Here is a 72,089-nt window from a genome sequence, read left to right on the forward strand (position 1 = left end):
CTGTCTCCTGGGCAGATGCGATAGCTCTGCCCTCTGAGGCAGACACAATCAAGCTCCGGCCCAGGATGGACATAGGCTAGAATCTTCCCGGTAAGCACACCTAGCGGTGCTACACAGATGATTAGAAATGGGCTAAATGAATATGTGAGAATTAGCCTAGAAGAGGCTAGATAGAAATGGGCCAAGTAGTGTTTAAAAGAATACAGTGTCCGTGTAATTATTTCAGGGTATAAGCTAGCCAGGCGGCCAGGGTGCTGGGGACGCAGCCCCGCTGCTCCAATTACTACAATTGCACATATGTCCATACGCATGTAAAGACTGGTCATCTTGGGTGGTTTTCCTCAGGGGTTACAAACCTTAATGAGACAGAGTCTCTCACTGGACTGGAGTTCACCAAATAGATTAGGCTGGCCACTATACCACCCCAGTGCTGGGAGTGCAACACCATACCCAGTTTTCTAAAGGGGTATTAGGGATCAAATTTGGGATTTGGGTGCTCACGTTTGCAAGGCAAACACTTTACTGAGTCTCCCCAGCCCATTAGGCTCTTTAAATAGCCATTTACTACCAACCTCTACGTCTAACTTAACACTCTAGTGACTACTAAGCAAAACTCTTGGAATGTGTCACTAAGCATAGTGACCTCTCAATTCACCAACCCTAAAGTTTAGAATGCTGTGGCATCGGAAACCTATTAAAAAGGTGACTTCCCTGCTCAGCTGTATCCCACCTACTGTATGCCTTCACCAGTGGACTCAGTAAGTGCGTTCAATTATAACATTTCTTTTGTTCAGTGACTGTAAAAGTTCACACAACCTCTTCCACAGTAGAAGAAGTTCCTGGGAATAATGTACTCATATCCCTTGGCCATGGTCATTTCTGTTTTGCACAGAATAAACCATTTTCTTACTTCTTATAAAGAACTTATATAGTTACCTCTAGATGTTTAAGATTTAAAGTATACATTCAATCTAAAAACAAATGTATTATGTAAAAATTCAGTATGCGTTTCTTCAGTAGTCAAAATCTATTAAATGTTTGTACATGCACACACACACACACACGCTAAAGGTACTGCTAAAGGTGTTAAATGTCTGTACATGCACACACACACACATGAAAGGTACTGCTAAAGGTGTTAATGAACAAAAAAGACATGACAGAAAATGAAAAATGACTGAAGTCCTTATCTTATTGGTAATTATTTTAAATAATTACTTTCATTTGCAAAGGTAGAGACTCTGAAACTGGATTTTAAAATATGACGTAACTATCAACTATCTACAGACACAAACGTGAAAAGAAAGTGTAGGTGCAGAGACAACATAGAAACTGTAAACCGACGAGAGCTAGGCTATCTCTAGCAACTTCAGATAAAATATGTGTGAGTGAAAACTCTATACATTATATGACATAAGGAATGACACCATAAGGTGAGGAGTAAATCCATCAAAAGAATGGAATTATTATAAACATAAACACCTATCCCAAAATACATGAAGAATTGGTAGAACTGAAGGGAGAAATGGTATGCACCCACAGCTAAAGATATCCCAAGACTTTAACGCCCTATAGATGGAAGATAACAGGGACAACAGTGAATGTAAATGATTCAAATCTAATCTATCTGCCTTACTATTCATAACATAGAACACTCCACCCAAAACAGCACGCTCGCTACTTCTGTATCTGCAGAACATTCCCATGCTAGCTCATTTGTTAGGCCATACAAGTTTCAAGGTTACAAAGAATGAAATCAAACATAGTACTTCTTCTGTCACAAGGTAGAATTAGAAATTAAGGCAAGCGCGATGACTCAGAAGATGAATGTTTGCTGCCAAGACTGACAACCTGAATTGGATCCTCAGAATCTACTTGGTGGAGAGAACCAACTCCTGCAAGTTGTCCTCAGACCTCCACATATGGGGCATGGCACATGCATGTCCACACATATACAGATAAAATCAATAATAAATTAATAAAAATGTAATGTAAGGTGGTACACACACCTTCAATCCCAGCAATTGGAGGAAGAGGCAGACAGATCTCTGTGAGGTTTTAATGCCAGCCTGAACTAGATAATAAGTTCCAAGTCAACCAAGGCTACATATAGACACACTTCCTCTTGCAAAAAAAAAATTAAGAATTTGAAATTAGAAATAAGTAGAAAATTCACACTATGTGGAAATTAAACACTTTTTTCAACTAATGAGCTAATCTAAAAATTAATTTAGGATAAATGCAAACAAAAACCAATATAGCAAACTGATGGGATGCAGCAAAGGAGTGTTGAGAGACATTTGTTAACTGTAAATACCTACACTACACAAGATTTCAAATCAATAAGTTAGTTTTATATAAAATCTAAAACAATGGGGGTGAGGTAGAGAGATGATTCAGTCAATAAAGTGCTTACTGCTCAAGCATGAAGACCTGAGTTTGAATCCCCAGAACTCATGTAAAAAGCTAGATACGGCAGAGAATGCATATAATTCCAGTGCTGGCTAGGTAGAGCCAGGGGGATCTCTGAAGCTTGCTGGACAGTCAGTGTTGCTGAATTAGTGAGCTCAAGGTGCAGTGAGACCCTGTCCCAGAAACTAAGAGCAATAGAGGAAGATATCCAACATTGACTTCTGTTTTCTACATGTGAACACACACACATGCCACTGGCACACACAAGAACACATACATGACATGCACACCCCAAGAAACAAAAACAGAAGGAACAAATTAAACCCAAAGACAAAGATATAAAATAAATGAAAAAATTAATAATACAGTAGAAAATGCAAAGGCTCTAGCTACCAAAGCTGATGACCCGTGTATGATCCCCAGAGTCTACATGGTGGAGAACCAACATCGACAAGTTGTCCTTCCATCTCCACAAGCGAAATGTTGCATGCACAAACACGTGTGCATATACACACACAATGAATAAATGTTAAAGGATTTTTTTTAATACAGAGTGGCAAGTGGCTGAAGTACAGCTGTCATCTAAGGTCCATCTAAGCAGCCTGGCACACACATAACCCCCACCAAATATTACAAAATACTTTTAGAAAGAATATTTCTTATGAACACTTAGCAAAAATTCCCAACACTAATAAGCAAAACCATACCACCAGAAAAGATTATATATCCTAGGTGGCATTTTACTAAGGCTAGAAGGATTGTCACATATACGAAAATGAATCCAATGTGGTACACATTAACACGTGAAAGAAAATACCACAATTATCTCAACTAATACAGGAAGCTAGTTGATAAAGGTCCATGTGGTGTAAAGGTCCAGGCTGGGCAGTGGTGGTACACACCTTTAATCCCAGTACTTGGGAGGCAAAAACCAAAACCAAACTCCAGGGATTGGAGAGATTGTTTGATGGTTAAAAGCACTGGCTGCTCTTGCAGAGGACCTTGGGTTCAATTCCCAGTACACACATGGCAGCTCACAACTGTAACTCCAGTTCCAGGAGATCCAATATCCTCCTCCAGCCTCTGCAGGTAAAGTGAAAGTACATGGAGCACATGCCAGCAAACACACACATAAATATGAATAAATTGTTTATAAAACCAAAATCCAAACACTAGGACTAAAAAGAAACTTCCTATTCTCACAATGAGTATTTATGAAGGTCCCACAAATTTATCCACTTTACATGATTCTATTGAAAGCTGTTTGAGAAGATACAGTTACACACTAGACTTACATAAACAGGCAAGAGAAAAAAAAGCACCCAAATTAGAAACTCTTTGTAGATGGTTAAGATGCTAGAAATAAAAACCATCAAAATATATTAGCACCAACAAATCAACAAAAAAAAATGGAAGATACAAACTAGTATGTAAAAAATTCAGTTGTAGATGGCTATATAGATCGGCAATGCATGTATAAGTTCAGAAGACATTGCATTCGTAAGGACATTAGAGTAAAATATTTAGGTGTTTAGGGAGTAATACAAAACTTCACATGGGAAATACAAATCTAAAAATTTAAAGCCCTAAAATATACATCTTATAATCATTAGGAGACTCAAAAAATACTAAGATGACAATACTCTTCAAGACATTCCTACCAAGAGCCTTTTTACAGAAATGGAATCACTCCTGCTAAAGTTCACACAGAATCATCTCGAAAAGAACAGTTGGAACTCACACAACCTGACTAAATCTATTACAGAGATACAGTAGTCAAAACAGTGTAGTATTAGTATAATAATTCAACAAACATATAGACTCAGCTGGCTGTAGTGATGCACCTTTAATCCCAGTACTTGGGCGACATAGGCAGGTGAGACAGGGTTCCATAGTGAGACTCAAAAAATGAAAAACTTTAGACAAACACTAATCCAAAAACAAAACATCAAAAATAATAAAATAAGCTGGGTGGTGGTGACGGATGCCTCTATTCCCGGTATTTGGGAGGCAGAGGCAGGTAGATCTCTGAGTCCAAGGCTAGCTTTACCTACAGAGAGAGCACCAGGACAGCCTGTCTCAAAACAAAATCCTGAATGAATGAGAATTTGCCAGCCGTTCTTTCGAGATACCAAAAGCAACAAAAGAATAAAAAAAAAGCTTAAGTACACTTCATTAACTACTTTTGGAATGGTGAGATGGCTCAGTAGGCTTAAGGCACTTGCCGAGCCTGACAACGTCAGTTCCATCCCTGCTATCTCCACGCTGGAAGGAAGAGTACAATCTTTTTTTTTTTTTAAGAATTTATTCTCTTTCAGCCTAAGGATTTCTTTTTTTAAAAAAAAAATTATTTATTTATTTATTTATTATGTATACAATTTTCTGTCTGTGTGTATGCCTGAAGGCCAGAAGAGGGCGCCCGACCTCCCTACAGATGGTTGTGAGCCACCATGTGGTTGCTGGGAATCGAACTCGGGTCCTATGGAAGAGCAGGCAATGCTCTTAACCACTGAGCCATCTCTCCAGCCCCACGAACTCTTTTTATGTTTTTGTTTTGAGGCAGGACTTCTCTCTTTGTAACAGTCTTAGCTGTCCTGGAGCTTGTTCTGTAGCCCAGGCTGGCCTTGAACTCCCAGAGATCCACTTGCCTCTGCCTCCTGAGTGCTGGGATTACAGGTGTGCGGGCATGTACCACCACTGCCTGGTGAGAATCATACATGCCATGCCGCATGTGCACATGCACACATACACACAAACCCAAATGTAAAAAAAAAGTTAAATATTTCTGTGCAAAGGATAGACAAGAAAACTTTTAGCTGGACAAAATATTAGTAAACTATTCTATTTGATAAGAATCTAGTATCTAAATATATGAACAAGTCTTATAATTCAGTAACAAAAGAGAGACACCCTATTTGAAAATGGCCAGTGTGGAGACATTTAAGAGAAAAGCTACAGATAACAAACAGAAGATATGAAAAATTATTAGTTAGTAAGGAAATAAAATCCCAACTGTCATGAACCCACTTCACACCAACTAGGACGGCCATGAGACAGCAGAAATCGGCATACACTGAGGAGGCTGCAGAGAAACAGGAACCCAGATGCTACTAGGCAGCATGGGAAACTGAAGAACAGAATCACCGCCTATCTCAGCAGTGTCATTCTCAAAAGACTGTGAAACAAGGAATTAAACAAGTGTGGACACAATCCCCCCCCCAAAAGTGGAAACAACGCACTCTTAAGAATTACTTTCTATTTAACAGTATGGTATAGATAACATATGTGTGTAGGTACATGTGAATGCCCATACACATATATGTAAAGTTCAGTTATAAAAAGGAATACCTGACATGTACATGGATGAACCTTGAAAAACATCATGTTAAATGAAAGAAATCCAACATGAGTCCTAATTCCAGTGGTGTAAGCTATCTAGAATAGGCAAATCCAGATGAAAGGGGTTAGTGGTTTCTGGGGGCCAGGTAGAAGAGTAATGGAAAATCAGCTCCATAATGGGTACTGAGCTTCTTCTGGGGTGATGAAAATGTCCTGACACTACAAAGTGGTAACTGCACAACAGTGAATACACAAAATGTCCCAGTTGGATATTTCTAAATGGCTAATACGGTAAATTTTAGCACAATAGAAAATTAAAAATAGAAAGTTAAGAGAGATCTTATTACAGGAATTAGAGGGTAAAAAGACGGTTTCGTAGCTTGCAAAAAAAGTATTAAGTTCTAATATGTCTAATAGCATACATCCTTATATTCTATAGAAAAAAATCTTATAAAATAAGTTGGGTTTTATTGTGCTAGACATTACTTCTAAATATTAGCTCTAAGTGGACAATGTGTCCATTCAAAAGAAGTAATATACTTTATTCTAATAGTAGGAATAAAAAAATACTGAACAAAGTATAATATTTGAACCAGATAACTATTCCAATGTAAAACAGGGGGATTGGTTTTTTTTCTGTTTTTTTTTTTTTAAGTGCTTCACTATGCAGCCCTGGCTGGCCTGGAACTGATAAAGAGATCACCTGCCTCTGCCTTCAAGTGCTGGGATTACTGGTGGGCATCACCTACACTTGACCTAAACCAAGGTTTTTGTAAGCAACTGGCAAAAATTCTCTAGTGAAGCATTAGAAAAGGACATTTTATAAAGTATAATTACACAAAATTCCATTACCTTTGGGTCCTTCTTAAATGGTTTTGGCAGTTTTATGCAAATGAGACCTTGAAATATGCAGCATTTTGTCATGTGCAATATTAAACAATGTGGTCATTAAAACAAATACAACTAATGTGTGTGAGACAAAACATAGTAGTCCACAGCTGTACTCTTAGCACTTAAGAGCCCAAGGCATGAAGATCATAAATTAAAGGCCAGCCTGGGAAATGCAGGAAGACTGTCTCAAAAAAGAGAGAAAAAAAAAATTTATGGCTACTAGGATAGAAAATAAACTTGTTAATCCTTTAGATACACATGACTACATGGAATAAACTGTACAAACACACATGTAATAGGAATTTCAAGTCTATGGAAAGATGACATGTTAAGACCATTCAGCAGGCTCAGGAACTGAGTTAGGAAAATACTGAGTAATATCTGTGATATGTTGTTTAGAACAGAAACGATTAAAAAAAATAGCAAGCATGCACTATAACAAAGTAAGTACCATCTCTTCTCCTTCCAAGTCCCATCTAAATTACCTTCATACTGACATTATGAAACTGCTCACTTTGACAGTTTGACTGAAAAAAATGTTTATCCTTGTGCTTGATTGCCACTAAAGTGGCACTAATTGTTTACTTTTAAGAATGCTGGGAATTTTACTATACTTTGACTATAACCTCCTCCATAGTATCCCAAAACTACCAACAAAATAACAAAGAGAAAGTATAAAAATAATTGAATGTGAACTGTCAAATGTGAATTAAGGAAGTCCTTAGGAAGACTTTGTTTTCTAGTTTTACAATTTTCTCAATATTTGGAGTTTAAAAATATTCCCTCAGAAACTTTTTTTTAAATAAAAGTTTTATTGGAGAAAAATAGAACCACCACATACACAGGGAAAAAAAGCACAAAAATTCAAGTGATACAGAACAACTGAAATTCACAATTATCCAACGTAGTTTGCCATCACTTTTCAGTGTCTTAACCAGCTTCCCTTAATAGTCTGGCTAGTTTTTCAGCTGAGACAGCATCAAATTTTCAAAGAATGAAGAACCTCAGAAAAGGGACCCACCTTCAAGATAATGAAGGTGGTTATCAAGAGCCTCCTAGTAGAAACAACTCCACCTAAAAATTCTGTAAAAGTTAACTAGTGAGTGGTGTCATAGTCTCCATACCCTAGAGACCAACAGGGATGAATTACAACACTGATGTTGATGGTCCAGTAAACAGAACAGCCACATTTCCTTGTCAGAAGAGCTCCTGTAAGGAAATCAGAAAGGAGCTGAATAAAAATATACGAAATAGCTGCTCAAAAAGAATTGGGAAGTTTATTCGAAACACTATATATAGTCAAACAGTGTGCAAGTTGATGCAATAAAGAGAAATGGGCAACTTAAAGTACAGACATCTGGCCACAGGTCTCTGAGAATTCAAGAAAACCATCAATAGTAGACATAAGATCTTGGTTCATAAGATCTGAACCAAGTTGAAGGTTCAGATCTAAGCAGCTCCCGTAATGGCTTCAGAAAGACAAGGACAATGCTGGTGAATGAAGCACTGAAGAAGTTCTCATTGAAAAGCAAACACTAAAATTGTCTGCTTCTCTCCAGTAATCAATTCCCTTCATAGAAATGGAAACCAGAAGGAAAAACAAAAACCCTCTGGTAATGAAGAGAAGTTTTTTACTCACATTTTGAATGTGAAGAACAATACTTTTGTTATTTTGTGTGTGTGAACAATTTGAGGACATTTCCCTGAAAAAGCAGGTGTCTAGTGGCTATGAGAACTCTTCAATTCAAGCAATTAAAAAAAAAAGAATCCAGGACTTGACATTTTCAAATAGGGAGTGTATAAGGGAGACAAGGGAGAAGCATATGTAGAGTTTCTGCAAGTCAGGAGGTGGATGAAAGTTAAAGCTTTGTTTACCAACAGAGAAGAGATGCTTCCAAAAAAATTCCACTTCAGTAAAAAAACTGGAATGCAAATCCTAGGAAGCCTCTAATAACTGACAATTAGCCCAAGTTAAAGACAAACGATCCAAACAACATTTAAAGATTGAAGCATGATGAAAAGTAGCTGGTGATTTTTGTTCCTGTAATCTACAAAACAGGTTGATTTTGGTCTTCTGTGATTTTAATAAAGTATTCATTTTTAATAAAAAGAACTGGATTTGCCCCTCTTCCTATGCTCTTCTAGTGCAAGGTGGTCAGCAATTTTTCTATTTATCTATTTAATAAGTACCTGTTAATCAGCTCAGTAAATTTGGGACTAAGTCATGTGTACACATCCCATACTCATAAATGAAAACCTTTAGGATGTGACTATATAAGGTATTATGGAAGTAACTGTCACCCTCCTTGAAAAATTTGTTTCCAAATAAGGTTTCTTTACCAATCCCTTCAGTGTAACAGAACGCCAACAGCAATAACAACTTATTTTTCTTTTCAAGGGAAACCACAAAATGGGTGAACAAACAAGTCCAGGGTGGTTTTTCTATTTGATAAATACATCCAGAACTCTGTACAGGTAATAAAGCTTGCATGCAGTTTAAGTATCTTTAAGTGACTTTTAAGCAAATAAACCTTTTGCTTCATTGATGATGTATAAGAACCCCCTCCCCCCTTTTAATGGCCATAGAGGTCTCTTCCCCAGTTCCAAAAGGAATCATGAAGACCAGGAACTTTCTTAAAGAGTTTTCTGCACATCATACTAAATAACATGCAAAGAGTTCAACAACATTCTTCTTAAAGATTAAGTATTACTCTTTAAATGGGCATGTTAACCACTGAGAAAAGTCCACGCAACTATTTCCATTACACTGCTTCATTTGGTCATCGGAAGTATAAAAAAAGTCAAATAACATGAGATTCAACAAGTGAGTTTATCCAATGGCTACGGCATATGACAACAAATATTCCAAGGCCAACATTCTATGCAATATAGTTGTACTGGTTTGGGTTTTCTTTATCTCTTTCCATGTAGTCCCGATCAATTAGGGATTCTATTCTCTTCTTTAGATCTGCAGGCTGTAAGAGAAAACATATTTTCAATGCAAAGCTCATAATCACCAGTATAAGCCCATCTACCAACATCCCATAGAAAAAGAGAACAAGGGCTAGGAATAATTGAACAGAGGCAGGCAGATTGCTGTGAGTTTGAGGCCAGTCTGGTCTACAGAGCAAGTTCTAGGACAGCCAGAACCACACAGAGAAACATGGCCTTTAAAAAAACGAGGGGGGAGCAAGAACAAAAGCAGGTATGGTGACACCTGCCTATAACCCTGCTCAGGAGGCTGAGGCAGTAGAGTCACAAGCTTGAAGGTGGTCTGGAGTTTGTCAGTCAGATCCTGTCTTAATTCCCCACCAAGATGTTTATTTATACACTATATAAATATTATAATATCATACTTCTATCAATATATAATATTTCCTACTACTTTATTTTCACCATGTTTTTTAGATTTATTTTTATGTTTTGCTTGCATGTTTGTCTATGCACCACATGTGTGCAGTATCCATGGAAGCCAGGAGAAGGTATCAGATCCTCTGAAGATGGAGTTAAAAAAGATATATTAGCCACCATGGATACTAGAAATCAAACCTAGGTGCTCTGAAAGTACAATCAGTGCAATCAGTGCTCTTTCTTACTTCCTTTCTTTTCTTTTCCTCTAAGTAAGAGCCCTAGCTGTCCTGGAACTTGCTCTGTAGACCAGGGGGGCCTCGAACTCATGGAAATCTGCCTGTCTTTGCCTCTCGAGTGCTGGGACTAAAGGCATACACCACCACTGCCTGGCAGTCAGTGTGCTTTACTGCTGAATCACCACTCCTAGTCCTACTTTTATTGAACCATCTCCAGCCCCCTACTTTTATTTTAAAAATATATTCTGAGAACCAGATAATTTCTATAAAAATACAAAAACCTCAACTCATAATTTCACACAGGAACACATTCTAAGTTAGAGAATGGTGTGGGAGAATTGTCTGTATTCTGTCAATCATGTTTTAAATAAACACTAATTGGCCAGGCAGGAAGTATAGGCAGGAAAACCAGACAGAAGTAGAAATGATGCAATGAGAACAGGAGAATTCTGGGAAGGAAGAAGCTGATTCCTCCCACTCCTGCCCAGACCACCGAAATAGCAGGATGAGATCTGCCCCAGCTGAAAAAGGTACCAAGCCATATGGCAAAAATAGATCAGAATAATGGGTTAATATAAGCTACAAGAGTTAGTAAGAGGCCTGACCTAATGGGCCAATTAGCTTTATACTTATTACTTATACTTTATACTTATAGAGATCTCTGTGTGATTTTCTTTGGGGCTTGCCGGCTGTGGGGTATAGGGTGGGACAGAAACCCCAACAAGCCAGCCCCCTTCATGTTACAGAATGGCACCCACGTTAATAACTGCATCCACAGAAAGCCTGAGAAAGCTTGGGAAAGACTAGAGTAAAGCATTTCAATTTTCAGCAGGAGCAGGAAAAAAGCTGCACTGTTTCAAAATGCCGGCTTTCTGGGCTGTCCTGCCAGAGAAACCGCTGACTCTTTCAAGCAGGTGGTCCGGACTATGGAGCTATGGATACATTGTTGCAGCTTGCTTCCTGGCAAGGACCTTGAAACGCCATAGAGTTGTGGCAATTAACATGGCTCTGGCCAGAACCTCAGCCATGATTGCTTAGTGAATTAAAGGCTCATGTGGTCAGAAAGAGAGAAATACAGTAAAGAGAGATTCAAAGAGGAAGAAAACCTCTAAATGGTTTACAGGGTGTCAAAAATATATACAGGTTAAAGGTTAAAGTTCTGAAAGAGAGAGAGAGAGAGAGAGAGAGAAAGAAAGAATGAACGAACGAACAAACTAAAGAGAGTTTCTGGTTGTGGTGGCACAAGCCAGTAGGATTTGCCTGGGAGGCAGAGACAGACAGATCTCTGTAAGTTCAAGGATAGCCTGGTTTATAGAGGGAGTTCCAAGACACAGAGAACCTGTCTCAAAAAGCCAAAAGTTAAAAGTAAAAATAAAAGAGAGGTTAAAATAAAACCACATAAAGATGGAAAATACAAAGAGAATCTTGATACTGTATGCTATTATGCTCTCTTTGAATTGTTTGAATGCTTGATACTGTATGCTATTATGCTCTCTTTGAATTGTTTGAATGCTGAGGAAGGAGCAACAGCTGCTAAAAGATATTTGCTTATAAATGCTGCAGAATTAATCCAAGATAGGTATTTGAAAATACCTTGACTTCAAAATTGAAGTCAAAAGGTATGTGACTTTGAAGAAGAGATTTTGTTTTTGTTTCCACAGAAAATGAGAGGCTATGGATTTATTCAGAGTTAAGAAAAATCAACTTTGATCAAGGAAGACCACTTGAGAAATCTCTGGCAGGAATAGATGGCTCAGACGTCTGAGTTCTACATCTAGAACAGGTTCAAGACTGCTGCCTGAGATGATCAAGACTCACAGGATACTTCAGTCAGGACTTGACCATAACTCGAAATTTTCTTTAGGTCCCCATAAGATTATCAGTACCCCCAACCAGCTGGAAGTAGCCTGGAATACTATGCCCACATTCCCAGAAAATGGACTATGGATATTTTCTTTTTTAAAAAAAGAGGGGGAAGTGGTGCAGGAGAATTATCTGTATTCTGTCAATCATGTTTTAAATAAATGCTGATTGGCCAGGCAGAAAGTATAGGCAGGAAAACCAAACAGGAAGTAGAAATGATGCAGTGAGAACAGGAGAATTCTGGGGAGGAGGAAGCTGATTCCTCCCACTCCTGCCCAGAACACTGAAGCAGCAGGATGTGAGCTGACAGCTGAAAAAGGTACCAAGCCATATGGCAAAAATAGATCAGAATAATGGATTAATTATTAGAGCTAATAAGTAACCTGACCTAATGGGCCAATCAGCTTTATAACTTATAGAGATCTTTGTGTGATTTTCTTTGGGGCTTGCTGGCTGTGGGGTACCAGGCGGAACAGAAACCCCAACAAGCTGGCCCCCTTCATGTTACAAGAGAAACAACATTATTTAGTTCAATAAAGATACCTTGAAATGGCGAGTATATCATTAACTCAAGATAAAAGCTAGTTCTCCAGTTTTTATTTTTATAAATTGAAGTTAAAAACATTACTAAGCTTGGAGTGGTAGTACACTTTAAGTCCAAGAACTCAGGAGGCAAACAAAGTCAGACAGATGTGTGTGAGCCTAAGGCCAGCCTGGTCTACATAGTGAGTTCTAGGCCAGCCAGAGTATCATAGCAAGATCCAAATTAAGACACAAGTCTCAAATCAAGTTAAATTTAATTAAATGCAGCTGGAGCACTGTAGTGTACTTCTATAATCCCAGCAAATGGGAAGCCAGAAGAACAGGATTGAGAGTAAGACCTGCTTGGGGTACACAGTAAGACACTGTCTCAAATAGACAAACAACAAAAACACCTGAAATTAAGTAACTAAACAATACAAACAAATTTAAAAATGTATAAGAGAATTTATTACATAAACTAAATGAACTACTAGACCTAGAAGCATAGGCCTATAATCCCAGCTACTAGGCTGACTGAGAAATAAAGACTGTGAGTTCAAGAAGGTTGGCAAAAACAAAACAAAAGTGGATGAGACTTTTTCTTGATGGTATAGCACTTGTCTAGCATATGCAAGGGTCCTACGTTATATTACCCAGCACCAAACATCCATATAACTACATGAAATTTGATAAAATATCACATTAACTCACACCTATATATTTCTGGCTAACTATAAATTTTAACTACATATACAAGTGATTTGGATTTCTGAATCATGTAGTTAGTTTAAAATTTATGACAATTGGGGCTGGAGAGATGGCTCAGAAGTTAAGATCACTGACTGCTCTTCCAGAGTTCCTGAGTTCAAGTCCCAGCAACCACATGTTGGCTCACAACCATCTATGAGATCTGGTTCCCGTGTGTTGGGGTTAAAGGACTGCACCACCACCACCCAGTCTAGAAATCTTTTAAAATTTTGAAAATCGTACAACACCTAGTTGTCTAAACACCTTTATTACTACTGGACATTTGCATTGGAACATACCAGTGTATAGACCAATTTCAGCTTACTAGAACTATTATTAGACATTTTCTTTTTTTCTTTTTTCTTTCTTTTTTTTTTTTTGCGTGTGCCACCACCACCCAGCTTATTTTTTATTATGTATACAGTATTTCAGTATTCTGTCTGCATGTCTGCCTGCAGGCCAGAAGAGGGCACCAGATCTCACTACAGATGGCCGTGAGTCACCATGCAGTTGCTGGGAATTGAACTCAGGACCTTTGGAAGAGCAGGCAGTGCTCTTAACCACTGAGCCATCTCTCCAGCCCCCATTATTAGACATTTTCAAAAGACACTAAAAGTACTTTACCACTAAGATACACCCAGCAGCCTCTTACAAATTTGAGAAAAGATTTATATAAGGTAAACTAAACAAGATATAACTCAATCTAATAACCAAGTATGTCAAATGCCAAGGTATCTTCAGAAAAGAAGATTTAAAAGATATGTAATAAATTAACTTCAAAACTTTCAAAGCCACATTTACTCACTAAACTTTCAAGTACGGGGGGGGGAGGGTTTGTAAATTGTTTCCCCAATTTATCAGTTGTATACATATATCAACAAAAGTTCTTCTGTGAATCACACGCATGGTTATAGAAAATAAATACCTGTCATTCCAAATGGCTTTAAGCTTTTCATCTATATTTGCAAGATTAGGGTCTAGAATCAAATGTATTCTCTTTCATTTATAACAAGTCCAGTATGGAGACAGAAAAACACCTACTTTTACTGGAAATTTTAGCTGATTGTAGACTTCTGAAACAAGAAGATTGTGGCTAAGTGTTTTCCTCATCTTCATAATTCGGACAATCGCAGCATCAATTTGGTATTGTCTATCTTGAAATACTCTTTCTGTAGTGCTTGCTTGTTCTTCAACCTAAAAAAAAATATCAAATGAAGTCAAACTTAATTATTAACACAAACTTTACATTAGGGACTTAACAGTGTTACTGTTCTAAAGGCACTGACTTATCTAAATGGGACCTTATAAATGCAGATGCAAGAGGAAAAAAACCTTGACAAATATAGCTCCATTCTGTTCTAATCATATTGCCATGTACCAATAAAGCAAAACCTATACAGATTAAGAGAAAAACACCACCTTTGAGGACTGTGGTGATAAAGACTCAGTTGGTTGAGTACCTGCCTACAACCATGAGGACCTGGTTTTTAAATTTAGATTTTCATGAACTCATGTAAAACCAGTTCCTTGAACTAATACCTAGCTGGCCTAGCCTAATTAGTGAGTTACAGGCAAAGAGACCACCACAAGAAACAACAAAGATAGTTCCTAAGGAATGATACTGGAGGTATCCTCTGGCCTACCCTATAATTTAAAATATTCATACTCATTGAGCCAAAAAATTTACTTCCATAAATTTATCTGAAGAAAAAGATCAAAACAAAAACAAACAAACAAAAGCCAGGCAGTGATGGCGCACATCTTTAATTCCAGCATTTGGGAGGCAAAGGCAGGGAGATCTCTGAGTTCGAGGTCAGCCTGGTCTACAAGAGCTAGCTCCAGGACAGGCTCCAAAGCTACGGAGAAACCATCTCAAAAAACCAAAGCAAACCAAACCAAACGAAAAAAAAAAATTATATCGACTTCCAATCCTAATAAGTTCATTCCTCAATAAAAATAAACATAAAAGCAAATACTGAAATATATTACTTTAATTAATAGTAATGGCAGCATTAGAAAATTAAACTGGGACTGAGAGATGGCTCAGAGGTTAAGAGCACTGGCCTTAACCATATGGTGGCTCACAATCACTATAAAAAGATCTGGTGCCCTTCTCTGGTGCACAGACAGAACACTGCACACATAAATAAATAAAGAAATAGATAATCAATCTTAAAAAATTAAACTCAATCTTAAAAACTAAACTGTAAATTCTGGGGCTGGAAACATGATTCAAGTAGTTAAGAGGGCCTGCACCATAAAATTCCCAGCACCATTCACAGCCATTCCAGCTCCAGTGGATCCAATGCCCTCTTCTGACATATGGGCCCCAGGCCTGATGTGATACAGACACATAGACAGGGAAAACACTCAAGCCTATCATTTTTTAATCTGTAAATTTCTTCTATAAACAAACATAAACCTAATATAGTAGGATGAGAGCACAAAAGGTTTACCGTTTCTTTCATTTGAATTTGATTGATCTTAATCCTGAATAGTTTGTGTTTGAAATCATCATTACAAATGAATTTGTCACCATCTTCGATATCTTTGCCCTTTGGATTTTTAGCCAGAACTCTAGCTTTGCCACAGGCTAGTGACTGCAGTGTTCTCCTTAATTCTCCATCCTCTGAAGAAATAAGTCATTTATTTGTTAGTAGCATGTAGAACACAAGATTCAACTTCAATTTAATTTTTACACATTCTTTATTAAACTTTTTCCCTCCCTCAGGGTCATCAAACCCTGCTCTTTGTGCTATTCAATAACATTTTTTCCTAGTTGTCTTCTAAAAGCATTTATTGTCACCCTATGAGGACAACTACCACAACTTGTGATGCACCATTGCCTTTCTCTCAGGTCAATGACTAAAATGACACATCACTTGGCTATCTTATTATCACTCCAGTATGTTGTATTCTCCATTAACTCTCTGTTTAATTGCTAATGATACTACTACTAACCTAACCCAATGAAAACCCTAGAATCATCTTTTAAGTCTTTCTTCTTCTTCATTTCGCTATGGTTCTAGTAATTTCATTTCTGTTAGAATCATTCTAACAGAAGCCCCTTAGGACTGTATGCCAGAATTATCTCTATAGTTTCTAGACGAGACTCTTTTTTACTCTTCCAGATGGCCTGCCCTATCAATGCCAAGTAAGTTGCTCAAATAGTTTATTTTTATTTTAAGTTATATACTTTGAGTCACTACAGCATAGGCTTTAGCTATATTCATCAGTCTATCTCTACATCTTACCTAATGAGTTTTAGAGCTGACCATTCTAAGCTACAAACTTTTCATGCTTCCTACCTACAATGCCCAAGTCTTTCTTACACTATTTCCTTTATTTCATGTCTTCCCTCCAACCAAAATTTGAATGCCCAACTCAAGTCCCACTGCCTTCCACAATCTTGTTTCTCCTAACACACTTTTTGCTAACACTACATACTGATACTTACTGGTTTTGAAATTATCAATACAGAGGAGGGAGCTGTAGAGACATCACACTGCTGAAGAGTACTTTCTAGTCTTTCAGAAGACCAGATAGATGTCAGCTCCCAGCACCAACACAGTCTCACAACCACCTAATTCAAGTTCCAGGAGATACAATGCCCCCTTCTGGCCTCAACAGGCCATGTGTATTATAGATATACTCACACAGGTTCATAACACACACATAAAGAAATGAATCAATCATTTTAAAAATGTCTACTGGAGATGATTACTTCCTGGTATCTCCCTGAGCTCTGAACACAGAGCAGAGAACTACAATTGCTTGCTACTTGACAGATGCAATACAAACCTATCCCGGTAGCTTGCTTGATCTCTTCTAAACTGAACTCCTCCCCTTCATTAAACATTAGCAGCACCAGGGTTTGAAAAAGAGAGACCTGAAGTTCTTTTTTGCCCTGTTAAAAGACAGAAGTTAGCCTATTAATCAAAAAAATCTTATAGGAAAAGCATTTTTAAGATTCATTTAAGTTTTTTTTTCAGTTTATATACCAACCACAGTTCTCCCTTCCTCCTCTTCTCCCCATTTCTTCCCACCTTGTCCCACCCAACTCCCATCCACTCTTCAGAAAGGGCAAAGCGACCCATGGGGAGTCAACAGGAAAAGCATTTTTAATTAGTGAGTTAAGAAGCACAGATTAACAGTACCAAAACCCTGTTTCAGGTAGCAATAAAATGTGCACTTTGAGGTTTAGGTATGATTCCACAGAAAACAAGGTGAAGGATTAGTTTGCCTATTAATAGTTTTTTTTTCTAATCTTTATTAAAACCAAACAAAGTAATGAAAATAACTCAGTCCTCTGTGTATTATTATAAATATTCATGAGAAGCAGCAAGGAATTGCTATTCTAAATGCATTTGTGAGACAAGCTTTCATGTAGCTCACGCTAGACTTAATTGCTTTTTAGCCAAACAGTGTTTGAATTCTCAATCTTCCTGCTTCTATCTCCCAAAGATTACAGCCCTGTGCCACTAGGCTCCACTTTCAAATGGATTGTGACTTGGTTAAGAGCAATAATGAACAGCTGTAGGAATTTTTAAAGATGGACATTGTTTGCTTTAATCTCCCACTCTGTTCTCTAGCATCCAGTAATATAATTTCTGACAAGATAACGTGAACTCTGCATCCACAGCTACAGAAAGATTATTGCTTTTAATTTTAGAGAAGAGCCAACTCAATTGCTGAAAAGGTGATCATTTTATTTTTTTATTTAATTTTTTTTTGGGTTTTCCGAGACAGGGTTTCTCTGTGGTTTTGGAGCCTGTCCTGGAACTAGCTCTTATAGACCAGGCTGGTCTTGAACTCACAGAGATCCGCCTGCCTCTGCCTCCCAAGTGCTGGGATTAAAGGCGTGCGCCACCACCGCCCGGCTAAGGTGATCATTTTAAAAAACACACAAAGTTATAACAAAAAAATCACTGTTGCCATGTGGTGTCACAGTCACATTTATAAAACAGCAGCCTGAACCTTCCAAACAAAGGACATGACTTCCATATTAAAGATGAAGGCAGAAATTAAGTTTTGGGAATATCCACTTACCTCTTTAAATTCAGCTTTTAGCACACAGTGTCCCAAAGTTGACTGCCACTGGAGTTTCCTGCCACTGTGTTTGCCTAAGTAAAATGTCTTGAAAATTTCCTGAAGCTTTACCATCTGAAGCAAATAAAAGTAAGTGTTTCTTTAAGCTGCATCTGCAATACCACCTTCAGTACTTTTTAAAATTTATTACTGCCATGATCATGAAGGTCAGAAGACAACTTTCAGGAGTCAGTTCCCTTCTTCTACTTTGTAGGTCCTGGGGATTGAACTTCAGAGCTGAAGCTTTGGTGGCAAGAAGGTGTCTTCACCCCTGGGCAACTTCAATGACTTTCCTCTCACCTCTCTTAACCCCATCTGAAATAACTTCTCATAGCTTTCATTATTATCCAGTAAGTATCAATCACTTTAAGGTAAAACTCTACCCAATGCAACCAATGTAACAGGGCTTAGCAATCTTTACACTCTTTTAGCTCTTCTACTCTATTTAATCATTCCTTCACGTCTGGTGACTTGGGCTTCTATTGATTCTACTGATTCCCTTCTCTCGCTGCCGCTTCTGCCAAAGTTTCTTTTGGAGGTCCTCTTCTTACTATCTGTTAAATGTGAGCCTTTCTAAAGTTCAAGTTCTGCCCTTTCTCCTCATCTTCACCATATTCTTCCCTTATTGAGGGAAATCTACTCTCTGGGCGTCCAAGATACTTTCATAGAGGACTCTCAGAATTTTTCTCTATTTAACCTTCTAGGTTTTGGTCCTGAGTGGGAGTGTTTCCAAGGCATTAGGGGAAACTCAATTATCCATCATATTCACCAGTCCTGTCTTAAGGTGAAATATGGGCAACATTTTTTTAACAGGAAGATTAAGGGGTCATAAACTAAGAAATAGATGAATTGGGGGAAAATAGCACTAAATTTGGAAACAATGTGCTCAAGTGAACTTGGAAATTGAAGTAAAAGAATAAATTATTAACACTCATTCTGTTGATATGTTTGCTAATGTAAGTTTTTAAAAGGTACATATTTTCAAATGAAAAGCAGGAAAAAAAGTGTGATTTCTATACCTATAGCTTAGGTCTGAAACAGTTAATCTTACCTCTGGTGGCAAATGGACCTCCATGGGTACATATGTTGGCCAGTAACCCATTGTCAGGATATTCACAGTTAATTCAATATTGCCAGGTACATTCTGGTTCTGCATATACTATAAAAAGATCAATATATACACTGATATCAACATATGTACCGAGAAGTATACATGTCATACCATAATATTGACCTTTTTTGGTTTTTTTGAGACAGGGTTTCTTTGTAGCTTTGAAGTTTGTCCTGGAACTCATAATGCAGATCAGGTTGTCCTTGAACTCAGAGTTCTCTGCCTCCCAAGTGCTGGGATTAAAGGCGTGTGCCACCACTGCTCAGTTTGATTCATTTAAGAATTTCCTTATTCTAAAAATGTGTGAATACTAACCATCCTGAAAATAAAGTCAATTAACTATTAAGACTTGAAGTTTACACAAAATGGAGTAGAAAAATATACAGGTGGCTACTTTGACATACTGGCATATAAAAATCCCATGAAAACATCCTAGGCATTATTAACTCAACATCTCACATATAGCTAGGCTGTTAGAGAATCTCTTCTCCATTCTTTTCCCCCCAATGCCACCTGTAGTCCCCACCTTTGGAAACCCCTACATGGATTGGAACACCTTGCAGCAACTCCCACTCCTCACCCCACCAGCCAGCCCAAGTGTCTGGTTTTTCAGCTGTTCCATTCCCTGTTTGAAGGTGGTAACATTAAGTGGGAAAGGAAGAAGAAGAAAGGCAAGGCAGATAATCCTATTTGGCAGATACTATAAGATCCATGATCCTACTGACTGAATTTTCTTGAGTCCTTCAGTTTTATTTACCACCTTCAATACAGTGATCAAGAAGCCATTTCCAAAACTCTTAGAGTATAAAATCTAATTTGCCATCACTATTACCTAGTTGTTGCTACTGCTGCTGAGACAGGGTCTCACTCTATTGCCCATATCTATTTCAGCATTCAAAGCAGCCAAAGCTGCAGTTATAAAAACTACATCTAGCTATGTTCTTAAAATATTTTAAAATAGTCTTCTATCAATTCAATGTCTTCAAAAACTATAGCTTCAGCTTCTCACCCCAAATGTCCCCAGAGGTATTATATACCACCCCCACCTTTTATCACCTCGCCTCTCTCCCATTACAAGCTCTGAACATGTAAATCCTCCAACTGATTAGACATCAAAAAAAGTGCCCAATCTTATAGTCTAGCTATAGTTCTTCTTACGCTAACTTTAGTCTAATACATTATTTTACTTTTGTTTTATTCTTTTTGTTTGTTTGTTTGTTTGTTTTTCGAGACAGGGTTTCTCTGTAGCCCAGGCTGACCTTGAACTCACAAAGCTCCATCTGCCTCTGCCTCCCTAGAGCTGGAATTAATGGCGTGTGCCTCTACTGCCTGGCACTCTAGATATTTAAGAAGATTAAATCCTGACTTAGGTCAAACATACTTACATTTTTTGATGATCTTTTTCCTCTACTGTACTGTTAAGCTGCTATGAAGTTATTTGTAAAAAAATATATGTTTCTATTTATCCTCTTCAATATGGAGTGCCACAAAAACTAAACTCAAATATCCTTAAGTTCAAGGAATTAAGATTTTAACTCACGTTTACCTGTTTGAACTGAATCATGATGTCTTTTGAAAGTTCCATGTCTTTAAACATCCCTTCAAGCTTGCTGGTGAATGCAGCTCCACATTCTATTGAAGATGTTTGTATAGTTATAATATTTCAGGGTAGTACAAGCAAAGAATTTGAAAATAAAATGCAAATCTTACTTGGGCATAAAATATGACCTGTAACTTTTGGTAAGAATGAAAAGAAATTCTTACCCCCAGCTGGTGCCCTAATTCAGAGGCAAACTCTTTAATCCTATAGCAAGCAACCTTATCCACTTTCAGGTATTTCAGGAACATTTTATACACACATACAGAAGAATAATTCTTTATCTTTAAAAAAAAGTCAACAATTTTGGACATTAACAAGAGGCTAGGATCCTCATAAGCTCCTTTGAAATTTATGGGTTTGTGTTGTGTGTGAGGTCAGGGATGTGTGTACAGGCGCAGGCACCCATTCATGCATGTAGAAATCAGAGGACTGGCTGTCCTGCTATACCACACTCTGCCTTATTCCTTTGAAACGGAATCTCTCATTGTTATCTAGGAGCTAGGTTGGTGTCCAAGAAGCCCCAGCGATCCTCGTCTCCCATTTTCACCTAACGCCTAGTCACAGGGGTTACACATATACACATGGCCTTTTTATCTGGGTGCTGGGGAATTATTTATTTATTTCTCAAGACAGGGTTTCTCTGTGTAATATAGTCCTAGCTGCCTTGGAACAAGCTCTTATAGACCAAGCTACTCTCTCAAACTCCGAGATCCACCTGCCTCTGCCTCCTGAGTGCTGGGATTAAAGGTGTGCGCCACCACCACCCGGCTTGCTGGGATTTAAACTCAGGTCCTCATGCTTGTGCAGAAAGCACTCTTACCCACTGAGCCACCCTCCCCCCACCCCCTTAGTTTATGTTTTCATCATGTGTATATAAATTGATTAACAAAAAAGCAATCAATGAAAATAATACAATTAATTCAGCATTTCCCTCAAATATTAAAGAAAGGAAAAATTGAAATAATAAAAAAGGAAAGAGAATGGCAAACATACCATGTTTCAGTTTAGACAGCATTGATTTTTCAGCATCTACAGATGCACTCTTGCCAACTAATAGGCGTTTGGCTAAATCTTTCTTATAGAAGGCCTCAAAAACATCTTTGCCTATATTAAATAAAAAACATAACACTCATGATAAGCCAAATAAAGTTTAACAAATGGGCTTCAAAAAGCTTAATCACAGCACCTCGAGTTATTTTACTTTATACATTTCATTCAAGTTTATTAAACTTAAGAACAATGGAGGTCTATGCCAGGCATTTCAAAAGTTATTAAATGTAAAACTATTAATAAAAATATTAACTTTTCTTCAGAAAATAAACCATAGTACACTGGTAATGGTTAGCACCAAAATTAAAGAGATTTAAAACAAGCAGTAAAATCCCAGCTTTTTAATAGTGCAAAGGTCAAAGCACAAGGCAATTTAGTCACATTTTTCAACTATTTTTTTTCCTCAGTTTTTCGAGACAGGGTTTCTCCATGTAACATGGCTTTCCTGGAACTCGCTCTATAGATCAGACTGGCCTCGAACTCAAGAGATCTGCACGCCTCTGCCTCCAGTGAGCTGAGATTAGAGGCTTGTGTCATCACTGTCCAGCTTCCTCAACTCTTCTTAAGGAATTAAAGATATGCAATGAATAAAATGCAACCTCCAGCCCCTAACAATCTCTCCAGGTTATATAAATGTTTCTAGATCCTCTAGGAATGCTTTATTTATTTTGTTTTTCATTTGTTTTGAGACAAGGCCTTGCTATGTTGCCCAGCTGCCCTGATTCTCACTATGTAATCTATATATCAATGCTGCCTCAGCTTTCTGAATTCTAGACTACAGGTATCTACCACTATGTAGCTCAGAGAGCTTTGTTTTAAAAGAAAAACATGAAAGCAGTAATAACCAACACTTACCATAGATAAATCTAAATATAATCATTATTTTATCCAGCATTTTCTCAAGCTCTTCATCTGTAGCTTCTTTATTGCCAGCTCGAAGTTTTGAATCTACATACTTAGCTAAAATGGAAAAACAACATTGCTGTTTGGTGACCATGGGTGTCTAAAAGGTGCTGACCACTACAATACCAAATAGGACTATAAAATACTCTTCAGCAATATGTACATGCATTATATAAGTCTCCTACATAAGGGATATCAAGTTAACTATTAATATCATGGGGCTAATAAATACCACAATCTAATAGCATTAAGTCTGACTACAGACAGAGTATACTTTCTGGTATAATGATATCAAAATGGGGTATTGAAGGACTACATATGTAGCTCTGTGGTAGAGTACTTGCCTATCATGTACAGGACTCTGGGTTCAAACCCTAGTACTTCAGAGAAGAGAGAAGAGAGAAGAGAGAAGAGAGAAGAGAAGAGAGAGGAAGAGGCAGAGAAGGCAGAGGAGAGAGAGAGAGAGAGAGAAGAAAAATAGAAATTTTACAAATGGTCAGCATTCTTAAACATTACTTAAATTTCAAGCGGCCCTTTTCCTATAGCTGTAACTAGAGACCTTTAGAAAATAGTACTCTGCCCCATTTATAAATCACCTTAGGCTTGGAAAGCACAGAATCAAGCTTGCTCACTAAAAGTAGACAGGGTCCAATGTTCTATCTCACAAAGATAGAACACGAAGGCTTTGAGAATCTATTTAGCTTGAAGGAATTTATATCTTACACCCATGTCCTTAGAGACAATTTCAGACTTGGCATTACTACCTAAGCAACATCAAACATGTAAGATATAGGTATAATATGGTTTTACCTCAGAATAAATGTTCTAAGATTGTGAAACATACCTATCAGTTCGGCTGGTTTATTTGGTCTTTTATTAATGAATGTTTCAAATGCTTCTTTCATAGCATTGATAAATTTCTCATTTTTCAGAAAGCAGGTATCAATTATATGGTCAACTTTATCTTTAAAGTCCAACAATTCTTGAACCATGGTTTTATCTTTTTCAGGATTAATAACAATAGTACTTCCAAAAGCCTGAAAATGAAAATGGAATAATGAGAATAATCACCAAATCATATTCTAAGTTGGCACATGTATTTAACAATCTTAAAAAGGTACAGCTGTCTTTGAAGGAAAAACACCTAAACAGGCAATACTCACTCATAAACACAAAACTGAATAACCTTGGGTACACATGATATCCTAATGGGGTGTCATCACTAGACTCTAGAAGCTTTTTCTTATTGTTAAGGAAGTCAGATCTGTGCTTTTAAAAATAGGAATGTGATGAGGAAGGGAGGGAAGAGAGATGTGTGGTTCAAACTTGTTAGGCCCTAGACTTTATTCTAACCAAATGACTGCAGAATGCTAACAATCCTTTAATTTCCCATATTCACTGATTTAAGTCATAGAGCTAGAAATCCCAAACAATATCACTCAAATTTTATTGCTGATATGTCACACAGCTACATTCTCAAGCTGATATTTCAAATATTTTATTTTTTAAAATTCCTTCCTTAAAACTGAATAGAAGACCTGGATATCAATCCACACACCTTCGAACACCTGATCTTTGATAAAGAAGCAAAAAATATCAAATGGAAAAAAGAAAGCATATTTAACAAGTGGTGCTGGCATAACTGGATATCAACATGTAGAAGAATGAAAATAGACCCTTATCTATCACCATGTACAAAACTCAAGTCCAAATGGATCAAAGACCTCAACATAAAGCCAGCCACACTGAACCTTACAGAAGAGAAAGTGGAAAGTACACTTAAACACATTGGCACAGGGAACCACTTCCTAAATATAACCCCAGCAGCACAGACATTGAGAGAAACAATTAATAAATGGGACCTCCTGAAACTGAAAAGCTTCTGTAAAGCAAAGGACACAGTCAATGAGTCAAAACTACAGCCTACAGAATTGGAAAAGATCTTCACCAACTAATATCAGAGGGCAGATCTCCAAAATATACAAAGAACTTAAGAAATTGGTCATCAAAAAAACACATAATCCAATAAAAAATGGAGTACAGACCTAAACAGAGAACTCTCAACAGAGGAATCTAAAATGGCTGAAAGACACTTAAGGAAATGTTCAACATCCTTAGTCATGAGAGAAACGCAAATCAAAACAACTCTGAGATTCCATCTTATACCTGTAAGAATGGCCAAGATCAAAAACACTTATGACAACTTATGCTGGAGAGGTTGTGGGGAAAAGGGAACACTTCTGCTTGCTGGTGAAAATGCAAGCTAGTACAACCCCTTTGGATGTCAGTGTGGTGATGTCTCAGAAAATTAGGAAACAACCTTCCTCAAGACCCAGTAATACCACTTTTGGGTATATATCCAAAGTATGCTCAATCGTGCCACAAGGACATGTGCTCAACTATGTTCATAGCAGCTTTGTTTGTCATGGCCAGAGGAAACAACCTAAATGCCCCTTGACCGAAGAATGAATAAGAAAAAAGTGGCATATTTACACAATGGAGTACTACACAGCAGAAAAAAATAACAACAGCTTGAATTTTGCAGACAAATGGATGGGGCTAGAAAACATTATTTTGAGTGAGATAACCCAGACACAGAAAGACAATTATCACATGTATTCACTCATAGGTGATTTTTAAACATAAAGCAAAAAAATCCAGCCTACAAACCACAATACCAGAGAACTTAGACAACAATGAGGACACTAAGAGAGACTTACATAGATCTAATTTTCATGGGAAGTAGAAAAAGACAAGATCTCCTGAGTAAATTGGGAGCATGGGGACTTTGGGGGAGGACTGAAGGGGAGAGGGGAGAGGCAGGGAGGGGAACAGAGAAAAATGTAGAGCTCAATAAATATCAAAAAAATAAACCCTTCCTCTCCAAGAAACTATCAACTGCCAATAACAGACAGAGGTGGCCTTCATGAGCCTCTTCGAACAAATAAAGAAAAAAAATCTTTCCTTAAAAATGAATTTAACAAGAAGTGCTGATATTCTTGGTATATAGATTACAAAACATTCAAGAGAAAACTGTTAATACCTTGATATACTCAATCCACTGCTGTAAGAGAACCTGAACTCCACCTCGAACTCTACTGAAGAGCTGATACAGAAGAGACAGATCTTGAATTCGATTTTCATCAAGAAGGTTATTTAAACCTGGTTTGAAACATTTTGGCATTAAAATAAAAGAATCAATAAGTGAATAAAATTGTCATGCATTTTAATGAAATGTAAGTTGAAATTACTATTATGATATACTGGTCTAAACTATATTAAGTATTCCTGTAAGAACACTAAGCTTTAGAAGTTCTTCGCTCTACAATGCTAAGAAATACCACACACACACACACACACACACATACAAACAGAGTTTGAAATGCAAGGAATACCTTCCTTTACTGCATTCTTACATGTCCAAATTGCCAATGTTTCTCTTTTTGCTTTGCAGTACTTTGGATGAACTCAGGGCAACTCATATACACTAAAATGTTTTATCACTGACTCACTCCACCCAGCTCAATTTCTTGACTGGTGTTAGCAGAACTCTCTTCTCAGTTCCACTTTCAGTCAGGAAACTGGCAACAACAGAAAGTTTAGGACAATGAACAGGGGAAAGACTCATCAATCTTCAGAAATGAATTACATGCTTATCAAGTTTTAGGTTTTTCTTCATTAAATTCAAAATTCTTTGATAAACTTTTGGTCAACTGTTTTAATAAAATGATTTTGAGCACTAAAAACTTAAAACTGCTATACAAAAAACAATTCACAAAATATTCTCCTTTCCTTCTGATGCTTAGTTATTAATAAGCAGTTTTTACTAATAATGGCTAACTGAGACAAACAGCTCTGAGACCATTCTTCCACCACTGATTAAGATTAGGGAGGCAGAGGCAGGTGAATCTCTAAGGTAGAGGCCAGTATGGCCTACAAAGTGAGTTCTAGGACAGACAGGGCTACACAGAGAAAGCCTGTCTCAGAAAAAAAAAAAAGACTAGGGTGGCACACGTTAGGGATAGTATTTATTTGAACTTTCTGAGCAGACTTGATGGTGACCTTATCTACTTTTTCATTTAGATTTTATATGTTAGGGTTATGCGTTATTTCTTATGTTTTGCCTGAATGCATGTGCAGTGGGAATCCCTGGTGCACGGAAGACAGAGAGAGTATTGGATTCCCTGAAAACTAGAATTTTGGAGGGTTGTAAGCTGCCATGTGGGTACTGGGAACTGCTAGAGTCCTTTGCAAAAGCAACAAATGCCCCTATCCACTGAGCTATCTCTCCAGTCCTAGTAATCTTTTACAAATTGCCAATTACCTTTCTGAAGTATTGCTGTTAAATGTTCACCTAGAAGTTGTTTCTCAACAGAAGCAATCAGTGACTTCCTAAAAGGAGGAAAACAGAATTACTGAGATAGGATTCTTCTGAAACTTCAAACTTCTAGAGAAAAACCAAATATTTCATTTTACATTAATTTTGTCATTTCTATCGTATGTGTCAATTTAATAGTGCTGAAGATTTATTTTGCATTATGCCTAGAGGAAGAAAAGTAATGCATATTTCAGAATTTGCTCAAAGTAATGTTTTTCAAGGTCTTGCTGTGCCTGGCTTTTTCCAAGTTTCACAGCTTTTTACAATGGTAAAAACAGTTATTTATGCTGCTTAATGGAACTACTTGGTTAGTAAGACTGAAAAGTACAGAAGCAGTTTCTCTCTGAACACCCACTTACTGAATTTTAATCACTAAAAAGATTTTAAAAGTCGGGCATGGTGGTGCATGCCTGTAATCCCAGAACTTAGGAGCTGGCATGGAGGACTGTGAGTTCCAGGGCAGCCTGGGTTTTAGTGAAACTCTGCATCGAAAACACCAAAAATTTTAAAGATTAACCCTATTTTGAAATTACATACTTAACACATCCAAACAATAATCAAAACCTTGATTAAGTCTAATTAGTTAAGGTAGATAATAACTTGAAGTTTGCATTATGAAAACAATTGTTAAAGACAAAGTCAGACCTGAAAATTGTTACTAACATGTTTAAGATGCTTAAATTGCTTTACCAACAGTTTTAAGACTAAGCATGTAATACTTACTGGGTGGTTTGATCTAAGTAAGTAATAAGTCTGTCTGCTTCTTCTTCTAGGCGTTTATTAATATGATGAAGATACTCAGGAACCTACAAAGATAGTTTTTTCTATTATTGTTTTCCTCCCCTTAAATCACTCAGAAAATGTCAAGTCCACAAGATCCGGGGATCAGCCCCGTCAAATGTGACAGGGTAGAATCATATGTAAAATTAGAGGTAGAGTTTATGATCCAGAATTCTGGCCTTTAAGAAGAGAGAAAAGAAAGGAGCACCTAAGTGAGAGAAGAGCATTACAATGTTGGGAATATAAATACAAAGGGAAGTTTGTGTTCTACAATGTAATATCTAATGTAAGAGGTGGTGGATTTATTAATCATGATTTTTAAATACCTCTCTTTCTTGCATTAACTTTTGACCTTCAGCTGCATAAAGCCGGTTAGTTTCTTCTAAAAATCGTTGTTCAAAAGAGTCTTGGTAAATCTAGGAGCGAAAAAACCAAAAGTATTTGTTTAGTCATTAAATATGTACTGAATGTCTTCCATCCCATCTGAACTCTATCTGAACAGCACTCTGACCGTGGATTTCAAACATCAAACTAGGAATAGGAATCAGATTCATAGGCAGCACAGGTGAGTGCTAGGTGTAACTTACTTGCAAATCAGACAGCATACTTAAAAGGCTTCGAAGTAAACTTCTATCGATTGCTTCACCATTCCGCTCTCTCTCAATCAAGAGAAGGATGCCATCAATTGTTTTTGTTTGAACTTTTTGATCACTTATAATATGAGCCCAAAATAACTCTAATCCCATGTCCCTAAAATTAAAAGAAAAAAAAATCATCTAAACTGGCAATACAATGTCTGAACAGGCTTAGTTAACTTATCTCATGTTAACTGGAGCCCCAAACTTCGAAGCAGTGATTATAAAAGAATAAAATCCATATTTAATTTTGAGTAACATTATGAAAGCATACAGGAAGCTCATTTTGTCTTTAATGGGAACTGAAACTGAATTCCTGGCTTCCTCTATAACTTTTCTTAGTGTCTTATTTCTTCTGGTGGCTACCTTTTCTCAGTCAAATCAAAGATAAAACTAGTTCAAAGACATAAAATAATTTTCACTTACTGGATTTGAGTAATTTATTTGGTCATTTAGTACGTGGCTTAAGAACCTGAAAGTCAGTGAATTTCAATCATTACTGTAGGTATATGCTAAACACCTGAGGAGGGACCAATTCATTCTGTTATTTTATTTTCACGAACAAACACACTTTTCAGTATATAGTCACAAGTAAAAAGAAACCTTAAATAATCAGCAATAACAAGATTTGGGCACAGAAATTCTATAGTAAACTTTAATCTTCATACTTTACATAGAAATTTCTTCATACACTATACTGAAAGTTAGCTTTCTACCATATTAAAACAGGCAAAAAAAGCTAAAACTCAAATGAGAAATTTTAGGAGAATATTCTGAATACATCTTAATCTCTTTCGTTATAATAATGTTATATGATATATAACAAATTTTTTTTCATAGTAATTCTCTGGCATCCTTACCAAATGGAGGGTAGCATGGAATTCTGAAGAACATAAGTTCTATCCAGAAACAAAAAAATGCTCCTGATCATTATCTGTCAAAAAAAAATCAAGCAATTTTTGAAATTTTGAAACTGTAGCTCTTAATGAGAATTGAAAGATTTTTATACTAAACAGACTATTAGCATCATTCAAATAAATACATCTAGCTGAACATACCTTATATACTTATCTTTAAACTATGGTATTAATCTAGACAACAGAGAATTAAGATGGCCCTCTGATATCTTTGCTACTTAAGAAGTAACTGAAAAGGGAAACAAGAGGTAGTACTGGGGTGCATGCCTACAAATCCAGCCCTCAAGAGGCTAAGGCAGAAAGATCTTGAGTTTCAGGGCAGCATGGGCTACACAGTGAGAGTCTATCTCAGAAAAAAAAGGAATCCAAAGTACAGTTAGTTCTTCCTTAGCAGCAGTGCTGGGAGGTAAAACGGTCTTAACTATACCCATGGCATTCAGGGGGGTAGGAAGTGAACTTAAAGACTTCTATTTACATTAATAGAATAATACCAGACTAGGGAGGATGAAGAAATGCATCATCTAAATAAACTAAAATACCAACTTTTATAAGTAGCCAAATAATCTATGGGGATATTACCAATAAGACTAACAGAGGAAGATGAAACTTTAATGAGAAATAATTTGAGGTCAATAATTCAGAAAAAAAGAATGGAAGTCAGGTGTGATGACTGATGCACTTAATTCCCAGCACTTAAAACACTGAGGCAGCGGGATTTGCCATGAATTTGAGACGGGCATAAGCTACACAGTGAGTTCAAACTCGTCTGGTTACAGAGTAAGACCTAACCTCAACACAAAAACTGCTATCAACAACAACAAAGACTCTAGAATGGAAATCATTTTGAAATGTTAGTTTCCCTGTAATTTGTAGTTTTAAAGTAAAAATCTAACCCAAATCAGCTTCCAATTTAGAAAAAGAACAATTATGGAGCACCTCCCGGCTACAAAAGTTTTTTATTCACCTATTTCTTTTGCAACAACGTCTTACCATGTAGCCCAGACTGGCCTAGAATGTATAATGTTTCTGTCTCAGCCTCCCAAGTGTTGGAACTCCAATTGTGTGCTGACACTTCTGCCTCTAAAGGCTTTTTTTCTATTACTATACAGTGCTCAGGATATATGCCAGGGTATCACTTAGGCTAAGCCGGTGCTTTACCACTCAGCTACCCGATAATTCCTTCAACAAAATTATCGAAACATTCTAGCACTTGAACTTGTTTGCAATGAATTATGTAGTACAACTTACCATTTGCCTACAATGATTTTGCCAGCATTTATCAATCTTTTTTAGAAAAAGAACACTATCCAATGAATCCCTGAGACATATGTTAAGGATATTTTAAACTGTTTCATACAAGCAATATGTATATTTTTTGTCTTATTTGTTTTAAATATATAATACCCATAGAACAAATGAAATTAAATAAATTATAGAACATAATTCTATTTCTTAAACTGCAGGAAATTAGATCCCACTTAACCTGCCTTTAAATCTAGTTTCTTTTTTTTTTTGAAAAAAAAAAGGTTAATTACATATACACTATTCTGCCTGCATGTATGCCTGCAGGTCAGAAGAGGGCACCAGATCTTATTATAGATGGTTGTGAGCCACCATGTGTGTACTAGACCTCTGGAAGAGCAGCCAGTGCTCTTAACCACTGAACCATCTCTCCAGCCTGCTAAATCTAAACTTAAACATAACTGAACATTATGTTTTCTGTTTAAGATTTCCCTCAATGGAAATCTGCCAGAACAAAAGGTTAACAACAGGAAATTTTTACTTAAATAAATACCACACATGTAGATTTTGACCCTAATTAAAACTGAAATTTCAAAACTTTGTTTTTTTCCTTTAGAAATAACAGAACAAAAATAGTCTACCAAACATAGGCATTCTACTTCCAATGGAGATATTCAAGAAGAAACAAATTTAAGATATTCTGTTTTGAAAAGGATATTCTCTGAATTGATGAATCTGTGCTTTGATGTGATCTTCACAGATCTGTCTCAGCTGCATATACAAATTTGCAGAAATTTTGTAAGAACAAAGATTTTCTACAGCCTGTAAGATAGAATACATAATTCATTACAACAGGATAGAGGAGGGGAAAGGGTCTCAGTAATCACATGAAGTCATTATTTTGCTATATGCTACATCAGCTCATTGAAAATCTTGTCCTTTTTCAAAAAACAAAAGTATGATATTAACCCAGGAGGCTGAGGCAGGTGGATCAGAAGTTTGAGGCTAGCCTGAAAAACCTTAGTCACATATATACACACAAGCACATACCCCCTCCAAAATAGACACAAAGTAAAACAAGAAAATGTAACTAATGTGGGTAAAAAAAACCGTTTTACTACCAAGGTACTACACTACCTCAAAATGTCCACATTTGTATGCTTATAATTGTTATACCAAAAGTTAAGGATGAAGGGAATCAAGTCAAGTTCTACTCTGTGAGGATATCCAATTCAGAGCGACTACTACATACAAAAGCTCTCTTATTACAAATGAAAATAGTTTTCATAAGCAGAGTATCACTAAAATTTAAAAATAATTTTGGCTGTTGTTTATGTATGAGATGGGTCAGAAATGACTACTACAACTCAATTAAAACTTACTTATACTTCCTTGGATTTTCCTGAATATAATAAAGTAGAAATTATTGGTAGGAGGATTAAAATTAGTATGATATAAATACCATGAAATTTTCTCCAGTGTTTCAATTTACAAAACGTTTCAATATAGGGGCTGCAAATTGGGCTTAGTGGTTGAACACCTGCCTACCCAGTTTGAGGCCCAAGAGTTCATACTTTGAACAACAAAAAGAACGCATTTTTCCTTCATTAGAGTACTTGAATTTATCCTCAAATCTTAAGAGGACAAGTTCAGATTCTGTGTTTCTTACTATGTGTATCAAATCAAAAGCCTTTCAAGTTTAAAACATCAGGTACGGTAACTCTGATGTTACTCCATAATTGGTAATGCTCAAGAGTACACCAAGATTCCTTTCTCACTATAACACAAGACAAAATCCCATATTAAAAGGGACTTGGAGGGCCCAAGTTCTATTGGTCTGAAGGGAATTTTGTAAATATGTAGCTAAACGTCATATTGGTAGAATTCAAGTCCAGTAATCAAGAAAAAAAAAAGAAGAAGAAACTGCCAGGCAGTGTTGGTGCACATCTTTAAATTCCACCATTTGGGAGGCAGAGGCAAGCAGATCTTTTGAGTTAAAGGCCAGCCTGGTCTACAAAGAAAATTCCAGGATAGCCAGAGCCACACAGAAATCCTGTCTCAAAAACAACAACAAAACAGTTTAAAAAGGAACCTACTTATTCCACCAGAGGGAAATCAGTAAGCCTCAGAAGGAGAGGGTAGACCCATCAGATTTAACAGCTAAGGAGAAACAGGAAAGCTGAGTCTTCCCTGAGAACGACTCGGTACAGTCCATGTAAACCTAGGGTTAGGTCACAAATGCTTAAGGGTGCCCTTGCTTCTTTCCTGTGCTCCTCTATTCACACTGGTCCTAGATGGGGTGGGTGTCCTCCTTCTTCCTTTATAATACTTCTTACTGTATTTAAGCTCTTTATGAATGACTGACTCATTTTCTCAAGCATTTCTCATTCCCTGCTTAGGTTGTCAATATGACATAATATACACTTCATCTTTTCTACTTTCCCTACTTCTGATACTTATTTATTCCACTTCCTTTTGTGTTCTCCTTTATCTCATAAACCAGTTCTTGACACCTTTATTTATACTCTCACATAAGAAACCATTTTCTGTTACTATTCAACTGGGTACTGCTTCTTCAAAATCAGGTTACTCCTTTCACTACCACGGACTTGCCTAATGCTGCCATCCATCACACTCCACTGACCCGCAACTAAATCAATAACTTTCTTTTGAAGTGTATACCTGGCTCCTTGACTTTACTTCTCACAGAGTGATCACAGAGTCGTAAGTTATTTAATAATTTGAGTTTCAAAGTATGTGTATGTGTTTATTTGACAGAGATTGCAACAAGAGAGATACATCCTGCATATTAGAAGTGACGTGATCAAAAAACTTTAGTGTGAGCTAAGTGTTGTTACAAGAATAATCAGAAATAAGACTCCCTACCACAGTCTTTAGGAGAGAGACATGAAGAAGTCTCCAGGGCAGAATCATCTCAACCACCCAGAGCGAAAAGGATAGAGCACTTATGAGAATAATCAGAAACAGAAAAACGAAGCTGAGCTTTACATGCAGTCTCATGTATGATTAGCTAAAAGGTGGTAGAGTAAGTTTCAAGTGGGCTAGAGTAGTAAAACTCAGTGGTAGATTGTTTGCTTAGTATTCATGAGGTTCCAGGTTCACAACCTAGCAATCTAAAAGATGAGGGTGTAAACACAGGGTCTTTGAAGGTAGTCAGGCATAAAATACAAACATTTAGCAAGCTTTTAACCCCTATTCCTCCAAATCCTAGCCCCTATCCTCCCAAACCCAAATATCAAATTAAAAGCACAAAATAACCCACTCAAACCACTTCCTTGAAAATAATATATACACAGAGAATGAAATGTGCTTCATAAACAAAGTCAGTATGAAAGATAAAGAATTCCCACCACGGCGCTCAACTCTTGCCATAGGCTGTCTAAGTTAGGTATTATTTTTCAAACTTTTATATTTAAAGAAAGGAAAACAATTGGCTGGTGAGGTGGCTCAAGCCTATGGCCATGACTTCCACTGATGAACAAAAAGTTAGCCTCTGACCTCTACAAGCATTCTGTGACATGTTCCTCCTCCTACGCCATCATACATAGAGGCATAAACAAATTAAAAATTAAAGTTTTTTTAAAAAGACCTGATTGTGGTAATTAAAATTTTTGAAAAAGACACCAGGTTGTGGTGACACATATCATATAGCTAAGTTCAATAAAACAAGTGACAGCTAGCTCATGCTGGTGTGGATGTGGAGTAAGGGGACAAGTATGTAAGAGGCAGAGGCATGTAGATCTCTAGGAGCTCACCAACAGCCTGATCTATTATAGTAAGTTCCAGGCTACCAAAGGCTATACAATGTGACCCTGTCTCAAAAAAATTAGAAAAAGAGAAGAAACTAGGTATGGTAACAAATACTTGAAGGCCAGCACTCAGGAGCCTGAGGCAGAAAAATCTCAAGTCTGAGTATGAGTACAGCTTGGGCTATACAGAGTAAGATTCTGCCTCAAAAAAAAGAGAGAGAGAGAGAAAGAGAGAGAGAAATAACACTGTAAAAGTTTAGCAATATACAGCAATAAAATGCAAAATACCTTTTTTTCCCGTTTGTTTATTAAAGATTTCTGTCTCTTCCCCGACACCGCCTCCCATTTCCCTCCCCCTCCCCCAATCAAGTCCCCCTCCCTCGTCAGCCCAAAGAGCAATCAGGGTTCCCTGCCCTGTGGGAAGTCCAAGGACCACCCACCTCCATCCAGGTCTAGTAAGGTGAGCATCCAAACTGCCTAGGAGACAGAGACAGAGATCCACATTGGAGCACTGGACAGAAATCTCAAGGTCCAAATCAGGAGGAGAAGGAGAGAGAGCACGAGCAAGGAACTCAGGACCGCGAGGGGTACACCCACACACTGAGACAATGGGGATGTTCTATCAGGAACTCACCAAGGCCAGCTGGCCTGGGTCTGAAAAAGCCTAGGATAAAACCGGACTCGCTGAACATAGCGAACAATGAGGACTACTGAGAACTAAAGAACAATGGCAAAATATCTTTTATTTAAAAAGGGTAAGATACAGAACAAAGTACTAAGAATTTGCAGGAAGGAGATAAACCATAAAATGAAACTTTAAGATTGTTTTTGTTTAATCCTTTTTACATTGTTGTGTAAATTTCCCCCAATCCATCCTGCAGGAAGCTCCTTTAAGCAGAAAGGTAAACAACTCAAAATAGCTTCTGGAAGTCCCTGAAACTGACCCAATTTACTAGGACCCTCCCTGACAAAGTGTACAATAAAAGCTGAGTCTAAGACAGGGAAGCTGGGATGCAAAGACTCTGAGACTGGATCAGCTGGGATTTAAACCAATAGAGGTTTCTGGTAAGGACTCTGCACGCTGTGAAGTGTGCTCCGGGCTCCCAGCTTTGTGAGTTGTCTGTCACCCATGCTGGGCTGGGCTTTGGTGATATGAGACATTTTTGCTCCTGTAAGTAACCCCAATAAAACTCACTGGCTCATCAAGCTGGACTTTTATGGTATTCATACTTTTTTCTATCATGGATTCCTTATCTGGGGTGAGTAGACCTGTGTATTGTGGCGCTCCCAGAAAAGTTTTGTCACACAACAGCATGTAGCAAACAGTGCTTTAATAAGATCAAAAATTATCAAGGGCCTTCATTTTGTGATTGCACATTTTAAAAATGATCAGTGACTACTAATGATTCATTAAAAGATGGGAGAAGTAGGCCAGGCAGTGGTGGAGCACCCCTTTGATCCCAGCACTCAGAAGGCAGAATTAGGCAGATCTCTGTGAGTTGGAGACCAACCTGGTCTACAAGAGTAAACTCCAGGACAGTCAAGGCTACACAGAGAAACCCTGTCTCCAAAAACAAACAAAAAAATCCAAGGAGAAATATGTAACAGAGTACGATCCTAAAAGTCATCAATGGGGCAAGTCAGATGTGGTGCTCATGCCTGTCATCTTACACTGAAGCAAAAAGATAATCACGAGTTCAAGATCATAGTGGGCTATGAGTTCTATGTCATCCTGGTTAGAGGGAGTCCCTATCTCAAAAAATCCAAACAGGGCTGGAGAGATGGTTCAGTGGTAAAGAGCGCTTGTTCTTGCAGAGGATCCAGGTTCCAATTTCAGCACTCACAAGGCAGCTCACAACTGTCTACAACTCCAGCTCCAAGAGGATCTAATGCCTGTTTCTGGCCTCGAAGGACACTGTAGACATGTGGTACACAGGTAATCAAGAAGACAAAATACCCATATATATTAAATTAAATCTTAAAATACAACAAAATAAAAAAACAGGTGACAGCAATTAAATTTTGAAAAACAAATAGCTATCAAAACTGTTAAGAAATTTAACTTTTCTTAGTTTCTAAAAGATAAAAAAAAAAGAATTTTAACTTTTCTCCTATATAATACTGACTGCTTGAAATAACTGCATTTTACAACTAATTATAATCTATACTGAGAGATGCATAATTTGCATCTCTTGTGGTCCATCTATCTATAGAACAGAATAGAAAGGAACATTATTTAAGATCTTTTTCCCAAAAAGTTCACCAGAATTCTTATTAATGTCAGAAACAATCTTCATCAGAAATGAAGTATAAACTAACCTAGCCCGGTCAAACAGTAAGACCCTAACTAACAGTGGGAGTCTGTCACAAATAACAACCAATCTTTATTCAAGACAGGCTAATCAACCCAAGCTAGTGCCTTTAAACATAGCCCTATTTATAATAAACCAAGATTAAACAAGCAAACAAAAATCCCACCCAAAGTATAAAGCATAGCTTCAATCTCAAAGCTTCAATCTCAAAGGATTTCAAGATTGTTAAGAAAGGTAATTTTAAAATTCAGGGACAATTATCATTTAAAGTATTGCTTTAAAAATACAATAGGCAAAAAAAAAATACAATAGGCTAGGAATGTGTTAACCCCAGCATTTGGGAGGCAGAGTTAGGTGGATCTCAGTGAGAACACTTACAAAGTGAGTCTACAAAGTGGTATACAAAGTGAGTGCCTGGATAGCCAGGTATTTGTCAAATAGTGAGATCCTGTCTTAAAAAAAATTAAAAATAAAAAGCCCTGTGTGGTGGTACACACCTTTAATCCCAGTCACCTAACTCCTCATAGTGAGTTAGCTCCAGGACAGGCAGGGCTATGTAGGGAGACCCCGTCTCAAAAAAACAAATAGTTACATTAAAAAACAAGAAGACAGTATGTGTTTACTGAAAACATAATGGAAACATTGTGCTAAAAATTAAACGATATCTCAGAATAATCTAAGGAACAGTCACAAAATAAAAACTTAAAAACTGTATTTTGAGCAAGGTCTCCCTATATAATACAGTCTCCCTTGCACTTAAAATCTTCCTGCCTTAGCCTCTGAAGTGCTGAGATTACAGCATGTCCTACTATTACTATGTACTTGTGACTTTAGGACAAAAAAAATGCAACAGCAAGTAAAATTAAATATAAGAAAGCAAAAATAGGGGCTGTAGAGATGGCTCAGAGGTTAAGAGCAGTCATTGTTCTTCCAGAGGTCCTAAATTCAATTCCCAGCAACCACATGGTGGCTCACAACCATCTGTAATGAGATCTGGTGCCCTCTTCTGGTCTGCAAGTATACATGCAGACAGAAAACTGTAAACAAAATAAATCTTTTAAAAAAAAGAAAGCAAAAATGTTGTGATCCAGCTGCCCTCACTCCTCCTGACTGACAGGGGAACTTCCTTGTGGTCTGTAATTGACAAGGATGTTTGTGTTCTTTCTGACCCCTGGGTCTCCACAGAAGTAGAGGTATAAAAGGTTGCTGGGCAAAATAAAGGTTGCTGTTCTTTCACCTGAAAAGAAGCCTCCATGTCTCAATCCCTGCACCCCTCCCCAGTCTTGGTTATCCAGGCTGCGCTGGCTGCAGCACAAAAATACACACAAAAAATTAGGTATGGCCGAGCGATGGTGGCGCACGCCTTTAATCTCAGCACTCGGGAGGCAGAGGCAGGCAGATCTCTATGAGTTCGAGACCACCCTGGTCTACAGAGCTAGTTCCAGGACAGGCTCCAAAGCCACAGAGAAACCCTGTCTCGAAAACCAAAAAAAAAAAAAAAAATTAGGTATGTTCTTTAAGCACGCAAGGAATTAAAATCAACATATCAAATATATCATCAAATCAAAAACTCAGGGAAAATATTTAAGGTGAATAGGGCTCATTAAGAGCTATAATGAATATATGTAAAGAATTGAAATATACAAATACCTTACTGCAATTAAACTGGCTGTGCACCAGCATACCCAAATAAAGACTACATATACAAATGGAAGCACAGTGGCTGTTTTCCCTAAAGCTGTTTTGAACACTGCTGTACAGTGGGTATTTAAGGTGCTGTGGTGTTATTAGTGAAGCAGCACAGTAGTGGAAAATCAATTGGAGTTAACAATAAAACATCTTAGTTCGACTTTCCTTGTTCAGCCAATAAGTAACTTTGGGTGGGTTATTTAAATTCTGAGACTCAGTCTCCTTGTTGTTAAAGTGGTGATAAAAACTATTATATATTTAAGAGTATAATGCTTTAAATGAACTACAAGAAAATGGATCTGCTTTGCAGGTTTTACCATACACAGTATGTCGACCCCACAGACTCTTTAAGACCTTTCTCACTCTAATTTCTCAATTCTACTTTTGTTATTTTACAATTCAGGAGGCATGTCTAAAATATGCCAAAAGAGCCAAATGAGGACTTACCCTACTGTCACCACCAGCTGACATTTATACAGCACTCTACCTGCTGATGACTGCTGTGTTGGGCGTACACTGACTAATTTTCACAGCAACAGAAACCAACGATCTCAATTTAACATAATGCAGATTTTAAAAAAGGTATACTGTGGTTTGTAAAATATGTGACTATAACTAACATCAGCTCAATAGTGTTTCATTAACGTGTTGTTTTCTTTTACAAATATCTTATTTGATTATTAGATTAGCGACCCAGAGAAAAAGACAAGGCAGGTAGTAGCTTGCCTGTTTTATAGTGGAGGAAAGTAAAGCTGAGGGTGTTTATTTACTGTTTTGTCCAAGATTAGAAAGGCAATCACAGTGAAAGTGAGTCCCAAATGTGGCCTCTAACTCCTATGCCAGAGTTTGTCATCAACAGACTCACATTCTACAACTAAAACACAAGAAATACAAATGCTGAAATATTGACCATTTCTTACAAGTTTACTAAACAGAAGTTATTTTTAAATACAAATGGCTGATGATATAAGGAAAAACAACTTCTTAAATTAGTTGTGTCAAAAGTGCAGTGAGGAAAACTCTTGGAAAATCAGGAAAAGCAAATAACCTCAAGTTAAGGTGTTGGACTATATATAGTTGCTGCTCATTTCGGAATTAGACTGACAGATAGAAAAAACTCAAAAAAAGTACAAAAAAAGCTACTATTAAGAAAGAATGAGACTGGGTGGTGATGGTACATGCCTTTAATCCCAGCACTTGGCAGGCAGAGGCAGGTGAAACTCTTATTTATGAGTCCGAGGCCAGCCTGATCTACAAACTGAGTTCCAGGACAGACTCCAAAGCAAAAGAGAAACTGTCTTAAAAAACAACAACGATAATAATAATTATAAAGAAAGAATGAGGCCCCAGGCAGTGGCATCAGAAACGTTCAATCCTAGCACTCAAGAGGTAGAGGCAGAAAGATCTCTGTGAGTTCAAGGCCAGCCTAGTCTACAGAATGAGTTCCAGGACAGTCAAGGCTATATAGAAAAGTTTTGTCTTGAGGGGAAAAAAAGAATCAGGTAGGACCAAGGAGATGGTTCATCAGGTAAACGTGCTTACCACCAAACCTGCCAACCTGAGTCTGATACCTAGGACACCCATGGTAGAAAAGTTTAATTTCTGCAAGTTGTCTTCTGACTTCCACATGAGACGTAGATGTGAACTAACACCCCCCCCACACACTCTCTCATATACACACAATTTTTCTTTAAATTAAGTTCTTTTTTTAAAGATTTATTTACTTATTATGTATACAGCATTTTGTCTGCATGTGTGCCTATGGCCAGAAGAGGGCACCAGATCTTATTATGAATGGCAGTGAGCCACCATATGGTTGCTGGGAAATGAACTCAGGAAACTCAAGACCTCTGGAAGAACACAGCCACTGCTCTTAACAACGAAGCCATCTCTCCAGCCCTAAATTAAGTTCTTTAAAGGAGGTGAGGGGTGGCAAGATGGCTCAGTTGGTAAAGGCACTTACCATCCCTGGGACCCACAGGGCGGAAGGAAAGAACTGAACCCCCTAAGTTGTCCTAAGACTTCCACACATGGTTTACCCATACACATATACACACACAGAATGAATGTATTTTTTTTCAAAAAAAGAGAAAGTCAGAACAAAGGATGTGAGAATGTGAAGAGCTGCATGCCTTGAGGCCGTTCTTAAAGGTGGGTAACAGAACTACGAAAGAATGCCACAACAGAAATGACATACCACAGAAAAAACTTCTAGGATCCCTGCTATAGCGTTAAAGTCTAGGTCATACCTCGACTATACCAAAATTTAACTGAGTTCTTATCAGAAGTGCCCAATTATGTATCCCCAGTTTAAGTAAGGCTATGTGCTGTGACCATAAAATGGAAGGTAGCAATTAACTAGTAATGAACCAAAGAATCTACTACAGAACATAGTTCAGAAAGTTAAAACACACCGGTATGGAGAATGGATTAGCAGGTAAGAGCACTCCTCCATGCTCCTCCATGACCCAAGTTTGATTCCCAGCACCCTCTTGTCAGGTAGCTGACAACCACTTAATTACAGCTCTAGCGGCATCCTAAGCCTCTGGTCATCAAGGGCATCTGCACTCACAGGCACACGCATGCTTCAGCACGGACACACGGATACACACACAAATCTTTAAAGCAGGAAAATACAAATGCATGCCATCGTGACTGATATTAGTCAAATCTGGTTTTATACACTAATACATACCTGGTAGAGTTCTTCTAAATTATACTTAATTGAAGTACTATTCTGAATAGCTTCCACGGCTTCTTTCAGCTTCTGCCATGTCTCATCTGTATAGTTTTCTGGTAATTTAGGCTTATCTAAATAATATGCAAAAAAAATTTTAGAAAAATATTCAGGATATGGTAACTAAAGAACTATAAAATAGAACAGCATTGCTATTTTAGAACCTTTATTATACCTCAATATTAAAGTAATATTGAGTATTTATTATAACTGAATATTAAAAGTTCAGTATAGCCGGGCGATGGTGGCGCACGCCTTTAATCCCAGCACTCGGGAGGCAGAGGCAGGCGGATCTCTGTGAGTTCGAGACCAGCCTGGTCTACAGAGCTAGTTCCAGGACAGGCTCCAAAGCCACAGAGAAACCCTGTCTCGAAAAACCAAAAAAAAAATAAAAAATAAAAAAAAATAAAAGTTCAGTATAAACAAAATTTAAGATGCCAAAATACTATTAAGGCCGGGCGATGGTGGCGCACACCTTTAATCCCAGCACTCGGGAGGCAGAGGCAGGCAGATCTCTGTGAGTTCGAGACCAGCCTGGTCTATATAGAGCTAGTTCCAGGACAGGCTCGAAAGCCACAGAGAAACCCTGTCTCGAAAAAACAAAAACAAAACAAAATACTATTAAGTCATTTTGACTCACCTATGAAAATTGAAGGTAAAGGTTTTTTTCTCCTATTGATTGTATTGCTTCAAAAAAATTCAAGAATGATAGATTAAAAATAGCAGTCCTGATCTTATTTTAGCATGTGTAAAACTGAAGCTGACATAAATCTTGTAGTTAAAACACTGAGTATGTAATATGTGAAAAATATTTTAGAAACTTCTTAGAAATTCTCCCAATAAAATGCCCACAGTGAATATTAACACCTCTATTTTATAACTTAAGAAACTGAGTCTCGAACTCATTTGGCCACCATAACTAGTCAATGGCAAAGCTGGGATTCCAATCTAGGTCTGTTTGACTCCCTAATTATGCAGCAATCACAGAAAAGGAGGGAACTGAATGAAAATTTAAAAACAAACCAGCACCCAAATGGCTCCAGAACCAATAAGGTATTTTCAGACTGAAAAGAAACCTTAATCTAGACTTTAAACTTTATTCACCAACGATAAGTGAAACAAATTAGATTCCAAATGCATTAATGCCTTCAGGAGAAAGAAAAATAAACTCTGAAATTAATTTGCAAATGCAATTAGGGGGGCTGGAGAGATGGCTCAGTGGTTAAGAGCACTGCCTGCTCCTCCAAAGGTCCTGAGTTCAATACCCGGCAACCACATGGTGGCTCACAACCATCTGTAATGAGGTCTGGTGCCCTCTTCTGGCCTGCAGGCAGACACAATACTGTATACAATAAATAAATATTTTAAAAAAACTGCAATTAGGATCACAGCTCATTTCTTGAAAAATTCCTTCCCTATTAAATTTATCTTTAAGTGAAGTAATGAATGAATTCGTAGATACAGCTCAAATTCACTTTAGAAAGCTCTACAAGTAAGTCAAAAAGAATGTAACTGGAGAGCCTGAGGGTGGAAAGAGGGTAATACAAGAAGAGAAAGGGTTAAAGCCAGACAATACTATAAGCCCCTCCGCTAGACAAATAGCACACTGCTCTTTTCCACAGTAACGTTTCCAACAGACCCAGAGTAAGCACTTCATCCCGTGCTAATACTTAGGAACAGGACACTTCTGGTAAAACCTAAGTTCATTCATTTACTTCCCCAGCTTTAAGAAACATTCTAGCATCTATTATGTGCTAGCTGAGGATGGTGAAAAAAATATCAGAAAAACAGCGATACATTCAACAGATAAGAACTTAGCTCAAATACATTTTAAATGGTGACTTTATATTTTCACTGGTGCCTACACCACACTCCGAATCAGTAATCTCAAACACAGCACGCTCCAATTTCCTAATAGCTGCAGGTCAACCCTTGGAACGCACGTTTTCGTGAGGAAAGATGTAGTTAACTATTTCTAGCTTTCGTGGTCGAGTCCCTGCTGCTGTGTACACACAGCCATTTTCACTCAGACTTTACCTTTGGGAAGAAATACAGAAAGAAAAAAAAAAACCAAAGATTTTTCACCAAATACTCCTCCCACAGTAAGTTTCACAAACACAGTACTCTATACTAAGAAGATAAAACTATCAACCTTTACCTGCATTTTTAGGGGCTGGAGTATGTGGCCTATAAAAATAAAAATCTCAGTAGGACCAAGACTCGCTATGCACCTAAAATGTTCCTCTTTAGACAAGTTTCTCACCTGTAAAATCCGCACCATACTGTGTTTTAAGGAACAACAGATAAGATATAATGGATTGAAACAGACCTCAAAAACGGAAACATTATAGAGTGTGCTTCAGAGCAAGGACACAAACACCCCAGAAAAGGAACCCGCTACCCAAAATAGGGCCTTCCTTCCACTCACTGATTATGCATAAAACATTAGGCGACCTCTATACTGTTTAATATATTAACATCAACAGCGCACGTGACTGCTCAAGTGTCAAATTCTTAGCAAGTGATTATGGATTTTGGCCTTGGTTACCTTTAAAGTTCTTGATCACTAACTTCTTAGCTGAGCCAGGCTTGCTGTTAGCAAAGCTAGAGACCGTGGTAGATGATTTAGACAGGCCATTTGCATGGTGCACTGAAGCCACAGAAGAAATTAACAAACTCTTATTTTTAAGTTGCTGCTGCTGCTGCTGCTGTGAGGTTGCAGCAGTGGGCGATGATGAGGAAGATGAGGAAGCCTCCTCAGCCATTTTCGTTTCAAACCCTACAAACTCCAGGGTGTCTTCAAAACGCAGCTTCTTCTGTATCGGTACGTGGCTGGAAGTGGCCACTGGAACCGCGAGGCAGCAGGACGAGGTTGAAGGGGACGCGGAATCTTTAGGTTGTGGAGGGGTAGAGGAAGTGGTGGAATCAAAGTCTCTCTCGTTACTACTGTTACTGCTGCTACTGTTGCTGCTCTTTAACTTTCTCTTCTTGGCAGAGGTGGGCGGAGTGGTGCTGGTATTACCATCAGTGGCTGATCTGACCTCCTGAGCAGCAGCAGAAGCAGCAGAGGGATTGGGGGAAGAAAAACCTGTTGGAAACATGAAAATAGCGGGGTCAACAGGCAGAGGAGAATCAAAATCCTACGTTTATGTGCCTGTGTGCATGGAGGAGAGGTGGCAATGTTGAAGGGGGAAGGGAAGAAAGAGAGGAGAAACACAGAGGACGAGAAGGAAAGTGGAGGGGGGCACACCGAGGGGAATGGAAGGGCTTGGGAAGGCAGATAGGCTGCCACCGGCAGTGAGAACGAGGCGGGGGAGGGAAGCGGAGGAGGCAGACAGGTAAACGGCTATGCCATTCCCCCTCCCCTGCTTGTCGGCCTCTCTCCCCCACTTTTCTGCTGGAGAGACTCAGGGAACCAGTGAAGCTTGCAGCTCCTCCTCCTTTTCTCCCTCTCGGGAGCGAGCTGAGGCTTGTTATTGTCAACAGCACAAGAGGCTCCCGCACCACTTCCCTGCCAGCACCCTCTTCACCGGGGCTCCCTCACCACCAGTCACCCCTTCCTTAAAGGTCCCGCGGGGAGCTTCGCGCCACAGCGTCCTTACCGGAACTGCCTGGGCAAACACTTTTCATAGCTCCCTGATCCAGAAGCCTTGGGGTCCGCTGGACTTGAGGTGGGGGGGATGGGGGAGGGAGCACTGGGGGTAAAAGAGGTGGATAGGGAGGACGGGGCGGATCCTGGAGACACCTTCGGCCCTCTTGATTGGAGGTTTCTGAACCTGAGGAGGGCGGGGAGATAGGTGGGGAGGACAGGCGGAGAAGCGGGAAGGCTCCCGTGAGGCAGAGTAGGTGGTGCATGCTAGGGGCGGGCTGAACTAGCTGGGAAAAAAGAGGGTGGGAAGAAAAAAGTAAGTGGATAGGAAACTTTGAAAGAGAAACGGGACTGAGGAGGAGCCGCAGGGCCACAGGAGGAACCCGAGAGATCGGGAAAGCATGAGTCTGCCTCCGCTAGAGAGGGCTAGCCCTGTGTTCAGAGAGCGGAGAAGCCTAGGACGAAAGTTTCCAACTCGGTGGAGCAACACATGGCTGGGTTTTGTCTGACACAACACCCCACAGGGCCCGCATTTTGATTGTCTCTATAATGACACCAGCTGTAAAGCCATGAGCGTTTTTTAAGATGGCTGGCGAGAGGAGGGGTACATTCTAAGGCCAAGTAACAACCCCACCCAGCACAATTTCAGGGTCCGTCCTCCCACCCCATCAGTCAGTAACTCGGTAATTTGTAGCCCAAAGCTAAGACTTACTTCCTCCACTTACAAACTCTCATACTGGCAAAAGTCTGTTTCCTTACCAGTGTGTTTCATAAGACAAAGTTTTACATGTGATTTTTGGCAGAAAAAAAAAGCAAAACCTCCAGCCAGGTGGCGACAGTATGGCTTTAATTCCTGCACTAGGGAGGCAGAGGCAGGCATTATCTCTGTGAGTTCGAGGCCAGCCTGGTCTACAGAGCAAATTCCTGGACAAACTCCAGAACTACTGAGAAACCCTGTCTCGAAAAAAAAAAAAAGAAAAGAAAAAACTCCAAATTTGGTTAAATTGCCAGCAATAAACCTGTCAGAGACCAGCTTAGATAGGAAGTCCTTAGGACCTAACTTAATCTGGGGGGGGGCATTCTTAGCCAGCGCACTGACAAATCCCTGTCTTTCCAGCATTCTGGAGGCCAAGGCTGAAACAGAGCTAGTGTGAGGCCAGGCTGGACTATGCAGACTCACAAGACAACAAAAGTTAATCTTAGGGTATTCTCAGCAGAAGAGACAAACTCAAAGAAAACTATAGTTGCCGGTGTGTGTATTGTTTCAGCTTGTATGGAACAGTTCACAAGCTCTATGCCGCCCCAGAAACCCACCTTTGAAAAGCCAGGGAAGGAAAAAGCCTCAAACTTCTCTAATATTATAGGTTTTTTTTAAGGGCTAGAAATTACTATGGGGAAAAGCACATGTGGAATAGTCAAGACAAGATAAACACAATGTTCACGCTAGATCTCAAAATGGGAGTTGGCAAGAGGAGAGAGGAAGTGTAGTTTTCAGCTGTGAAAGGTTTTTGTTTAATGTAAAGAGCAATGAGACTAGAAGCTAGGATGTCAGGTTGAAATATGGAAAATGAAATTTCAAAAGTGCCCGGGACCGCTGGGGTTCTACATGTTTGTAATCCCAGTGTTTTGGAAGAAGAGGCAGGAGGCTTGCCAGTTTGAGTTATATAGCCTAAAACCCTATGCAAAAAAAAAATGTCTGGTACACCAAACATTTGGTCTGTCATATAGGAAACGGTGGGCAACAAGGCGAGGCTTTCATATGGAGAGAACTGGGTAGAGTAAGAACAGCTTCGAGTGATAATTAAGAATGAACACTGCAAGTCAATCACCTTTCTAACCAGAAGGCCACACGCCTCGGTGTCCTGAAAAGCCCTTACTATGCAAATTCTCCAGAAAATTGCCATCTTAAGCTGAGTATGACAGCTCACATTTGTATTTCCAGCACTAAAGAGGCTGAGGCAAGAGGACTGCTTTGAGTTCAAGCCCAGGCTGAACTAAAGAGAAGATATTTCAATGAAAAACAAAACTGGGCCGGGCGATGGTGGCGCATGCCTTTAATCCCAGCACTCGGGAGGCAGAGGCAGGCGGATCTCTGAGTTCGAGACCAGCCTGGTCTACAGAGGTAGTTCCAGGACAGGCTCCAAAACCACAGAGAAACCCTGTCTCGAAAAACCAAAAAAAAAAAAAAAGAAAGAAAGAAAGAAAAAAAAAAGAAAAACAAAACTGGCCAGCACCTTTGTGCTAGTGGCTGAGGGCCTGCTGAAAAGCTCTAATGGAATTCAGGCCCCAAGGGCCCATGAAAGATGAAAAGCAGGCCTGCAAGGTGACTTGGGGAAAGAATCTGTGTTTCAGCACAGGGCAGTGCTTGCTAATTGTCACTCTTTCCCCAGCAACCATTAACTGCCAGCAGGACCCTAGGAGGAGAGGAATCTCACTAGCCCCACCCCCAGCAACTGTAGACAAGGTCTGGCTAAGTCTCTCAGGCCAGACTTGAACATATGTGGTAGCTCAGACTGTATTTCAATTCTCCTGCCTCAGGCTCCCAAGCAGCTTACGTTGAATGACATACTTGTGGAAATTCTCCAAGAAATATCCCTGAGTGTTATGAAAAAAAAAACCTTTTCCTTAAATGACAAATAATTATCTTTCTTTTCACATCTTATAACCTAATAATAACCTTACACATTTAGCATATCTTAATAAGGATATGCAATTTTAATAATTTTTTCTTAAGTGTACACTTTGTCATGCAAATCGACTTAAATAGCACTGTGCCATGAGAGGACTGGGTTTTATTCCTAGACCCTTAGACCAATTTTAAAAAGAGAAAAAATAGTTGGGTGGTGGTAGCGCATGCCTTTAATGCCAGCACTTTGGAGGCAGCTGCAAGTGGATCTCTGAATTCAAGGCCATCCTGGTCTATACAGTGAGTTCTAAGTCAGCCAGGGCTGTATATTATAACAGGCATTAATATGAAATACATTTTACAGTGAGTTATGGGGGGACCAGGGAGATTTGCTTTGTCATGGACAACAGATCATGTGTACCTCCTCAGCCCCTCTCCACTCGCAGGGATAAAATGGTTTCATACCCTCAAATGTGTTTTTAAAAGAATATTTATCAGGATGTATGTGCACCTGAGTGTGTGCACGTATACCACATATGTGCAAGTGACGCTGATGTCAGAAGAGGACATCAAATCCCCTGTGACTGAAGTTACAGATGGCTGTGAGCCTCCATGTGGGTGCTAGGAACCAAACTTAGATGCTCTTAACTGATAAGCCACCTCTCCAGTCCCCCAAAATACATTTTGAGGTTGAATTCACTAACCACACAATAGTCAAGATGTGTAACATAGAAAAACATACACTTAAAATGTGTTCACATAAAGAAGCTTGTATCTTGTGAGTTCAACTCATTTCCTTAAAAACATTCATTAAACTCTACAATGTACACTTACTACAGTGAGGTGCAAATATTATTGGTATTCTTTTAAGCAGCCTTTATAAAAGTAACTCTATGAATACAGGAAAACATAAAGACTATTTTTCTATTGTTCATTCCCTTATTTCTGTATATATATATATATATATATATATACACACACACACACACACACATACACACACATTTTGTTGGCTTTTTGTTTGTTTGGTTGGTTTTTGTGAGATAAGAGGGTTTCATTTTGTAACTCAGGCTAGTCTTGTTCACAGCCCTTTGCCAACCTCAGCCTCCTGGAGGCTGAGATTAGAGATGTGAACTACCACACCTGGCTGGTTCCCTTTTTTCATCATGGAGATTCCCCAGAGTACTTGGTTGTAGCCCTCTCAGACAAATCATACTTGCTATCAGTCAGACACTTGTGGAAGTTTGGTTACACACTGAATGGGATTTTCCTTGAAAATAAGAGATTGCTTATTCAGGAGACACTGAATGTCCCTGAAGCAAGCCTTAAGAATATGTGAGACACAGTTCTTGGGGTTTACTATGATGATTTGCATAGATGTCTTATCTTGTACTCCCAGTTTCAGAGTTAAGAATTCAAGACTCAAGCTGGATGCTAGTGATTATAACTAAGGACTTATGCCAAATATTTGGGTGCTGTGCTACTGAGTTACCCAGTGTGGTAGACACTTCATTATCCTGCAAAGTTGAAGGGCTTGTATGGCAACAGTATGAAATTCTCTGGGGTAGAAGAGTAAGCATCACCAAATTGATGGTTTTTGTTTATACACATTAAAATATAAATTTCTACCTAAAAAAAGATATGTGCGTCATTAGAATCATGTGATTGAGGCCAGTCTAGACTATATAGGCCTTTGTCTCAAGACACATAAAGAGACACAGAAGTAGAGGTGAACACTTGTAATTCCAGCATTTGGGAACCAGAGGCTGAAGAATCATGAGTCCAAAGCCAACCTCAGCAATACAGCAAATTTCAAGTCAGCTTGGGCTTTATGATACCTTGTCCGAAAACAAAATAAGAACTATAAAATGGACAGATAATGAAGGATCATGATCCACTATTTAGGTAAAACCCTTTAGATGATAAATGTAATCCATGCAAACAATAAAACCAGAGACGGAGCACTGAAAACATTTGAACCTTTAGCCTCTCAACTCAGAGACTTCATCAGTCACGTCTGTGGACCGCTGGAAAGGCAGATTTATAAACTGAAACAACCAGGCCATTCTCCCTGAGGACTTGATGGAGGGAGCTAGACCAGTCACAGATTAATTCTCCCTATGGTGATGCCAAGCACTCATTTACCATGGAGCTGCTCGGCCCCATTTATACTTCTGCTCACTTCATCAATGATTACCACAATTCCCCACCCCCTGCTTTAATGTTTGCTCTTATAATGGGTTCAGGGTTTCTGTCTCACAAGCAAGGCCAGTTTAAATTTAAATCAGCTGTTCCCTCTGATTTCACAATAGAATCACCTGGGGGAAGTTTGGGGGGTTCTCTGTTGTTTTTTAAATCTTGGACTGGTAGAGCACTTGCCTAGCATGTATGAAGCACTAGGTTTGATCCCTAGTAGCACAAGAGAAACGTTCTGCCCTGATGGACTCAGTCCGAACCAGAACAAACCCTTCCTTCCTTAAGCTGCTGTGTGTGCTGTATGCGTTGTCACAGCAATGAGAAAGTAACTAATGTGAACACCAAGCTTGCATGCAGTTCCCATCCTTATGAAGAAGGAAGATAGCAAGAAATACGTCTATCAGCCAAGAGTGCTATTTTGTTCTGGACAATCAGTTCATTCCCTGGCTAAACCTTCAACCAGAGAGAGGGAGAAATCAGCTCCTTCCTCCTCCTCCCGGCAAAATCCAGGTAAATGCTGAGTAAACAAAGCTTGCCTGAGAGCCCATTTGAGTCTGGTCACAGAGTACACAGAAACAACCCTTGCTCTCAAACTCTTCTCCGTTTGGCCTAGTGGGTGAGGCAGTCATGAAAGGAATTGTGCCAGAGACTCCTGGCTCTGCCTGAGGCGGAAATGGAGACTGATGGGATGAAGCGGAGAAAAGAGGCAAAACTGAGCATCACCTTCTGAGAAAGAAATTCAGCTGAAAGCATTGGAACTGACCAGGCAAGAATGAAAGGGGGTTGAGAGCATCAAGGAAGAACATAAAAGACACATTTAAATCCTAGAAGAGAGGGAACTCAGCAGGGCCAGATATCAGGAGATGAGTTACTAAGGCCCAACTTTCCATCTGATTAGATGCTGGAGTACTAAAGAGGGGAAGCAAAGGCCACATCTCTCGCCCGTGTGCTAGCAATTCCTAGGCCCCTTAGCACTAATGCTTAGTCATAAGTCCTACTTTCTGTTGAAGCTGTGGCCTTACCTGAGTTGCAGTGGTTTAGGAATCAAGCCGAGAACCTCCAAAGGAGAGAAAGGACCCGAGAACATACAAAATAGGACCCAATAAAACCAGAATACTATGCTACTAATGTATGAGAAAGTCAAATGAACAAAATCATCATTTCAAAAACTGTGAGCAGTGGGCCAACTCTGGCTTTTTGCTGTCTGTGTAAATAAAGTTTTGTTGAATCATGGCTATACTCAATCCTTTGCATATTTTCTGTGGCTGTATTTGGGTTAAAACAGAGTTCAGAGCTGTACTTTGTTGTTATTTTGAGACAGGGTTTCTCTGTGTAGTCCTGGCTGCCCTAGAACTGACTCTGGATTAGGATGGCCTCAAACTCACAGATTCAAAACAGAAGGTGATTTAAAGCATGCTAAGGATTTTTTTTTTGGTATTAGGGATAAAGCATTTTAAGGGTTGCATATTTCCATAATATACTGCTAACACTTCAGTGTGACACATGCCTATGAACATGGTATTTGAGAAGCAGTGGGAGGAGGATAGCCTGTGAGGCCAGCTTGAGGTAAGAGCAAGCTCCTGTCTGAAAACAATTAAACAAATGTTATGTCATATTTAATCTGGAAAAGATCAGGGATTATTTAAGCACACTGTTTCAAACATTCTACAACAACCAAAAACACTATCTAATGAATATTACACAGGATATATTTGAAATTGAATTAGATCAAGTGAAAGGTGTATTTGAATTTGTGAGAGATTATAATATGACCCCTCAAGAAATATGTTGGTATATGACTCCATCTTCTGATGACTGCTGATTGGCTCACACAATAAACAATGCAAAATTTCATTAAAGTGTAAATAACAAAAGCCTCAGTGTCCTTTGATGGTCCTCCCCTGGGGAAATGTATTCCCGCCTTGGCCTTGTGTCATTTTACCATTCACTCCCTGCTTAGCCACTTGGGTAACAACCATAAGGCTGTTCACTCACTGTTATCTTCTGAGTTGGAGTCACTCTCTCTTCTTTCTCTAGACCTAGTTGGACGTGACATCCTCTCTTTGGGAGCTGTGAGAAAACAGAGAACTCACTTGTAAGGCAGTTTTAAGAAAATCCTCAAATTTGGGTAGACTATTCATCCGCTCCCCCTTATTGCCTTCCATTATGTGGGCTTCTCTTACATGCTGGGGTTGAACCCCAGGCCTCATGCCTACATTACGATTCATATAGTTCATTTTCCTCTTCCATGTAAAGATGATCTGAAAGTAAAACATGTTTTATTTTTAATATCGGAAATTGGAATTCCAACTCTACCCTGCTGTTTTGAATTACAATGCCTAGTCAGACTTGTATAACACGCCTTTAATCCCAGCACTTGAGACTGAGGCAGGCAGATCTCTGAGTTCAAGGCCAGCCTGGTCGACAGACAGCTAGGACTGTTACTGGAGAAACCCTGTCTCAAAAAAATAAAATAAGCTGGGTGGTGGTGGCGCACGCCTTTAAACCCAGCATTTGGGAGGCAGAGGCAGGCGGATCTCTGTGAGTTCAAGGCCAGCCTGGTCGGTAGAGCTAGTTCCAGGACAGGCACCAAAGCTACAGAGAAACCCTGTCTCAAAAAATGAGAGAGAGGTAGGGGAGGGGGGAGGGGAGAGGGAAGGGGAGAGGGGAGGGGAGGGGAGAGGGGAGGGGAGGGGAGGTGAGGGGAGGGGAGACTAGGATAGGATACTGTTGAGACTGAGGATCTTTCTGTGCCAGAACCTTGGCTATGGACTTTCCCTCACACAAAACACTTCACTGATTCTAAGAAGTTTCTCCCTAACTGCTTCACATACATCACCAGTAAGGCATGACTTCTAACATACCCCTTTTAACATAAACATTTGAAACATTTGATAATGACATTTAGTACGACCGTGAGAATAAAGTTAGCTCAAAATCAGGCTCCACCCAGAGGCCCTAAATCTGGCCTACCTTCCTAGTTTCTAAAGGAAACATTTTTATTTCTCTCAGAAGGCTTGTTTAACTTACACTGAAGGAACAGCAAAAATTGTTTTGTTCTATCATTCATGTGATCAAGCTCTCACACCTTGTGGAGGATCACAGAGACCTTCGCAAAGACATCCATCGGTGAATGAAACCTCCGATGGCATGGAGAACAACAGACTGGTGTCAAACCCCATCCATCCACCCACCCACGCACCCACCCACCCACGCACCCACCCACCCACCCACGCACCCACCCACCCACCCACGCACCCACCCACCCACGCACGCACCCACCCACCCACGCACCCACCCACGCACCCACCCACCCACGCACCCACCCACGCACGCACCCACCCACGCACGCACCCACCCACGCACCCACGCTGCGTAATAAGTACTCTCTGATAACTGACAGCAGATCTGACCAATCCATACAGGATCACGTTTCTGAATAACAAAGGGTTTGTGTGATGTCGTAGCCAATCAAAATGAAGCCTTGCCCACGTGTGGTTGAGGTAATCCCAGCATTCAGTGCGAAGCTGAAGCAGGAGGCTGAGTTTGAGGCCAATCTAGAGCACAATAGTCCCGAGTCAGGCGGTGGTGGTGCAGGCCTTTAATCCCCAGCACTCGGGAGGCAGAGGCAGGCGGATCTCTGTGAGCCTGGTCTACAGACCTAGTTCCAGGACAGGCTCGAAAGCCACAGAGAAACCCTGTCTCGAAAAAAACAAAACAAAACAAAACAAAAAAAGAATACAATAGTCCTTGTCTCAAAACCAAAACAAAATAAAAACCCAGCAAACATAAAAACTCTCAGAACGATGCGATAATTTGATATATTCCCAAAGACTGATTTATACTTGTTCTCACAGTACTGTAACCTTGGGGACACCAAGAGGTCACCAAGCTGTCATGTGCTTTGACAAAGTTCCTAAAGTGACAGACAAGAAGACAGGTGGCTTCATTATAACTGGGAGAGTAATGAGTCTTCACTCTTGGCTAGGTCTCCATTGACACAATGGAAAGCTAGAAGGGAGGGGACACTGGGCTCCTTACAGGGTCTCCACTGAAAACTAAGGATGGAGGAAGACACAAAGTTGAGATTTTCACAGACTTCCACAGGTGTGAGTCTAGGGCTCTCCAGCTCATCCACAAGCAGATCATGTAAAATTTTTCCTTGGCATTTGACTGGAGTTTATCAGTTCTAAAATTTTCTGTGTTATTAGGATACTTCTTGCCTGGTCCTTGGTCTACAATGAGTAGAATTTTCTCAAAGTTTTATCTGTGCCTTTAGCATCTCACATACACTCCTTTCATGCACAAGAATGTGATACATGGTTTGTTATTGCTTGGATAAGAGAAAGATTGCAATAGAATAATAGAATTGTAAGCAGAAATGGTGGTGGTTATATCAGTGTTTGCTCTAATTTAATCTTTTCAGCATGTTTGAAATGCTTTATAATAAATGTTAGAAACCAAGACAAAGGGGAGATTAATGCCTTAACAATGGTCAGCATCAGACTTGATCCCTCAAATTTGGACCAGAATTAGGAAGGCATTTTCTAATGGATATGGATATATATAAAGTTGGGGGACGGGGGAAAGCCATGAGATTCTGATGTCTCAACTAACTTGTATTTGTTGGGACTCTTTTGTCAAGTGCCAGAAATCCAATTTGAATAAGCTTAAGAAGAAAATGAAGTTGATTGATTTATATATCCAGACACCACAAACATCAGTCCCAATTAGATCCAGGAACCCAAGTACTATCTTGGTTCACACTCCATCTCTTTATCTCTTATCTCAGTTCTTTCTCTATAGCTTTATTCTCGTAAGAGTCTTTGTCTCTTTTGGTTCTTTGAGACAGGATTTCTCTGTATAGCCCTTGCTGTTCTGGAATTAGCTCTACAAGACCAGGCTGGCCTCAAACTCACAGAGATCTTGAGATTAAAGGCATGTGCCTCCAAGAGTCTTTGGTAGATATGCCAGGGTTTCTAGCAGCCTTACTTTACAGTTGAAAGCTGAAGAAAAAAGCTGGTGTGATGACGCCTGCCAGAACGTGGGAAGCAGACACAGGAGGATCTGCAGCTCAAGGTCAACCTTGGTTATACACACACACACACACACACACACACACACACACACACCACCCTGCCTCAATACAAAGCAAAGAAATTCAAACCCGAGAGAGAAGGACTTCTCTGTTCTGATTTAGAAAAATGCAAAGTCATATCTCTAGTCTGGGTCTTTACTCCTTGAAGTTGCTACAGGGTCTAGCAGCATTTAATACTTTGGCTATTTCATCCTGGGGTAGCTGCCTTGCTGTGAGGTGCAGCGTGAGGAAATTGCCTGTCTGAGCAGATTTCCAAAGGCAGCTGGCAAGCAGAAATGCTAAGCAAATCCAAACAATAGACGCCTACTCTGTGGAGTTCAGCCTTAATAAGAGGGGAGGTGTGCAGTCTTATTGCTTCTTGGTGTGCCCTGCTTGGTTGATATCCATGGGAGGTCTGCCCTTTTCTGTAGAGAAACTAAGGAGTGGGTGGGGGTGGGGGCAGAAGGGAGGAGATGGGGAGGGACTGGGAGGAAAGGAGGGAGGGGAAACTGTGGTCAGAATGTAAAAAAAAATAACCTTAAATTGCACTTCTTAGATTTTGAATGCATATAATGATATCATTGCAAATAAGTACATTTTTCTTCATTCTTTTATTCATTATTATTATTATTTAAGACAGGACAATTTTATGTAGCTCTAGCTGTCCTGAAACTCAACTTTTAGACTAGAGTGGCCTGAACTCACAGAGATTCGCTGGTCTCTACCTCCTAAGTGTTGACATTAAAGGTGTGCACCACCAAGTCTGGCTTCTTCGTTCCTGTAGATGTGTATGGCTTATTTCATTTTATTTTCCTAATGCATTTTAGGGCCTTCAAGACACAGTGATGCATATCTGTCTGTGTCACATCAATCTGTCACTCTTCCTGAATTCTAAGGGAAACAACTTTCGCTTTTTCCCCTTGCCTTTTCCTGAGAGGCTTTTGCTATGAAGCTCAGGCTATCCTTGAACTTGTGATATTCCTTCCTCAGTCTCCTGACTGGAATTATAGGCATGCCCCACCATTCATAATTAGGGGAAACAACTTGACTATAATAGATGGCTATCCCTCCACACCACTGCCAATCATCCTTTCACATCACCTGGCCACTCACTGGCTTTTTGATGCTCTTTACTCTTTTGTTTGAAATTCTTGATGTTTAAGAAATTCCATTCTGGCTGGGCAGTGGAGGCACACACCTTTAATCCCAGCACTCTGGAGGCAGGCAGATCTCTGTGAGTTGGAGGCCAGCCTGGTCTACAGAGTGAGTTCCAGGACTGGCTCCATAGCTACTGAGAAACCCGGTCTCGAGAAACAAAACAACAAAAGAAAGAAAAGCAAAAGAAAGAAAGAAACACAAAAGGAAGGAAGGAAGGAAGGAAGGAAATCCTTTCTTTTCACTTGGTACCCAGAGCATTGTTTGTTTTACTTGAGATTTAAACTGGAGTTATGGCTCAAAATTAAACAAATGCTTGGTGTGCATAAGGCCATAGAATAATCCTTATCTCCCACAGTGATAGCTGTTAACAGAATAGTGAACTACAAAAACCACACCCAAAACCATAAGGGAAAGGTTCCCTATAGTGGCTTGTGCTTGTTATTCTTGGGAGCTGATATCTCTGGTTGATTGCCATGAGTTTGCAGTCAGTCCAGGCTACATAGTGCAACCCTATCTCAGAAAACAAATAAACATAAATAAATAGAAAATGGGAAAAAAATCAAACATATAGTCTACCTTCTTTGAAACCAGGAAACAACTCTTACATTCAAGCACCATTTGTAAAGTTAGGTGACTTAATGAGAGTGCCTACCACCAGCAGACTATTCATTATACGCCATAGACTACCGGGAGTGCTTTATGTAGGTTGCTTCAGCAAAAGAAGCTTATTACTTGTAGAAACTGGGCCAGAGACATTTCAATGCTCATCATACAGTTGGTTTTGTTTGTAAAAGTTAGCTGAACAGTACACTTATGACTTGCTCATTTCTGCATGTTTTTTACCAAAAGCTTTTAAAATAGACTAAAAACAGGTAAGTGAAAATTGAAGAAGGGCTTTATACGGTTCCATCTTTTTCTGAGTAGCCATTGGCAGTTAATGGTTGCTGGGAGAGATTTTTTTTTCAGTGGTGTAGTTATTTGTAAGCGGCTCATGCTCCTATGAATAACCCATAACCATGCCCTGGTAAGCAACCCTAATAAACTCATTAGGTCTCGGTAATACAAAAAGGCATGAGGCTGGGCATAGTGGCACATACCGTTTTTTCTGTTTTTTTGTATTTTTTTTTTAGTTTTTCCTTTTTGAGACAGGGTTTTCTCTGTAGCTTTGGAGCCTGTCCTGGCACTAGCTCTTGTAGACCAGACTGCCCTAGAACTCACAGAGATCCGCCTGCCTCTGCCTCCCGAGTGCTGGGATGAAAGGCGTGCGCCACCACTGCCTGGCTTTCTGGTTTTTTGAAACAGGATTCCTCTGTGTACCCTTTTCTATCCTGGAACTCACTATGTAGACCAGGTTAGCCTCAAACTCAGAGACCTCTGCTTGTCTCTGCCTCTCAAGTGCTAGAATTACAGGCATGTGCCACAGCAGCTAGCCTGGTTTACGTTGTGAGTTGCAGGACAGCCAGAGCTACATAGCGAGACCTTGTCTTGCAAAAACCAACTAACCAATCAAACAACAACAAAAGACCATGAAAGTAGAAGAGGGAATATTTGCTTGGAGAGAGGAAGGGGATCAGTAGGAATGGGAAAAGCTGAAGAGAAGTTAAGGGAGTGAGTGCACACAAAGTACATTATATATTCATGTATGTAAATACCATAGTGGAGCCGGGTGGTGGTGGCGCACCCCTTTAATCCCAGCACTCGGGAGGCGGAAGCAGACAGATCTCTGTGAGTTTGAGGCCAGCCTGGTCAATAAGAGCTAGTTCCAGGACAGGCTCCAAAGCTACAGAGAAACCCTGTCTCGAAAAAAAAAGGTGAAAATACCATAAGGTGGCTAGAGCAAGAAGCTGGATGACCATATTTTCAACTGCAAACACAAAGCAGACGAAGTGAACTGGAAGTGGGTGAGGCTATAAACTCTCAAAGTCCATCCCCAGTGACATACTTCCTCCAGCAGGTTGGATCTCATAAAGATTCCACAACTTCCTCAAACAGCACCATCAACAGGGAACCAAGTGCAAACAAACAAAACAAAACAAAAAAAACCTGAGCCAACCTAATTGGTGAGTTTTAGGTCAGAGACAGCCTTTTTCAAAAACAAGGTAGCCAGTAACTGAGGAACTAATTACACCTGAGGGAAGCCAGAGAAGGCACTCAAGGCAGGAACCTGGTGGGAACTGAAGCAGAAGTTGTGGAGGAGTGCTGCTTATTGGCTTGCTCCCCTGTGGCTTGCTTAGCTTCTTTTATTTAAATAATCTTTTTTATTTTACATACCAATCCCAGGTTCCCCTCCTTCCACTCCTCCTGCTCCCCCTACCTTCTCCCCATCCCACCCCCTGAGCAAGGTTTCCCTTCGCAGGGAATGGACTCCAAAAAGCCAGTTCATGCACTAGGGATAAATCCTGGTCCCACTGCCAGGGGCCCCACAGACTGCCCAAGCCACACAACTGTCACCCACATTCTGAGGGCCTAGTTTGGTTCTATGCAGGTTCCCCAGCTATCAGTCCAAAAGTCAGTGAGCTCCCACTAGCTCAGGTCAGCTGTTTCTCTGTGTTTCCCCACCATGGTCTTGACCCCTTTTCTCATATTATCACTCCTCCCTCTCTCTCTAACGAGACCTCAGAAGCTTAGCCCAGAGCTAGCTGTAAATGACTGCATCTGCTACCATCAGTCGCTAGATGAAGGTTCTATGATGACAATTAAGGTAGTCATCAGTTTAATTACAGGGGAAGGACAGTTCAGGCACCCCACTTAGCTTCTTTTTTAACACAACCATGACCAAAGGTGACACTGCTTCTCATTCCCTCACCTGCCCCCCATGGGCCGGGCCAACCAACATCAATCTCTAATCAAGAACATGCTCTACAGACTTTCCTAAATGAAGGCATTTTCTCATTCGAGGCTCTTCTTTCCAGATAACTCTAGCTTGTGCCATGTTGATAGAAAACTAGACAGCAGAGAGCCTCCTGGCTTACACATACACACACATGTGCACGTACCCACATATACATGCACGAACATATACACACATATAAACACAATAAGTAACTATCCTTCTCTGGATTACTGGACTATCTTAGAAAAATAGCTACTAATAACTGAATATAAAGGCATCTTTCCCACACCCATGGTTGCAATAGTAGCACAGTTGTTATGGGGATAATCAAGTCCCTTCTGATTGAACTTAAAGACCACTCTATGTAACATGAGTGGGGGGCTGCTTGTTGTTGTGGTTTCTGTCCTGCCCAGTACCCACAACTATTTGGCCCCAAAGAAAACCACACATAGGTCTTCATAAATTATAAGCTGATTTGCCCATTAGCTCTAGCTTCTCACTGGCTAACTCACATCTTGATTAACCCATTTTTCTGATCTATGTTAGCCATATGGCTCAGTACCTTTTTTCAGTAGGGCAGATCACATCCTGCTGCTTTGGTGGTCTGGGCAGGAGTGGGAGGAATCAACTTCCTCCTTCCCAGAATTCTCCTGTTCTCATTACATCATTTCTACTTCCTGCCTGGTTTTCCCGCCTATATTTCCTGCCTGGCCAATCAGCGTTTATTTATAACATGATTGACAGAATATAGACAATTCTCCTGCCCCACTTTCCCCTCTTTTTTTTTAAAAAAAAAGGAAAATAGCCAGGTGGTGGTGGTGCACGCCTTTAATCCCAGCACATGGGAGGCAGAGGCAGGCAGATCTCTGTGAGTTCGAGACTAGCCTGGTCTACAAGAGCTAGTTCCAGGACAGGCTCCAAAAACCACAGAGAAACCCTGTCTCAAAAAACCAATAAATAAATAAATAAATAAATAAATAAATAATAATAAAAAAAAATAAAAAGGAAAATATCCATAGTCCATTTTTTGGGAATGTGCGCATAGTATTCCAGGCTACTTCCAGCTGGTTGGGGGCGCTGATAATCTTATGGGGACCTAAAGAAAATTTAGAGTTATGATCAAGTCCTGACTGAAGTATCCTGTGAGTCTTGATCATCTCAGGCAGCAGTCTTGAACCTGTTCTGGATGAAGAACTCAGACTTCTGGGCCATCTATTTCTGTGGGAGACTTCTCAGGTGGTCTTCCTTTATCAAAGTTGATTTTTCTTAACACTGAATAAATCCACAGCCTCTCATTTTCTGTGGAAACAAAATCAAAATCTCTTCTCTAAAGTAACATACCTTTTGACTTCAATTTTGAAGCCAAGGTATTTTTAAAACACCTGTCTTAGATTAATTCTGCAGCATTTATAAGCAAATATCTTTCAGCAGCTGTTGCTCCTTCCTCAGCATTCAAACAATTTAAAGAGAGCATAATAACATACAGTATCAAGATTCTCTGTGTATTTTCCATCTTTATGTGGCTTTATTTTAACCTCTATTTCTTTTATTTTTACTTTCTTCCTTTCTTTTTTTGAGAACTTTAATCTTTAGCCTGTATATATTTTTAACACACTGTAAAACATTTAGAGGTTTTCTTCCTCTTTGAATCTCTCTTTACTGTATATCTCTCTTTTTCTGACCACATGGGTCTTTAATTTGCTAAGGAATATGGAGAAGTTTTTTGCCACAACTCTATGTCGTTTTAAGGTCCATAAACAACGCTGAAAAGCTCCTATGGCATTTCAAGGTCCTTGCCAGGAAGCAAGCTGCAACAGTGTATCCATAGCTCCCTACTCGGGACCTGGGACCCGCCTGCTTGAAAGAGTCAGAGTTTTCCCTGGCAGGATGGCCCAGAAAGCCTGCACTTTAAAACAGTGCAGGTTTTTTCCTGCTACGTCTGAAAACCAAAATGCTTTACTCTAGTCTTTCCCTAGCTTTCTTAGGCTTTCTGTGGATGCAGTTATCCACGTGGGCAACACTCTGTAACATGGAGGGTACTGTTTGTTGTTGTTTCTGTCCCGCCTGGTATCCCACAACTGTTTAGCCCCAAAGAAAATCACACATAGGTCTCCATAAATTATAAGCTGATTGGCCCATCAGCTCTAGCCTCTCATTGGCTAACTCTCACGTCTTGATTAACCCATGTTTCTGATCTATGTTAGCCATGTGGCTCAGTACCTTTTTTCAGTAGGGCAGATCACATCCTGCTGCTTCGGTGATCTGGGCAGGAGTGGGAGGAATCAACTTCCTCCTCCCTAGAATTCTCCGGTTATCATTGCATCTGGTTTTTCCGCCTATACTTCCTGCCTGGCCAATCAGCGTTTATTTAAAATATGATAGACAGAATACAGACAATTCTCCTGCACCAACTCTATAAGTAAACACATACGTGGTACTATAAATCTAGTCAAGAACCCATAGGAAACTCACAGGTTCCAGAAAAGAACCTATTATTATTCTACAAAATGGGCATCATTCCAAACTTTCTCTAAATTCATATGTCTCTGCACATAAATTAATCCTCCTCTCAGTCTTCAGTAGAGAAATTTCTTTGTGCAGTGAATGATGGTTAACACAGAAACCCACAACTGGACAAACTTCAAAGAGAGTCAATGGAGTAGTCAGCCACGAATGGAACCTAGGTATCACATCCCCAAGGCTGAGGGGCCACTGCAGCAGAGGGGGTTGGTGGAAAAAATTGTAAGAGCCAGAGGTCAAGGAGGACAGGAGTGAAACTGCCTTCTGGACATGAACAGACTGAGGCACTCGGGAACTCACCATACTCTGGCCACCTGCACAAGACCTGTACAAGATCAATGCAGTCAACATTCATGCATGAGGTGGGAACAAGCCTGCATCCCAAACTGAGGACCTATAGATAGCTGACAGCTTCTGGGGAAGGAGGTGTCAGTTTTTTTTTATGGGTATGGCCCTTGAAAGGTTGATCAATCCCCAGTGATGGTTCCGCATCCAGGAGATTATGGGCAGCACAAATTGGAGTTCATGAGTTATTAAAAACATATCAAGAAACAAACAACAGTTGGGGCTGGAGAGTTGGCAAGCAATTAAGAGCACTTGTCGCTCTTGGAGAAGATCTAGGTTTGGTTTTCAGCACATACATGGCAAGTAGCAACCCTATGTAACTCTAATTCTGGGAGATTTGACACCCTCTTCTGACTATTATGGGAAAGTCATGCATGTGGAACACAAACATGTGGGAAAAACACTCACATAAAAAATTACAAATATTAAGACAGGCCATATTGTCAGAGGTTGGGGAGCTGAGGTGGATCTGGGAGGAGTTGGGGGTTAGGGCTTGAGGTGGATATGATCAAAGTATGGTGTATAAAATTATCAAAAAATTAAAAAGCATCTCTCCATCCTTCTGTACAACAAAGACCAGTCTCTCTTCCACACAGGCTGAACATCCAGTCAACTTTTTGGGGCCTTATACTAAATATAAATGAATCATCAAGGATTTGAAACAGTTCAAGGACATTTCCAATGTGAAAGCGAGAGGCTAAAGTAGCTAAACAGAAAGGGAGAGCACGGAGAAAACAGATGCAATGCAGGAGCAAAACCTGTAAATGCACTGGTGGCACACACCCTTAATCCCAGCATTCAGGAGGCAGAGGCAAGTGGATCTTTATGAGTTCGAGGCCAGCCTGGTCCACAGAGCTAGTTCCGGGACTGCCAGGGCTGTTACACAGAGAAACCCTGTCTCAAAAAAGCCACAAAAAATCCTGGAAACACAGTCGCTATCCTTCTACTGTAATTAGCATTCTCAGAGAAATAAGAGAAAAGGCTGTGTCATAAAGTGTGAAATACTTCCATAACGACACAACACTGTGAAATTTCAGAATAACAGAATTAAGTAACAGACCTTAACATGCTTTGAAAGGGGGAGGGAGTAAAAGCTTTCACACAAAAGATCAGGAGTAAGATCTACATTGAACTTCTAAAATTATCAGTAAAGATGAAAAACAATGAACCTATGCCTTAAAATTCGTAGTGACTATAATTTCCAACATAGAATTCTGCCTTCAGCCAGAATATCAATTGTTAGGGGAGAATCAATACATTTTCTCTAACACTCTTTATCAGGAAGCAACCAGGGGACATACACCACTAAACTTGGAGACTAAACAAGAAATAGGAAGATATGATATCCAGGAAGCAGAAAATCTGACTCAGTATATTCAAGTAGAAGGACAGGGCTCTAGGGGAAAAGGACAGTAACAGATTATTTAACTGTGAAAAAAGTAATAGTGAGCTGGGCATGGTAGCTCACACCTTTATTTGCTGCACGCCAGGACAGAGGCAGAGCCAGAGGCAGGTTGATCTCTTTGAGTTAGAGTCCAGCAGCCTGGGCTACACAGCTCCAGGCCAGCCTGGGGTATAGGATGAGATGTTGTTTTAGTAATAGAGGAGGGATGGAGGGAGGGAGGGAGGGAGGGAGAGAGAGAGAGAGAGAGAGAGAGAGAGACAAGATGTGCTGAGACTTGCCTTCAATCTCAGTACTAGTGAGGTAAAGGCAGGTGAATCTGTGTGAGTTCAAGGCCAACCTGGTCTATATATAGGATTCCAGGACATCCAGAGTTGCATAGTGAGATCCTGTTTCAAAAAACCAAATAAATAAATAAAAACCTGCAATACAAAATTTCTTGAGTAAATTCAGAGAAAATAAAATCTCAGAATGAAGAAGCACAAAGAGCAAGGGATGCCCATGAATAATTAAATAATTTTATTCACTCAGCTCCAAATGGGACAGCTATACTGTTCTCCAAGGTTCAGGGAATGTCTCAGGAGAGAGAAACAATTTAAGAACCAGAATGAGGAAAGGCTGGGCAATTGTGGCTGTCTTCTGCCCAGGGCAAGGCCACCGTACTCGTGAACTTCCAGCAACTGTGATTACCTGAATAAGACCTGCCAGAGATTGGACCTTCCAAGGGGTGGGGAACTCACAAAGCCCCATCCTTTTCTAAGGAGTTAAACAGTTAACAAACTGTTAACAGTTGCCTGGGGGAAGGACTCACTTGTCTCACCCCTCCCTGAGGCTCTATAGGCAGTTAAAGGTTGCTGGGGAATGGGGAGACATTTTCTTCAGTGGCATAGCCACTGGTGAGTGGATCGTGTTCCTCGTAAAGAACTCCTTACCCTTGCTCTTTGTTTGATAAGTAACCTTCTTTAAGCTCCTTGGGTCACTATTGGGAACTCTAGATCCCTGCCCACTTGACTTTCTTTACCTGCAGCTACTCTGAGCAGGAGACCTTGATGTCAGGCTGATGAGTCTGCAACTGAAAGATCCTGAGAGCTGGGTGTGGCTAAGGATCCCTATATAAGCTGCCCCTGAGCAAATAAAGGGGGCACTGGCATTCTTGTATTAAGGATGACCAGTGTCCATGTCTCTGTCTCTCTTTGTGTCTCTGTCTATATGTGTTTTCAAGTCTCAAGCCTGGATCCCAGCTCACGTCAGTTTTTACAAGACAGGACAGTACAGGACCGCTTCGGCTTTTAACAAGTCACCAAACAAAACAAAAATTAAATTTGGAAGTAGAGGAACTAGCTGAGAAGAAGGGGTTCGGCAGAAGTGGGAGGGGAACAAGAAAAAGGTAGTGGAAGGGGATGAATATGCTCAAAATACATTATGTACCCAAATGAAAATATCCTAATGACATTTATTACTATGCACAATTTATCATGGAAACCAAATGTTAAAAACAGAATTGCCACCTTTAATGCCAGCACTCAGGGAGGCAGAGGCAGGCATATCTCTGTGAGTTTGAGGCCAGCCTGGACTACAGAGTGAGTCAGAGATAGATGCACAGAGAAACTGTCTCAAAAAGCCAAACAAACAAACAAAACCAGAATTGCATTCAGAAAAGAAAGGCCAGTTGGTGACTCTGTAAGCACCTGACCTGTCCTTCCTCCCCTCAAGTTATTCTAAATTAAAGAAATGGAAGTGCCTGCTCCCAAATGTTGCTAGTATAAGTGTGGCAGCCTAGAAGGACAAAAACAAGGACTGGGTAGACAGTTCAGTCGCTAATGTGGTTGCCCTCACAAGCAGGAAGTCTTGAGTTTGATTCTCAGAACTGACATAAAAATGTCTAGTATGGTGATCCACAATCCCAGTGCAGGAAGAGGAAACACAAGGATCCCTGGGGCTCTCTGGCCAGTCAGTCCAGCCAAATCGATAAGCTTCAGTCTAATGAAAAAACCCGTCTCAAAGGACACAGACAATATTTTTGAGAATGACATCAGAGGTTGTCCTCTGGCCTCCAGACACATATGCATACATGTGTACATGCACTCCCCATACAAACATGCATAAAACAGACAGACAGATAGACAAGACAGCAGCAACAACAACAAACCCAGAACCACGGCCAACAATGGTGCTCCATTGCCTTTACTTTTAGAGCTCCAGAGTCAAAGGCAGGCAAACCTCTATGAGTTCAGCATAGAGAGTTTCAGGCTGGCCAGAGCTGCATAGTGACACATATTTTTTGAAAAAAAAAAATGTTTAAAAAGTAGAACCTGTAGGATGAGGGGCCCAGTTGGAGTAAGTGGGTCACTGGGAATGATTTTTGTAGCAACTTTGTTCCTGTGGTGTTCTCTCTGCTCCTTGTAATGTGAAAAGCCTCTCCCATATGCTGCTGTAGCCATGAACTAACTGAGCTGCTTCTGTTCCTTCTCCATGATATGCTGAAAACTTCTGCAATGGTGACTCAAAGTAAAAGAATTCCTATAAAAACAACAACTGGGCAGTAGTGGCACACAGCTTTAATCCCAGCACTTGAGAGGCAGAGGCAGGTGCATCTCTGTGAGTTTGAGGCCAGCCTGGTCTACAGAGTGAGTTCCAGGACAGCCAGGACTGTTACACAGAGAAATCGTGTCTCAAAAAGCAAAACAACACAATAAATAAATAAATAAATAAATAAGAAAAGTAAAGAAAATGGGGGGGGCACAAAACAAAGCAGATATCAATATAACCTGGACCTATAGAAAGTGTAGGAAAAAACAATGTGGTTTTGATCAGAAGAGAAATACATCAAGGTCCTCTACTGCTGGTATAAAAGAAATGAAGGAAAGGCCCACCCAGGCTGTCTGTGTCTTCTCTGCTCACTCACCTTAAGTGAAGCCTAACAGGTCAGTACATGAGTAGTGGTTGATTAGAGTAGCATAGGTTAAATTTTGATGGATTTGACAGTTTCGATGAGTTTGTTGAGATATTTTGTAGAGCTTGTTTTTGTTCAAGGTGTTTTTATAATGAGACATGGGTCATGGTTCCTGTGAGGGGTCTCTGCAAACAGCACAGCCAGCAGAGTATCTAGCAGACTGTTCATCTGTTAGTATTTAGGCGTCTGTACTGGCATGCCTTTAGGGTTCTCACAGGATACCACCATCCACACAAGGCAAGAAGGAAGTACAGTTCAGCACAACTCAGCCACCGATGTTGGTTCAAACTTCGAGAGTCTGACACTGGGCAGTTTATTTCACACATATTTAAACACAGCGCAATTTGGGAAAACAGTTTCAATCCTATGTGTACAACAAAGCTTAAGGCATGATTTCATCAAAACTCTTGAAAATACAAGTGACATCTTCTATAAAGGTATATTCTATAAATTAAGTAGGGAAGTAGGCTCAAGGTAAAAAAAAATGCTCATAAGGGTCTAGGGGAGAGGGGAGGACAGCACTATAGATTGACTGAAATACATGTAAGAGTCTGGGGGAGCCCATGTGTCCTGACCATACAAATAGCACAGAGGTCACCAGGCTATTAACCACCTCTGTCCCCAGCCTTCTAGGCCGAAAACAGGTTATACAACTCTATTTGAAGAGACAACCTTGTGTGTTTAACATTCCTGGTTTCCATAGTGCTTATTTGTGAGCACATGGACCTCTGTGTTTCCTACACAGTGGTTGATTCCTATAAATCTCAGCATTTGGGAGGGTGAAATAGGAGGACAATGACTTTAAAGCCATGCTGGGCTATACAGGGAGACTCTATGTCTTGTCAGGTGATAACCTGCTGTATCTTGGGCTTCACCAGATGCATCCTATTGTCCTTGGACCTCCAAGACTATGAACCAAAATAAGCCTCTTTTCTTTAAAACTTATCAGTTTGTGGCATTATTTTAGCTACAAACAAATGGACTTGAACTTACCAACAATAACAAACCAGCAATGATAGCTAAATAAGAAACAAATTCCTATTATGTATAAACTACCATGCCTTAGATATTTGGTTATGATAGCACAAATGACTAAGTCAAGTATCAAACTCATGGACATTCTGTGGTCCTCAGATCACACCTTGAGAACCACTGATGTCTGTGTATCTACATACATATATACATATGCCATATACATATCACACACACTTGATATATATATATATATATCAAGAAGAGAAAGACAGAGTATATGAGTACAGATGCTGGTATAAGTGGGTAGGTGAAGTAATAGGAATTTGTGGAAAACACTGGACAATGGAAGTAGCTAGACAAGTAGAAAAGTAAATTGTCTAGACTACACTATCACATAGCCACTAGCCACATGTGATTCATGATTTAAATGTGGCTAATATAACTAAGGAATTAATTTAAAAGAGCCACTAAATTATTTGAAAGTAAATATAAGTAGCTGTATGTACTCGTGGCTACTGTTTTGAGTGGCACAAATTATAGAATGTTTCCATCACTGCAGAAATTTATATTGAATAGCAGCACTAGTCTAGTGATATATAATATGATTGGCAGGAAGCATTAAGAGACCACTTAAGATTCACATTCATGCCGGGCGGTGGTGGCGCACGCCTTTAATCCCAGCACTTGGGAGGCAGAGGCAGGCGGATCTCTGTGAGTTCGAGACCAGCCTGGTCTACAAGAGCTAGTTCCAGGACAGGCTCCAAAACCACATAGAAACCCTGCCTCGAAAAACCAAAAAAAAAAAAGGAAAAGAAAAGAAGATTCACATTCATGAATTTAAAATGAAGCCAGTCAGCATGGTTCTGTTTTTCTCTAACCACTTTCTGCTATCTGGGCCTAGGCAAAATGGGTAGATGGCATAGACTGGGTATGCCTTAGTCCATTTTCTGTTGCCATAACTGAATACCATAAACTGTGTATTTTATAAATAAAGGAGGATTATTTAGCCTATGGTTTAGGGAGTCCAAGAGCAGCATGCAGATACCTGGTGAAAGACTTCCTGATGGGTGATGACGGGGCAGACAGCATTACACTGTGAGACACCGCAAGCTTGTTATAACTTGGGTCTTTCTTTTCTTCTTTTGTAAAGCCACTAATACAACATGAGGGACCAATCCTAAAACTTCATCTGATTCTTAATATCTTCTAAATGTCTCATAGCCAAATCCCATCAATATATGTGACAGTGGGAAATGTTGTGTAAGTTTCAGTAAGGAACAGGGCAAAACCTAGTCCCCTACTCCCGCCTCCTGTGGAGAAAAAAAACAACTGTAACTTGAAAGCTGCAGAGAAAGCATTGATTTGAGGAAGGATCCAGGTATCTTCAAGAGCAAGGCGAAGGGAGCCAGGAAAAGAGAACTGAGAATATAGGTTTTGGTCATGATGGATATAGTGGAAAGATGCCAGTAGTTAGGGAAACCTTGGAGATGGGGACAGAGTGGAGGATCTACGGAGCCAAAGGGACATGAATGAGGGCTAGATGCTGGGTCGTTAGGGAGTCTGGGGCATCTTATGGTGACTAACAAGTGGCGACAGCTGTTCTTTTTCCTTTTTTACTAAGTGTACAAACTGATGGGTTTCCTTATGACATCTGTATATGTATGACATGGCACTCATATTTACCCCACATTACCCTCATCTGTTCTCCTTCCCCACCTCCTGCTGGCTCTTTCTCTCCACAAATAATGTGTTTTGATCCCATCTACTCTGCATTCCTTCCCCACCCCACCCCCACTTTCCCCTCCGAACTTCACATGTATGACTGTTTTGCCTGTGTATATGTATCTATGTGCCTGGTGCCTGCAGAGGTCAGAACAAGGCATTAGATCTCCTGGAACTGGAGTTGTTGATGGCTGTGAGTCACCATGTGGGTGCTGGAAACTGAACCCAGGTTTTCTAACGAGCAGCAAGTGCTCTTAATTATTGAGTCCTCTCTCCAGCTCCAATCTTCCATTTTCATTTAGTTCTGGCTGTATGTACATGGGATGTGTGACCATCTGCTGGAGTCTCGCAGGGTGCGCATCCCTGAATAAAAATAACTCTTCCTCTCCAAGAAACTACCAACTGCCAATAACACATCAGACAGAGGTGGCCTTCATGAGCCTCTCCCCATCCATGCTGGGATTTAGCTGGCTTGGTCTTGTGCAACTCTTGTGCAGGCAGTTCCAGTTGGTGTGAGTTCATGTGCGCAAATGCACTGTTGTAACAGGCAAATACAGTTTCCCTAGAGCCACCTGCTCCCTTTGGATCTTACCATCTCCCCCTCTATCTTCCAAGATGTTCACTGTGGCTTGTGGGGAAAGGGTGTGATATAGCTGTCCCATTTAGAGCCGCGCACTCCATGGTCTGCACATTGGTTGTTGGTCTCTGTGTTGATCACCATCTATGGCAAAAAGAAGCTTCCTGAGCAAAGCTCCACGGACAGACTCATAACTGGTCAAAGGGCAGAGAGTAAGTGGCTATGAATGCTCAGTCCTAAATGGGATGGTTTTATCATCCTTGTCATGCCTTTTCTGCAAGGCTCAGGGAAACTCCTAGAAAGGGTAAAGCGACTAGAAAAGGCAGAGGAAGGAGAAAAGTGTTGTTTTAGCTTCCACACACAAGTTTCTTCTTGACTTCCCTCTTTCAGGGACAGGGCTGGATATGGCGCACACACTGATGATGCTCCAGTTGTTGTAGTTGAGGACTCCTAAACTAACATGGGTGGGTGTCAGAGTATAGGGCTCTCACCCCAGAATTTGAAAAGGCCAGTTTAGGAGAGCGGGAGTGCTGGAGTTTTGTGACTTCATTGCACCTACCAGACTTATTGTAGGGACCGGAATAACTGCTGATATAAAGGAACTGGATAAGGCTGGGGGAGAAGCACAGTTGGCAGGGTGCTCAATCAGTTCGAAGCCTTTGGCTCAGTCTCTAGCTGCCTATAAACTGGGTATGGTTGCAGACGTCTATAATCCCAGCACTTGCGAGGTAAGGGGGTATATCAGAGTTCAAGGTCATCCTTGGCCGCCCTGTAAATTCAAGGTCAGCCCAAGATACCTGAGACTCTATACATAGACTTATGCGTATTGTGTTTTTAAGGTAGTTAATTGTATGATTCCTCATGACTTTTTCAAACATCCTTACTGCTATTTTACTGTCTTTCTTCTGTATTGATTCCCTCCTCCTCCTTAAAGACACCCCTCCCATTTTCCCCTTTGAATCACTTGTACCCTGCTATTCCCTTCTCTATTGCCATAACCACCGCCCATCACCATGGTCCCCTTTTACCTTCCTGTTTCCTGCAGATGTTTTAAAAATATGTACAGATTGTATCCTCACATTTGAACATTAGAAGCTAGGAACCTGAGATGAGAGAAAATGTGGGGTGTTTGTTTTTCTAAGCCTGGGTTACCTCACTCAATGATCTTTTCTAGTTTCTCTATTTACGTGAAGCTTTCATTATGTCATTTTTTCTGAGTCATAGAACTCAGTCCCATCTAATAGATCTACAACACAACTCCTATACCTAAGGCTCAGGGATTACTGGAGAAGAGGGGAAGAAAGACTGTAAGATCCAGAGGATCAGGGAGTTGGTGAGGTTGTGTCTACTAGAATTATCAGAAGCTAGGCCCATGAAGCCTTCCCAACAAGGCTGCTTAAACATGACCTGAACAAGGATGATATCAATAGACATGCTAAGGTGGATGGGGGCAAACCTTGAGAGGCCACAACCCTACACAAAGAACTATAAGCAACTAAGGAATGCTAAGGGTAGGAGAAAGTCTTTCCCACGGAAAAGTGCACTAATTAGTTATCAAATACCAAATGGTCAGCCCTGAAAACACATACATACAAGTAATGTTATACAGACTGAGCAGTTATATTATTGAGGAAATACATATATCAAAAGAAGGGAGAGTACAAGGGAGAATTTGGAGGGAGGGAATGTAAGGGAAATTATGTAATTATATTATAATCTCAAAAAAATTAAAAAGCAAAATTGCATGTGTGACATGATCTCATTTGCGCACTTCTGTTTCTCTTTCTTTTTGTGACATGGTCTCAATGTATAAGCCAGGTTGGCCTAGAATTTAGAATCCTCCTACTCCAGTCTTATGACTGATAGGATTACAGCCATGCTCTACAAGGCTCAGAGTCATTTTTATTTTTCAAAAACATACACCAGGACTGGTGATATAGCTCAGTGGTTTAAGTGCTTGCCTTGTAAGCATGTGGTACTGGGTTCAATTCCCAAGACAACCAAAACCAAATAACTGCAAAAGCAAATGTACCTCGCATATTGTAATATCTATCTATTTATCTATCTATCTATCTATCTATCTATCTATCTATCCATCTGTTTATCCACACCAAAAGTTTCTGGAAGATACACATAAACCTACTATAGATGAGAATGGAAGGAAATAGCTTAAGAGGGGTGGGAAGTCAGGGCATGGAGGGATGTGGGGTATGATTTAAATTATAGAATTTAGATAGGACCAAGTTATATTTAGTTGGGTTCAAAGTCAGGTCCTGGAAATCCCTAGCTAGGGAAAATTGAGCCACGTTCTTCTGTTCTATACCCAGAAAGTGAAGATGCAAATTAATATCTACTCTGAGGATTAAGTGAGCTAATATATGAAATTACTTGCAACGGTGCCTCACTTAGGGCAATTACTCCATAAACACTAGCTTTTTCTTTCTGAGTGTGGGGCATACAACCCAGGGCTTTGTATGTTTTAAGCAAGTGCTCTAGTACTAAGCCATATCACCAGCTCGAGATGCTAGCTTTATTATTGCTAT

At 39.8% G+C, this 72,089-nt stretch overlaps 1 protein-coding gene across 2 annotated transcripts; it reads right to left on the reverse strand.

Moving 5' to 3' along the window:
* Positions 1 to 7,434: 7,434 nt before the first annotated feature.
* Cul4b (cullin 4B) lies at positions 7,435 to 52,128 on the reverse strand. Of its 2 annotated transcripts, XM_041639987.1 has the most exons (22): positions 51,980 to 52,128; positions 45,176 to 45,349; positions 44,122 to 44,661; positions 41,532 to 41,647; positions 31,784 to 31,887; positions 31,072 to 31,141; positions 29,767 to 29,840; positions 28,859 to 29,021; positions 28,598 to 28,687; positions 28,215 to 28,297; positions 27,438 to 27,505; positions 26,157 to 26,275; positions 23,958 to 24,150; positions 23,066 to 23,170; positions 22,154 to 22,264; positions 21,107 to 21,192; positions 19,501 to 19,608; positions 18,411 to 18,524; positions 17,163 to 17,268; positions 15,818 to 15,990; positions 14,403 to 14,555; positions 7,435 to 9,617 (listed from the first exon to the last, which is right to left on the reverse strand). In XM_041639987.1, the coding sequence occupies exons 1-22, from the start codon at positions 52,038 to 52,040 to the stop codon at positions 9,522 to 9,524; spliced, it is 2,907 nt and encodes a 968-aa protein (XP_041495921.1). In that variant the 5' UTR covers positions 52,041 to 52,128; the 3' UTR covers positions 7,435 to 9,521. The 2 variants fall into 2 exon arrangements, with proteins under 2 accessions (XP_041495921.1, XP_041495920.1); XM_041639986.1 differs by lacking the exons at positions 45,176 to 45,349; positions 51,980 to 52,128 and having other exon boundaries at positions 44,122 to 44,674.
* Positions 52,129 to 72,089: the final 19,961 nt, after the last annotated feature.

The sequence above is a fragment of the Microtus oregoni genome, unplaced genomic scaffold (assembly GCF_018167655.1).
Source record: "Microtus oregoni isolate MIOR12 unplaced genomic scaffold, Mior012 000061F_ref0000440, whole genome shotgun sequence".
Taxonomy (NCBI): Eukaryota; Metazoa; Chordata; class Mammalia; order Rodentia; family Cricetidae; genus Microtus; species Microtus oregoni.

What these genes read in the sequence shown, in the direction of transcription:
- Cul4b (XM_041639987.1), bottom strand. Translation starts at nt 52,040, where the DNA reads ATGTCACGTCCAACTAGGTCTAGAGAAAGAAGAGAGAGTGACTCCAAC. An exon ending in CAGATTCATCAATTCAGAGA is followed by an intron (nt 31,142 to 31,783) that starts ATATCCTTTTCA and finishes CATATGTCTCAG; the next exon opens with GGATTCATTGGATAGTGTTC. An exon ending in CAAGCAAGCTACCGGGATAG is followed by an intron (nt 15,991 to 17,162) that starts GTTTGTATTGCA and finishes TTATTTCTTCAG; the next exon opens with AGGATGGAGAATTAAGGAGA.